The sequence below is a fragment of the Hetaerina americana genome, unplaced genomic scaffold (genome assembly GCF_022747635.1).
Source record: "Hetaerina americana unplaced genomic scaffold, ioHetAmer1.1.p SCAF_4, whole genome shotgun sequence".
NCBI lineage: Eukaryota > Metazoa > Arthropoda > Insecta > Odonata > Calopterygidae > Hetaerina > Hetaerina americana.
The window spans coordinates 21,441,596-21,513,684 of NW_027286985.1; the positions used below are offsets into that span (position 1 = coordinate 21,441,596).

General features: G+C 35.6%; 2 protein-coding genes across 2 annotated transcripts in view; both read right to left on the reverse strand.

Moving 5' to 3' along the window:
* Nucleotides 1-3,164: 3,164 nt before the first annotated feature.
* PAN2 (PAN2-PAN3 deadenylation complex catalytic subunit PAN2) lies at nucleotides 3,165-37,757 on the reverse strand. Its single transcript, XM_071590278.1, has 23 exons — nucleotides 37,620-37,757; nucleotides 36,749-36,845; nucleotides 36,474-36,664; nucleotides 33,420-33,589; nucleotides 33,039-33,159; nucleotides 31,760-31,965; nucleotides 29,461-29,671; nucleotides 27,270-27,556; nucleotides 25,186-25,282; nucleotides 22,904-23,013; nucleotides 22,317-22,446; nucleotides 21,796-22,038; nucleotides 19,870-20,092; nucleotides 18,294-18,473; nucleotides 17,329-17,504; nucleotides 16,725-16,884; nucleotides 13,229-13,383; nucleotides 10,607-10,860; nucleotides 9,736-9,959; nucleotides 6,745-6,874; nucleotides 6,382-6,603; nucleotides 5,957-6,066; nucleotides 3,165-4,139 (listed from the first exon to the last, which is right to left on the reverse strand). Exons 2-23 carry the CDS (start codon nucleotides 36,807-36,809, stop codon nucleotides 3,967-3,969), a joined length of 3,834 nt encoding a protein of 1,277 aa, XP_071446379.1. The 5' UTR covers nucleotides 36,810-36,845; nucleotides 37,620-37,757; the 3' UTR covers nucleotides 3,165-3,966.
* A 16,980-nt stretch (nucleotides 37,758-54,737) lies between these two features.
* The window catches only part of LOC139691921 (uncharacterized), a 390,242-nt gene continuing 372,890 nt past the window's right edge, over nucleotides 54,738-72,089 (reverse strand). The window contains exons 7-9 of the mRNA XM_071589869.1: nucleotides 57,314-57,981; nucleotides 57,149-57,211; nucleotides 54,738-57,064 (exon numbers count right to left, since the gene is read on the reverse strand). Of these exons, the coding sequence (XP_071445970.1) occupies nucleotides 55,781-57,064; nucleotides 57,149-57,211; nucleotides 57,314-57,981 (2,015 nt within the window). The 3' untranslated portion in view covers nucleotides 54,738-55,780. The remainder of the gene's footprint in view (nucleotides 57,065-57,148; nucleotides 57,212-57,313; nucleotides 57,982-72,089) is intronic.

Sequence of the window (72,089 nt, forward strand, 5' to 3'; positions counted from 1 at the left end):
TACGCTCCATATCAAAGTTTTTACGAGTCTTTTCTTAATATCCTCACTCAACGTCCCTGTCAATAACTCCATCCACCTTGTGAAAGCCTCTTTGCCTAGCGCAATTCTTCTCCTTACGTCCCTACCACTTTGACTTTGTTGGTCCAAAACACTTCCGAGACACGTAAACTGTTCTACCTGCTCTAGTTTTTACCCTCCTATTTTAATGTTTAGCTTGGCATTTTTCTATCTAGAGAATCGTATAACCTTTGTTTTATTAATATTGATTCTTAGTCCCATATCTGTCGCACTGAATCTCCAATTCACTCAGCAATGCTTGCAACCCCTTGGCTGATTGACAAACTAAAGCTTGGTCATCAGCGAACAAAACTGATTTTATGAATTCCCCGCTGGCTTTCATTCCTACCTCGAGTTCTTTCGAGAATTTCCAAAACAGGAACTTTTTTAATTAAATGTATAGCTGAACAATGATAAAATAATTGACTGGTGCTGCAATCAAGCAATGCTTTACTCTTGAGTTTGAAACATTAGCTTTGACAGACCTTAAGTAGCAAAAAATGTGAATTTTTTGCCAAATAAATGCTTTTTTAACAGCAAATGTAACTATTGAGGGTAATACCATTGGACATTACTGACCTACTGTATGGCTTAAATGGCACCCAAATGACCACAGCTACTGTTAATAGTTTAATACTCAACTGGGAACTTAAACAATAGCAACTATGATTCCCCTTACTCCATACTTTTAATGAAGGCCTCCTGAAAGACTTGGGCCCATTTAAAAGGTTCATTTGTGCAACACTTAGGGGAAGTTTATAATTAAATTAATTAATAACGTGTATAGGAAGGTTCATTTATTTTAAATGAACCAAAGTTATGTGGGTGAAGTCAGTCACCCAAAGGAAAAGGAATCTTTGTCCCAATTCACCAAAGGTCATATATTCTGAAGCATTGATCTAGACTAGCTCAATGTCAAGTACCGCTCATTATTCTCAACACCACAGGAATGATAGAGACCTCATGTTATATTGGCGCTAGAGGACATCAGGGTGATATAAGAGAAAACAGCTTATCAAAAAGTCAGATAATTTTTCTCTACTAGCCTAGTGGGCAATCTCAACCAACACAAAGATAAAAAATAGCAATTGTGATGTAGTCTCTGTGATTTGTTGAACACTTAATATCACAAATTTAATAGTGAATTAAATTTTTTAAGTGTTCCCCATGGTCAGGTATTCTGATACCTTGATGACTGATCCTGCCATACTCTTCGTGGTACTAGCTGACTCATGGCCGTAAGAAAATGGCCAAATTAACCATAGATATGCTGACATTAGAAAACCTTGAGCGGAACATTCATGAAGACTTGTAATGTATTATTCACTAATAAAATTAAAAAAATATATAAGTTTTGACTTGATGTGATGGACACATTATTGGCATCAATTGGATATTCGATTGATTGCTATTTTACCGGGTTAAATAAGCTGGGTTTTGATAATTACTAAATTAAGCGTCTGTTAGTTATTTTTTTAATTGGCATTGAGAAACCATTATATAATTAATGCTATACTTGATGGTATTTTATAACTTTCTCTTCTTTAATTTCTTAATAATTATATGTAGGTATTATTAAGGCCTGAGCTGATGGAAGAGGGCGAGGGCATGGCCCCATCCAGACTAGATAATCCAAATCCTCTGAGATCTGGGTAAATTCATTTACCTTGGCAAAGGTTTGAAACAAATATTTCTCCAATTATTGTCTGATGTGAGCAGATTATCTAATAGGAACTCAAAGCTGCACTAAACTGTAGCTGATAGCAAATGCACACGGTTATGCATGTTATTAGTTACACACTGTCAACCTTATTATGCATATATATATATATATATATATATATATATATATATATATATATATATATATTGACAAATCATACACACAGTAATCAACCTGACCAATCGGTTTAGTAGGTGATGGTAGAGATCACCCAGTACTAAGCCCTACGGCTTGTGAAAATTCACACAACAGGGTAGGGGGGCCAGTTCCTTTCCCTGTGCCGGTTATGGTTTCCCAGGAACACCTGGTACCCAAAAAATCACTTCACTTTAGCTTGGGTGGAGCTGCAGGTGCCCGGGAATCGAACCCTCCGGTCACCAGTCCAACGCTCTACCCTCTGGACTACCGTGACCCACATATATATATATATATATATAAACCAAAGATTACAAGGATATAGATTAATTAATAGAGATTTTATTAATGAAGCTACCCTACTAATAGGATTTAAATTGGACAGGAGTTGATTTCAGGTAAAGCATAATTGTAGAACCTGTCAAAGGTGGGCTTGCAAAAGTCGATGGGATAATTTTCTCAAATAAACAGGTTTTTCCATTGTAGACCATTTAAAATGAAAGACTTAGATATTATTGCAAAAGATTAACTCACAGAGGAAGAGTAATTTTAACGTAATCATATCACTTTCCTTTAAAAGGCTTAACACAATCAAGTGTTTCAAAGAAAAGGTATTTTGGACAAGAGATACAGTTTAAATGTTGCCTGGAATTGTTTAACAATCATATCCTAGTAATGTTCACTTCATGCTACATTGTCACTGATGGTCATGCCATGCAACTATGTATCACACATGGGCTTGTTAATTGTTAGTGGTTTTATGGGAGGCAACCGACAGCTGTGGTCATTTGCGCCATTAGGGATGGATACGAAAGGACGAAGGGTGGAGAGAAACCCGGCATCGGCATTAGCTTACTCTTAACGAAAGGTGCCAAGAGGTCTGCAGCTTAAAAGTCTCTTCTGATGACGGTGTGCCCACTCAACGTGCTCTCCACAAAGCACCTCAACTAGAGATGGGCATACCACTGAAAAATATCTGCCACCTCGAGGATTTGAACCCGGGGCTTCTGGGTGAGAAGCCAGGACGTTAGCTACCGCACCATCCCCATCCCCACTAATTTATTACATCAATTGAAATTGGAAGAGATATAAACAGATATATCTTTGCCTCTGTCAATGCTACACAATGAAATCAATTTTGTTTAGCAATGATGCTTACCAGCAGTATCAGATGAAGGGTTGGTTTGGAAATGAAATGGGAACAAAAATCAAAGTGGGACAAATAACTCAATCCAAATCTTTACTGTGACATGTTTAATATTTCTGAGATTTTACACACACACAAACACACATTTATAACCTTCTCATTTCATTTGGAGATGACGGCAATGATCAAATCATGCTATTCTTTGACAGGTACTTGTGCATAAAGTTCATCAAAAATTTATAAATAGAAAAAATAGATATGATTTAACAAAATATCTGAGCAAACCATCAAAAATGACAAATAAAATGGAGAAATTCAAAATAATTAGTAATTGAGGCATATTCAAAATCTTCGTTGCTGCATTTGATTTCGGCAGTGAGGAGAAAAATAACACCATAACATTTTACTATGCTAACTTTACAGGATCTTTTTCTTCGTGGTCATATTATCACAATTGATGATGAGAATAACTTATATAGATTCTATAAAACTAGTTTCAGCTTAATGTGCATGTATCCAAACCAAATATCACAATTGCGGATGGAAAGAAAAAAAGAGCAGCTATGCACTGACCTCTTTCTTGGTGAAGATAAAAAAATATGAAATCATTCATACATATAAAATCCACACCATACTTTAGAGAATGACTGATCACAGGATACGTATTTGTACATTGTTCTCGTTGATGGCAGAAAATACTTCAGATGATGACATGATGGCAACAATTTATACAAAGTGACCGTGCAGTTATAGTGATTTAATGCAGAGGGAAAGAGCACACATTGACATCAGGCTTGTGTATTAATAAAAATAAATTTGATCAGGGGCCTTTGAAACTCTCTCGAGAATTCTGTTTTCATTTGGAAAAATCTCAACTCAAACTTGTAACAATAAAAAAAAAACATTAGTCGTTACATCCAGGCACACGCCACTGGAGCTTCTTTCCTACCTCATACAAGACTTTCAAAGCAGCAGTAACTTTGCCTTCCTCTTGTAAACGAGAGTGCTCTTGGTAAAGTTGCAATGCTGCTCGGGCATCCTCAATGGAATCATGAGTTACAGACTGAATCTTAACACCTGTTTCAACCAGTAAGTGAAGTAATATGTTATTGGCATAAAATTATTGCCTGTCTTGACAAATTTAATGAACATTTTATTTTATTTTGACAATTTAGTGAACATTTTAATGGCCAGATTTATTGAATTTTTTATATAAAATCAGTGATCCAAAAAAAGGTTTTTTCTCTTCTCATATTTTTATTAGATAATATTTTATGGAAAAAGAGTACTCTTATTTTTTTAGTTTCTCGCAGATGAGAGATAATATATCACTGCGATATACTTTGTCACAAGAAAACTATATCGCAGTGATACACGCCAGCCCTCTCATTTGCATAAATTTAATGACAATAAAACAATTTAATACAATAAATATTAATGTTAATCTTTTATTTTACTACAGTTATTTATCACAGGAATAAGGCTTCCTCAGAATGATCTGCAAACATCTTAGACTTTAAACCCTAAATTAGACATTTTCCACTAACAAAAATTACATAATTGCCAAGGGACTTAACCATTGACAAAATTATAAGAAAAACCGAACTGAATTAGAACTGAACTAAAGCAACATTAAATATTTGAGCTATTCTTTTTTCGCCATCTTCAAATTGATTGATGGACCCAGAAGTGCCATGGACACTAAGAATATTTGACATACTGGTGATTCTGAGTTATCATAAAAATCTCCGCCTCTAATTGAAAAACTAATATTAAATTGTAAAAGCAGATGATTATTGTTTCATACAGTGATGCATAATAATGAGAAAGTCCCAATGAAAGAGAGAATTTAATATTCCACAGAATGTATTTGTTTCGGTACAATCTGTTTAACTGTAACACAGTATCATCAAGTATAAATTTGTACTGAGATACACCTGATATATAAATACATACAGTGCGATGGGTGGGAGTAAGTTGGAGCTAAAATGGAATTACTATTTTGTACAAACCAGTGACCCAAGAAGGTAAAATTGTAGGAATGCAGCGGAAGGGGAAGGTGAGGGAGGATGACAAGAAATCAGGGGGTTGGTAAAATGTGGGCAAGAGAATAATGGTCAAGGAGGGTTGATTGGATAATGAGACGATTCCAGAGGAGGGGCGATGGAACGGGTGTAGTATGGTTGTTGCTCTGATTCAATGATGCAGAGTAATGGGGAGGGGTGGGAAAAAAGTTGTTCAATGCAGTGTTAAACTTGAGTTGGATGAGGCTAAAAGTATTGAGGCTTATAAATAAATAATCAAAAATAAATTATGTGGATCTCTCTTTCACTTGATGGATATACAAAACTTACATGCAGTGAGTGCAGTGCAGCATGCACCACGTCATATTATAGCAATGAGCTTAATAATAACAATCCCAAATGTAACATTCTTTAGCAGAATAATACATATTTTATATATACATATATGTTATATATATACATAAATATAATATATATATGTTTTATATATATATATATATATAATGATCCAAATAGCTGGAGGATGGAGCCAAAATAGATATTACTGACCATATGGGGTAAAACTAACATTAAGTAATCACTGTTAACCAATGAAGTATGGGCCTTCACATATAAGACTGGAAATTTTTTTTACCATAACTTTGGAAATGAAGGTTTCTCATATACCATCTACTACATTATTTATTATTTATACAGTATAAGGTGAAAAATATTGCTATCAAAAAATTGCTCTGCATCATCAAAATCATGGTCATGTGAAGTCTTTAAGTGGAAGTGCAAAGTTTCTTTTTTTACCCTCATCATAAAGGAATTCCACAAAGTTAAGCCTGAAATTGTTATCTTTATTCAGAAAAAGTTACCAAAACTTACCTAAAAAGTGCCAAGCTAGAAAACGTAGAGATACCATTCTATGATGAGGCATATGGAATAGAAGAACTGTATCTATAACTTGTTCAGCGGGAACAACCAGGTTAATTACTCTGTAAGAAAGCAAGTGGTTTAAATTGTAGAGGAAAAACAAAGAACTGAATGCAAGATATTGAACAGGATCTGAACAGAAAACCCATTTTTCCATCAGCAAGGGGTAAAAAAAGAAGTAAGAAACATGCCGTTGAAGAAATATTTTTATATAGTTGTAGATAAATACTTTGTATTGAAGATATTCATCTAATTTTTTATTGTTGAGAGAAGCTTAAAATTATATAAACCATATGTTATGTTCTTTGAAACTAAGTGATAACTAAAAAATTTCTAATACTAATTTCTTCTTTTTCTATACCATATTTGCTGCTCACCGAAAATCATTTTTGAGCCCATGGCCAACAAATTTAACTCCATTATCAACCAGAAAACGAAGTTTCTGATAAGTTGATTTAAGAGTTGTGAGATGTTTTGAGCTAAAATTTGCATCCAAATCTCCAGGTTTGATCCCAGAGAATTTAGTTTTGTAATCAACAACCTGTTCTTGGGTAGATATATAATCGTCAATAAACGGCGTCCCTTCCAATGGCCCCTGCCTAAATCAATAGAAATGGAGCAGGAATTAGTAGGCAGAGTAGGCAAAAAATTAAGACATAAATAAAATTTAGCCAATTTGAATAACTGCTGCAAGGTAGATTTAAAAAATTTAAAGTCAATTAAATTACATCTTAACTTACCCCCTGATACAAGTAATTCGAGCAACAGACATATGTGATGGCTTGATTGTAGACATCTTTCCATCACTTCGAAGCTCAGCTTCTTCCTGATTTAATGTAACGAATTCGGCATCCATTGCAACTATTTCACCTAAAATTCACAATTTTATTTTATCAGAGGACTCACTATGGTACTATAATATTATTTTGGTCATATGTTAAGAATTCATCACAATTAAAAATAAAAGTTCAAAAGTTAAATAAAAGTCCACATTAAATTCACTTTATTATAATGATAGGAAAGTAACACCGACTTTGTGTTTCACAGAACAGACAATTTATTGGTCAACTAGTTTCACTACAGTGTAGTCTCTGCAGAACTGGCCTGGCTGGAGGGAGTCCTGAAGATATTGCAGCATGATGAGACTAGTGGGCCATTGAATTAGATTTTATGTGGAATGCAAAGCCTGTGTTACATTCCTATTACTAAACTGAAATTCCACAAAGTCTTGACCACAACTATCTTTCAAATTAAGAGATTTTCTAGATTTCCAAAACCAATGATTTTGGAATAATGACAGGAATGGAAGGAATTTTGCTTGAAGACTTTACTATATTAATATTGTTTCACTCCCAATAAATGAAAAAGTAGTACTATGTGAGAAATATAGAACCATAATTATAATTGGTAACTATTTATGGGATAATCAGTTGAGGATCAGATAAGGAAGAGGCACACATGAAGCCAAAGCGGTAATAAGGCCACTGAATGAATATTGTACATAAATAGGATGCATTTATTTGCTTTTTGGATTCTGAGAAGGCATCCGAAAATTAATTGGGCACAATTATAGAATATATTAATGAAAATTTGCATAGAGTTCAGACATAATGTATAAATAGGTGAATGTACAGGATAAAAGGTAGAAGCAATAGAATGCTCTATGCATGCAGAAGACATGAGTATGAGGGTGGTCCCAGAAGTACCCAATCCAACAAAGAAAAAACAAAAATTTTGGAAAAAAATGTAATTATTTTTCAACATAATATCCTTTCAGCTTTTCCCAGCGATGTTCAATAAGTTCAATACTCTTTTTATAATGAGAACTGTCTTGCTCCTCAAAATAGCCATTAACTGCGACATCACTTCGTCACGGTTGGGAAATCTTTGACTACTGAGCCATTTTTTTCAAGTTTGCGAACAGAAAATAATACGAGGGGGCCAAAAATGGCAAATAGGGTGCATATGGTAGCAGTTCAAACTTTAATTCAAGAATTTTGGCCAGTGCAATAATGGATTTGTGAGCCCGTGCATTGTCTTGATGAAACAACACTTTCTTCTTAGCCAAATACGGCCAATTTTGCTTGAATTCTTTGCTCAAACGTGGCAATAAGTTTGCATAATACTTGCCGTTGATAGTTTTCTCTTTTTCAAGATAGTAAATGAAAATTATCCCACCTGCACCCCAAAAAACCGACGCCATGACCTTGGCTGCAGATGAAATGGTCTTCCTTTCTTTGGAGCCAATTCTCCCTTTTGACTCCATTGTTTTGATTGTTCTTTTGTCTTGGGTGTGAAGCAATGGAGCTATACATCTAGGGTTATGAAATGGTGCAAAAATTCTGCTTTATTGCTGTGAAACTTTGCTAAACATTCAATTGAAACATCTTCACGACACTGGTTTTGCTCTCATGTGAGCAAATGCTCCATCTTGCACATAGCTTTCTCCTGTTCAAATTTTCAGTTAATATGCGATGTACTGCACTTTTTGAAATGCCTACTATGTCTCCTATCTCGTGCACTTTCAGTCGACGATCACCCGGGATCACCTTGTGGATATTCTTCACCGTTTCTGGAGTCAACACCTCATTTGGTCGTCCAATGTGATGCTCGTAGTGACAGCTTGTACGGCCTCGTTTAAACTGTGCCTCCCGATGTTTTACTGTTGTTAATGAAGGAGCAGACTCACCCAGAGTAGAATCCAGTTCAGCTTTTATATTGGTCGGGCTGAGACCTTTCAAATAAAAGTATTGTACCACATAACGATAACCAATTTTCTTCATTTTCATAAATTACCTGACAACATACACTATTGATGGCTACCAAACAAATAATAAACAATGTGGCATCATCACACTTCAAACAATTGCTATATAGATTACGTGCTTTCTATTACAGTGATATTTTTCAAACAACTACCACCATCTCTATGTCAGGCCGGGTACTTATGAGACCACCCACGTATATTGAATGGAAAGGAAAATTATCTAAAACCTGTACAATTTTCGGGTCACACAGATATGTATAGAATTTAAGGATGGTAGTGATAGGAGGGATAGGTAGGAGGGATTTAACAGGGCTGCTAACTATAACCTATGCTTTTTAATGCAATATGCAGGGGAAATGTTGAAAGAGGTAGGTATGAAAGTAGGTGGGGAATTATTAAAATTAAATCAAGCTATAGCCAGTCAGTTGGCCAGATAAATCACTGCTTTCTGCATAACAAAACCAGTGTGATAAGTATGAATTTGATTTAACCATGAGAGAGTAAAAGCAATAAGATTTAAAATAAATACAATGGCTAAGTTAAACATGATAGTTGGGCAGTATAAAATAGTGCAGCTAAAAGACTAGTGTAGCCAGTTTTTTGGGATGAAAATTAGGAAACAGTTAATAAGAGTAAATGAGGAATTCCACTAGGTAAAAAAGTTTTTACAAATGAGAGAGTTGATATCATCAACTATGAGGCAAAACATAATGAAAAGTTATCAAAAACCTTCTCCATGTATCAATATCATTTTTAATGCAAGCAAATTCTAATAAAATATTGGTGATGGTTTGAAATATGCAATGAAATAGAAATTTGCATATTGGCATAAAATTTTAAAACTTCTCATATTTTGATTTGAACAACTTTGCTCATAATAAAAGAAGATAACACCTGACTTTAAACATTACACATCAAATGTTTTCTTCTTGGCTAAAAAAATAAGAAATGATAAGAGTCAAACCTTCCGATGGCATTTCATCTGCTGCTAATGGTGTGAATGTTATCATTTTGCGGCCTCCATTTCGTGCCAAGCATTTGTCTTCTCCAAAAACATCCAAGGAAATAGGATTATGAATTGGAGAAACAAAATCTGAAGGGAGGTCACTGCGCATCCAATAGAGGACACAAGGAATTTTCCATTCCAGGTTGAACCATACAACTTCCGGTGCTACTATTGGCATGATACTGAAATGTTTTCAAATTCATCAAAATTCATTCATTCATTCTTCTTGATTATGAATTAAATTTTCTGGTACAACACATCCAAAGCATAAAAACATGAACAATTCTTGTTAAATAATACAATAGTTATTCATTTCACACATTCACAACACAGTTGTTCCAATGAACTTAATGAAAAATTATACAGCTTAGACAAGGAATGGTTGCAAGTGGTATGATGGTCAACTGAGGATAAGCTGATTTAATTTATAATGACCATGTTTGTGTGATGTAGGGATACTTCCAATGACATTAAATAACATGCAATCCAGTATAGTACATATATACAGGCATCAATAGCACTGGCTTTAAACTACTAGCCTGCAATAAATGAATTGAAGTAGCAGCAATGAGATTTACATATTCACTGAGGTTATGCCGCACCAAGAGGCCCAGTTGCATTGAAAAATAATTGTGTGGCTGCTCTAATCAGGGAACTAAGTGATTTCACCACTGATTCACTGGTTACTTCTGCCATATTGCCCAGATTGACTAGTGTAGAAAATTTTCTTTATTTGATCTGAAGTGATTGCTACATATTTGAAATGGCATTAAATATAACTGAGTCACTAAGACAATGTAAAAAACACATGGCTCAAAAGTTAACTTACCTGAAATCATTGAAAATGTACCATTGGCTGACAGGGGAGCCAACAGAACGTATATGGTAGCCAGGCCCAGCTTTTACAAGGGCCACTAAGTGGTTCTTTTTATCTTTAGTACTAGCTTGATCTTGTATATGACATACCACTGAACAAAGATCATAAACCACAGTCTGAATGATTCGACCCCTTTTGGCTTCATTTCCTTTATTTGTATTTTCTCCATCTGATTTGTCATTACTTGCCTCTGTTTCTTCATCAATCTATTATGAGTATTCCAAATATAGAAGAGGTTAGGCACGAAAACTTTCATTGGAAATTATGAAGTTATCAAGTACTCTGACACAGCATTTCATTTACCAATTAAGTTTCACTGAGTATTAGAGTAAAAGTACAAAATAAAATTTTTATAAGCATAATTGAAAAGTTATACTAATTAACTCCACTATATGTTGAATATTAAAAGTATGGTAATGCAAAATTATAACAGACTTGTGTTTCACAGGCCACCAATGATTCAGTAACAACCAAATAAAAATGCTTACAATTAAAGAGAGCAGTATTATTTTCTGGCATACATTTTTAGCTTGACATATTGACTAAGCTCATCTTAAGGAAATGCCACGACTGTTGTTAATATATCTGCCAGGTATGCAATACAGAATCAGAACTATTAGCCATCATAATGGTGAGATATGAATTACTATTATTACTACTAATGCTCCAGATTTTTCCTCCAGGATACTTATGTCACCTAATTCTCATATGTTATATTATGTGGGTGGTACAGTAAGTCCTTAGAAAAAAACTATTTTTTTAAGCATTTTTTTTTATTTTTCAACATTATCTCCTTTCAATTCCAAACATTTATTGAAGCATTTTTCCAATTTTTTAAGCCGTCTAAAAAGTAGGATTTTGGAAGCTCCTCAAAATAGGCATTTGTTTGATCGATTACTTCCATGTTAGACGTAAACCTTCGTCTGCCAAGCCATTTCTTCAAGTCTGGAAATAAGAAATGGTGACTGGGGGGCAAATCTGGTGAATACGGTGGATGTTGTAATAATTGGAGCTTTAATTCCATAATTTTGGCCATTGCGACTGCGCAGGTGTGCACCCGTGCATTGTCTTGATGAAAGAGAATCTTTTTCTTTTTCAGATGAGGATGCTTTTCATTGATTTCTTTGCTCAGCCATTCCAATAATGAAGCATAATACTCTCCTGTTATCATTGTTCCCTATTTCAAGTGATCAAAGCACATGATTCCGCGAGCATCCCAAAAGACTGTGGCCATAACCTTACCGGCCGACTTGATCGCCTTCGCCTTCAAAAATCCACTGTTTTGACTGTTGCTTCGTCTCTGGGGTGTAGTGGTGTAGCCATGTTTCATCAACAGTTATATGTCGACGCAGAAACTTATCAGGATTGCGATGGAAAAGCACCAAAACAACCTCAGAGTTGACCACACGATTGCGTTTATTCTCTGATGTGAGTGAATGCAATCGTGTGGGATTTATTCTCCGCTGTGAGATTTTTTCATGCCCAATTTTTCGTGCAAAATTGAAGCTACTGTACCTTGTGATATGCCTATGGTTTCTACTATTTCTCGCACTTTGAGTCATCGATCACTTAAAATCATATTGTGGATTTTGTCAATCATTTCAGGGGTAGACACCTTTACGGGGTGTTCGGATCTGCATTCATCTTTTGTGGATGTGCGACCACGTTTAAACTCATTCACTCAATTGTAAACAGTTGCAAACACAGGAGCAGATGTGCCATGAACTTAGTCTAACTCAGTTTTTATTACTTTTGGCATCAACCCTTTCAAATACAAGGGTTTAATCACTGCTCGAAACTCATTTTTATCCATTTTTATAGACAAATTAAAGTTGTTTACTTCAACCGATGACAGCAATGAAACTATAAAACAGATACAGTTGACACTTTAACAGCTGACTAGTTAGGAGTGTTATTTAATGGAAAAAATTTATTTTTGATACTACGAGCACCATCTCCTGGATTTTCTGAGGACTTATTGTACCACCCTTGTAACATAGAGATAGTATCCAAATCTCTGGTTTCTTAGATGACTTATCAGATCACTAGTCTGTTCTGCTCTGTCATGAAAAGTGAACCTCTTTATAAGGCTCAACACTTTTCTTATGGAACTAATATAGAGATGCAATTTTCTGTGTATCACTGTAAATGGCATATCATAGGATCCCAGTAAAACTGCTTTTTATATGATAAAAGGATTTTACTTTCTTCAGTTATAACCAAGTGTTCAAACGGCAAGATATACATTAGAGAATTATTAACACCAACATTCACCATCGAGATTTCATGCAATTGATAATTAAAGTACTCTTGTTTTATGCTAACTGCAATGGAAATCATGTTGTGTAAAATTTATACACTTTAAGGAAGAGTTAGTGGGGAAAGTCACAGCAGTTCTAGCCATTAATTTTTAAAAAAGCACATACAAGTATACACAAATTGTTAGAAAAAAATGGAAAGTAAGTAATGTAATACACCACACATATTCCGCTCATCACCAATGAGAAATCAATAGAAAGTGAAAATTTTAAAAATATCAATGAAGAAATTGGAAAAACCAATACTTTTTTTTACCTTTTGCACTTCTGGTTTTGTTTTGCTGTTAACATTTTGAGGTGCATCAATTTTTCTAATTTTTAAGCATCCACCCTCCATCAAATCAATCTGGATGTGAAGAGGCAGCCATGAGTTTGTGTAGTATAGATGTGAACTTGATGTTGCCTTAGTTTCTGAATAGGAAAAGAATGTAATTCGAACACTACTTCAATTTGGTCATTCAAGCACAAAAAATATCATTCTTAAAAAATTAAATTTAGCTAATTTTAAGAGGGTCGGGGGAGAATAAGGACTTAGGTTTAAGTTGAGTAAATTATTATTATTTAAGTTTAATCAGCCACATTTTTTGCTCTTATAGTTTTTCATAATACACCAAAGTAAGCTGGACTAATTATATTTTGTGCCCATGCTAAAAACGTATTTCAAATCATAAAATTTGATTTCAACTGGAAAAAATTGTGATAACTATTCATGCAGTTAGGAAGTGAGGTCCTTAAACTTCTCTATCTTCAACATAGAAAGTAATGAAAAATATGCAACAAAAGATTTTTATAAGGTCTCATTTTTTTTAGGGTTTCAATATTTAATGAAGCAAACTACAGGGCATATTCGAAAAATAAAGGGCAGTTTGGTCACAAAATGTTTTTATTGATGGTTTTAGTTTTCCACTAAAATACTTCTCTTTTCTACATAATCACCATTCACTTCTAAGCACTTTTTGTAACACTGCACCAGCTTCATAAATCCCTCGGCATAAAAGTTCCCCACCCAGAAGTTTAACTAGTTGACAATGAATGTCTTGAGTTCCTCAGTGATTACAAACCATTGGTCTGGATACTCGGCCTGTCAATCTGCTCTTCATCATGCACATTTGTGCGGCCGTTTAAGTCTTGACACAATTGTCTAACCTTTACACATTACTGAAGATCCATAAAACATGCACAACTCCCAATGAATTTAGGCAGCTAATGATCCTTATACACACAAAAATCGAATCACACTATGCACTTTGAAACTGGTGGAAGCAATGATTTTCACAGACATTGTCATCTTCATTCACCGACAGGCAAATTACTACGGAAACAAAGCAATAAATTCAATGGCTTCAGAAACATTCAATAGATGGTGCTGCTTGGATGCAACTTTGATCTGACCTGCCAATATTTTAATATTAGAAATTGGCCCTTTTTGAATATGTTTCGTATGTATGCATTTTTCAACTAAAACATAGATACAACAGGGCTAATGGATTTATACGAGGGTAATTTGAAAAGTTCTTGGAATGGACTAGAAATAAACGGCTTACCACAGGGAAACTTTTTTATTTTTCAATGTAGTCTCCCCGTACACAAATGCAATTGGTCCATGATGCTCCAACGTCAAAAATTAGATTCTTTTAGGTCTGCAAGATACCAATCCACTTCAGCTATTGGTTGTTTGTTTGAAGAGAATCTCTGTCTACCAAGGCAAATTTTGACCTTAGGGAGGACATGGAAATCTGATGGAGTCAAATCAAGCCAATAAGGTGGGTGTAGCAACAATTCGTATCTTAGTTCACGTATTTTTGCCATGGCAACAATGTGTGTGTGGGCGTGCATTGTCTTGATGAAAGATTACTTTCTTTCTTGTCAAATCTGGTCTTTTTTTTATGTATCTTTTGCTGTTGTTGGTCCAGGAGGTTAGTGTAGTATTATCCAGTAATGGTTTGACCGGTGGAAAAATAAACTATTAGAAGAATCCCTTTCACATCCCAGAAAACTGAAGCCATCACCTTTCTAGCCTTTGCTTGACTTGGTGGTGGTGAATCAACATGTTTCCAACGTTTTGACTGCTGTTTTGTCTCTGGCTTCCTAAATTTCATCTGTGGCCACAAACCGGTGCAGGAAATCTTGTTGGTTGCTCTTAAGATGGGTCAAACATTGTTTGGAAATTTCCATTCTTTTGGGTTTGTGATCCTGCATCAGGAGTCGCGGCACCCATCTAGTACATAATATTCTTTTCATATCCAATCCCACTGTTAAAATGTGATATGCCCATTCAGATTACATCCCTATAGATCCAGCAACACTTGCACTTTCAGTCAGCAATCCTCAATGACCATTTTAAGCACTTTTGCAATTATTTCAGAGGTAGTGGTACATTTTGGCTGACCACTACATGGCTCATCATCTAAGCCGCCCCAATCAAACTCGTTTGCCTACTTGGCAACAGTTGAATATGAAGGAGCAGTATTCTCTAGATTGTTCTGAAAGGCACGTGGCACGTTTCAGCCACTTTATTACTAACACATAAAATTATCATTACCCATTATGATTATAATAATATATCATTTTATGTAATTGATGATGGATAAGCGAGCCAAAATATCTTTTTAACTAGTTAAATAAAATTTTACTCATGTATTTGGTGGAAAAAATTCTTCTCATCAACCAGTATTTATTGTCCAGAAAATGTTCAACCTATATTTATTGTTAACCAAAGCAAGCTGAACACTATCAGATGTAGATTATTTTAAAATTCATCCACCCAGAGTTGGGAGTGTAAGAACCAAAATTTGGAGAAACTATTCAGTTAAAAAAAAATTGCTGTCTCAGGCATAACTTTATGGAATTTGCATAACATATTGAAATGAAATAATTGACTTTGAAAGTGTGTGGAATTGCAAAGTCAATTATTTCATTTCATTTCAATGCTCAGTTTTAGTTTGAATGATAATATTAGACACAGGAAGAAACTTCTCAGACTCCTCATGAATTATGATGGTAAAAAGAAACTTTACACTTCCACAATAAAGATTTAATATTAAATGTGAAATATTAAATTTTTATTGTGGAAGTATAGAGTTTCCTTTTACCCTCATAATGAAGGAATTCCACAATGTTAAACCTGAAACTGTTATGTCCCTCATCAATTGTTAAGAAACAGCATTAATGCAAATAGCGGGAGACAGGATGGAGCTACAAGTAGCGTTGCAAAATTTATAAAGGCTAAATCTTTATAAGAGCTCCAAGGAATATCTAGGTAATATAAAATGAAGGCGGTTCAGACTATAGAATTTAAACATTCATCCTTTTAAGGTTAATGCATCAAAGAAAGACATCAGCAAAAAAGATTTAATGGTAATAATATTGTTCAACATTTGCAGTGGCATTTAAGACCCTTACACCCATGCTCAGGGCTTACTCTGCTTTTGTGTGAAAAAATATGCAAAAAGGGGCATAGAATGGTGGTTTAAATGAATTATGCTCCTGATTACAGTTTCCTGTGCAGTGGTTTTTTACTACGACAATTTCAGCTGAGACAATATTCACTTCCCAATACATGTACTGGGTAATGGTTTGTCCTAAGGAAAGCAAAACTCTTCAATTACGTTTCATTATAACAAAATTTTAGGTAAAGGGTGTGTACTATAATGATAAGAGTATGTGGCAACTATTTCCTACAGTGAATAGGATGGTGATAAAATGTCAATTGACATGAAAGAATTGTTGATTAAATGAAATTTCAATCTCACCTGTTCTCCCTGAATGCCTAAAACGGCAACCAGCTCTGGTACAATTGGCACCGTAGCGACACTGCTTCACATTTGGATTCACTTGTTCTTCATTGTTGCAATTGTTTTGCTGAGCTTTCTGGACAAGTAAATCCATTTGGGTCTGCCAGAATGTCTTGTCCTAAAAAAATTGCCATAGAAAAAATTGTATTGCTTAAAATAATTAACGCAAGAGTATACATAGCCAAAAGAAAAATATTCATATATATTCCTACAATTACACTCCTATTGGCATTATGACCAAAGGAATTAATCTCCCCAATATATGAATGAATTAATTAATCATATCATCATATCATTAAGTTATTCATATTTTCCAAGGTCAAAGAAATTCACTGCCCCACAACAATGTATAATTTATGAACACACATTATCAGAAATGAATAATTGCAAATAAATGTGCCATTGGGCTCATCTTATGGTATTGTACCAAATATTGGCTGAGTGAGATTGATTAACTTGTAAAGCAAGGATCCACTACATGCTCAGTGATACTAAAATTTTACCCAGAAAAGGGAAGTTCATTTTCTTCTTCAAATAATCGATGAATATTAAGTAAGTTCACCTTCTGACTCTCCATCCCACAGTTATTGACAAGAACATTTGGAAGTGCTTGTATTCTTCTTGATTGATGTGTGGGTTGATATCTAGAGCAGTGATCACACCATGCAGGTGTAGTCTGTTCAGGGCACAGACTTTGATGAAGTATATCAGAAAAATTGTATTCTTTGTTATTTTTTCCTGAAAAAGGATAAAGAAAAATTGCAATTGATGAGTAGCAAAACGTTATGATAGAAAAATATTCTTTGAAATGAAACACACAAGATGAGCTCGGAAACATTAGTACCCTTATTAATTTTGTATCATGCTGCCTGGCTAAAAGGCGAGTCCTACCAAGGGATATTACAAGCTTTACGGCCACACTCTCTACGACTGCAATATAACAATTTCCAGCATTGCAACACCCTTGTATTGGAACATATGCTGCCTAAAATCGGGAATTTCTTTTATTTGGAAAAAAATAGTGTTTTTTTCCATCACTCAACTCAAGTTGTTTCCAGAACCTAAAAGGTCAAGGAATGTTTTCCAACTCACACATGATCTTATAATTTTAGTCCAACTTATGACTTAAATGGTCACTGCCTTACTGAGCAATGTGAAGAGGATTAACAAAATGAATGAATATCTGAATGAATAATGATAACCTGAGGAAAATGAAAATGAGAGGAATCTCTGTCACAGCTCATCATCTCCATGATTTTTCTATGAGTTGTTCTTTTGTTCCTATTTGGTTCTAGAGTTTTAAAGCCTGGTTGTAGTGTGCACACTTTTTACAGATACCAATGGCTCCAAGAGTGGGATTCTTCAAAATAGAAATAATGGAGTGTCTTTAAAATATTTTTCTAATCCAGTATGAAACTTATGACCTGATGTTTCACAACAAGAGATCAATTCACTTTAATTTATACAAAATTCTGATAGAACTAAATGGAAAAAGAACACGCTTTTAAATTTCAAAAGCAGAATTACCTGTTGACAGGTCAGGATATATCAGGTTGCATAGCAATAGAGAAGACTCTTTAATAACTTCCTTTCCACATTTAAGGCACTTATTTATATTTTTAAGCCTTGTTCCAAACAGTCTACTTATGTCTGTTTCTTCATTGGGATTCTCTTCGCCAATTTCTGGCTTGTCCTTGCTTTTTTTTCCTGAGAAATAGAACAAAAACATTTTATGGAAATTGGCAGGATAAACAAAATGCAGTTTTCCAAAAAAGCAAAATTGTAATAGGATGTCAAGAATATCATAAAATAACCACCAATAAAAAATGCGGCATATAATACCCAGTTCATTTTTTTTGCAACAATAGTTTCACAAAGATCAATTCATAACTCCACACACAAGTGCATGCACTGCACTAATACGAAGCTCTGAATTTTTCAGAATAGATAATAAGTATTGTCAAACTTTTGTAACACTTGGTGGTGAACTTATTATTAATTGATGATGGATCAGTCACATTCTTTTTCAGTTTTGGCACTGGTTTAATTCTTAGCTTCAGTTCTCAGAACTGATTCTGAAAGTTTCATCGAATGGATACGTATCCATTCAGGTACATATTTCATCAGCCATGTGCGCTCAAATTTTCCAGAATGCCATTCTCATGAAATACAAATGAATCGTGTTAGCCCAATAAAAATTAATGATTGCCTAGAATTATGAAGACTTCATTGAGTCTCTTCTTTCCTTAAGTAAAAATGATGGTATATCTTTACAGAAATGATATGAAATGCTTATACACATTTAAATAGCTTCCATCCACAATATAGAATTAATAACACAGCAATAACTATTGTGCCAATGATCATATAAAAACAATAAAAATAAAATATTGGAGAAAGAAAAAAAATCCTGTACTGATATTCAACTATAGGTAAACGGAAGGTCACTGATCAGATCTACAGAATCAATGATGAGAGGCTTTTCAATGGGATTTTTCAGTACACACATATTTAACTTAGTGTGTTCCTTTTCTGGCATTACATTTCTTTTTGTTCAGTCATAATCTGGTTACATATGAAACAGAAAAATGATCATGAAATATTTAAAAACTCTCATAAACAGTACTTGTAACCTGTAACTTGTACCTGTAACAGTACTTGTGTAAACTGAAAATGCACAGAAAATAATTTGTTTCTGAATTTCAGAAATTAGGGAGCGGATATGCCAAGCAATATAATCTTTAAAGTCTTCCTTAAAGAATATGCCCCCTCTCCTCCAAAAGCTTAAATGATGCCCTAGGGCAAAATTAATTCTGTTAATGTATTAAATGTTATCAATGGTCCAGATGGAAGATGGATGAATTATCATAATGAATGTGATAATGAATTGTTCCTATCAAAATCCATATCAGTACATAGCAATCTTAATAATGGTACATATAAAATGATTGCTGGTTTAATGATAATTCACTTAATGACACATCACCTTTTCCCAATTACAACACTTTTGTTAGAAGGACATAGTGCTGTCCTTTCATACAAAGAGCTAGAGTCAAGGTGATAAAATTGCATCAAAAGTAAAGAGAGTAATTGACATTCATACTCTCATCAGATCCATTTTCTTTATCTTCATCAGGGTTTAGTTTATCAGGTTTGTGCTGCTGGTCACCGGAAATTGAGGGAAAATCTTTTTCTTTGTAAACAAATTGATCGTGTAGAACAGGAGATTCAGACCGCAAGTACATCTGTTGGGTTTCATACTGCTTCCTTTTTCTCTCCTCCAGGATTTCAAAATGCATCTGATGCAGTATGAACCTATTCCAGCTCTAGAAGAAAATAAAATAACATTACAGAACTAAATAGTTCCTTTAATAGAATTAGGGAAAAAACCCTTATATTTATCACTAATGTATTAATACCATGTTTGGCTATTTTTTTATAGATTGGCAACATATAAAACCAACCAAGGCTGGCGTCAAGGCAGCGCAGCCTCGCATTTTTAGATCACACACTTATGTGGCCCCATAACCTTCTTGGATTTGCATTTGCGCCATTGAGAACATGTTAATATGGAAAAATGTAAAAAGGGTAAAAAAAGTATACAAGCATCCCAACGAAGTTGCCACTGAGATAAATCACTATTTTGTGCAGCACAAAGCAACAACTCTAAAATGGTATCAGTAGAAATTTTCAGTCCACCCATAGGCTTGCCAACTTTTTTGCATGAAGGATATAAATTTTGATAAGGAATTAACTAAGCAGACGAGATCAAAATTCAAAGTTTGATTGAAAATTGTACAGAATCACTGAACAGGACCACCAACAGCAGAGAGTGTACAGAGTTTATTATTCGCACAGGTAAGATATTTAAAATTTATTTACTTTTAATAATTATATGAATCTGAAACTTAAGATTCTACAGAGAATCTTGAGAAAATATTTAAACATTGAATTTCATTTATCTTAAACCTTAGCCAATCTGTATGTAGGGGGATGAAATGGAGCTGCAAAGTATAAAGAATGCATTAGTTGCATTAATAAAAGAAGAAATAAAAATTAATCCATTTTTGCTATATTTTCAGTGGCTAAATATGTATTTTCATGCATAGTAAAAGTGTATCCAAATCTGCAAATCCCTTTAGACAACCTAGGGCCACATATAATGCATAGTTTGAACATTAGGCTCAATAATATTCTCCTCTGGTGACCATAAATTCTTCATGGGGAAAAGTACTCATATTTTACACGTTAAGTAGGCTTGTACAACAGAAAACTTTCATTAATTTCCCATTTTAGTCTCCTGCTAAGGGACATGGGATTAGACTTATTCCCTTGATATGTGAATTACATTAATATCTTAATTTTTTCCCAGTGGGTTGGGTTGTGAATATAATTTCTTTGTTTCTCTTGTATCTCTCATCCTAATTATGCTAATGATCATAGACTGTTCTGTTTTTGATAATAAATTTAAATGTATTGGCAGCATCCATTTGCATTACATTCTTAAGTCCTAATTCAAAATAGCACTTCTCCTCCTTAACTTCTCCATTTGAACATTTTCCTGCCATTCCGTCAATAAAGCCCAGTTCTAACAAGCAGCCGTCAAAATGCTAATACCAAATGTGTTTTCCCCACATCAGGTCTGATTCATAGATGTATTAGTCAAACTGGATGCATTTTGTGCTTGATTTCATGAAAATCTTAGATAAAGAAGAATGTTCACCTATAAACAAAGAATACAAATGGTTGGACTAAGAGATATTATTCACAAGCACTATTTGAATCTTCCCTATCATTCCATCATTTGACATCGTTTGACTTGGTTATTCAGGGCTCATGAAAATATTAAAAACATGAAACACATCTCTAATTCATGACATTATTGCTTTTGGAAAACTAAAGAGTAGAGGTAGGCTAGGACCAATCCCTGAAACCACACAAAATAAATCACACACGTCAATGTAAAACAACTAATAACTTAACAATTACTGTCAATCAAAGATTCAAAACTGAATGTGACGCCACCTACCTGTATCAGACGAATCAGATCAGTTTTCTTTTTAGATTCTCCTTGATCTGAAAGTATTAGGCCAAGGGCAGATGCTTCTGGGATTGTACGAAAGGCTCTGAGAAAGTTGCTCGCTTGGCATGGAAAACCATGTGATATATCTAGCATGTGAAACAGGAATCCAAGTTCACAGGACAAGCAAAACTCTTTCTGACAGAGATGCGACAGAAGTACCGAACGTACTGGATCTAGGTAATGCAGTATCTAGAAAAAATGGAAATTTTTAGAGTGAGGAGGATTCTGAAAAATTTGCCGTTGTCGTTCTTAGACCAAATTTCCCAAAGACATACTCCTGCTTCATTATGCAAGTACAAAAAAAAAACATGCTGAGAATTTGAGTGCAAAAATAAACTAAACCACCTTGGAAGTAAGTAGCCACTGTCACCAGTCTACACCCAGTCTAGTGGTAAGTTAAATAGTTGATGAAAGAACCAGGAAAGATATTAATACCAGAAAACATTCAACTTGTTTGAGATATTTACCTGTAACATTGCATTGCAGTACGAATTAGGCAAAGTGGCTTCAAGGCCACAAAAACCAGTTCTATTATAGAGGTCAAAATCAAAATCATCTGCTCCCATTTTGGAATACTTCACCTCGATCCTACGGTACCTATAGAATTCGCATTATTAGTTAGTTTACTTCAGGTAATTTCAAGCTAGCAAAATATCATGCAGAAAAATTGTACATGAAACTATGATATCACTTAAAACAACAAATGGAATTCTGAAGAAATGCATTACCACCTTGATTGTTGAGTTTTGGGTGTCCTTGTAGAACTCTGAAAGGCCATATTATGACTAGAGTAACTTATTTAATGGTATTAAAGTAAAATAAAGATCAACGATTACATATACTGTGCTCAATGACTTCGGAGAATACATGGAATTTTCAATTTAATTTTGTGATGGTGATTTACTTAAAATATCAAGGGCATAATGCATTCAATATGTAATAAAAATAAAAAGCGTCCAAAGCAGTGTCATTAAGGTATTATATGGCAGTACAGAAATGGTGGTTATGTAAGGAACAAATAATTATGCAAAAGCTAAACTAACACAATAATTACCTTCTTGGAATAGTTAAAACAGAGCTTCCATCCTCGCCAATCTTGCCAGGTCTAGTATCATTTGAAAACGATTTATGAGTTCGACCACGTTTCTCCAATTTATATGGAACCTATGATGAAAAGTTGGCATATTTGATCACAATCAAAGTACATATTGCATGCCTTGATAATCTTAAAAAAAAAGAATATAATGCAAATAAACATTAAGTTGATACTACATAGATAAATTCTCAATCAGTTGATACAATTTAATCAAGAAGAAAATGTTTCTCTAAAAGAAGTATTTTTTGTATGAGAAGCAAAAACGATTATTGTGCGATTCGGTTGATATCATGGGAACATTAGTGTGTAGTAAAAAAGGGTTGTAAGGAATTCAGCAGCTTGAAGGTGCTTTGGCCCAAGCCTTGTTGTACAAAATTCATTGCAATACCATATCCTCAGGTAAATGACAATCAGTTTGCTGGGTATAGTAGTATCTATGTTCTGCAAGTTACAAAGTTTTAAAAGGGACAGAGCAAAGTTTTAGCAAAGAGTATAGAAGGGAATGTGATATTTGAAGTGAAAAACATCCCAGAAAAACTATGACACAAGCATTCAATCAGTTCTTGCCCATTACTATCAGAGAAATTATTGCTGAGACAAGAATTGATGCAGTCAGCTTTCTTTCTTGAATAGAGTTATGTTTCTAAATGAAATAATACGACCTTCAAACAGTGTGTCCAAATACCTTTTAAGTTACTTCATCATTGGGGTGGTAAGAAATGTAGGAGCGAAGGATGAAACAGATGGTAGATGGGTACACAGTTTCCATCACATCTCTAACCGACTGCGGGCATGATAGCATAAATTAGGCAAAAATGTTATAATAATAATTATCGTATTCGATTATTTTTGGCACAACTTTGTGCAATTTCATGTTCATTTAATGAAGAACACAATGCATTTTTCCACTGTTCTTTATTTTGGTGCTACTAATTTCAACACTAAGGCATCATCATCTGGTACAAATTAGTCAAGTCCTGATGCTTACCACTCCTCTCCTCCTTCCCATCAATGCTGATCATAACTCCTCATTTCCCCTCCCTCTTGCCCGCTCCTTCCCCCACAAGAATGGCATATAAATGGACCAAAACTTTACTAAATTGTACCTGATGATGACGTCTAAGCATTGAAACTAGTAGTACCAGAATAAAGAACAGTGGAAAAATACACTGCTTTCTTCATTTTATGAATACAAATTATCATTTTTCACCATTTTACAAGGAGAAAATACATGGCCTTAGAAATCAGCATCTAGGTAGATTTATAAATTAAATGGTCACAAAACTCTTGTTATGATAACCACTGCACATTTCAAAAAACATCTCTAGTATTAATTGAGGACTTATGGTATAACTAAATAACAGACAACCATAGGAGATCCCTGAATTGTATACTAAATGGACAAATTACAAGTGATGTAAATGATCACACTGTTATTTTATAAATAAAAGTGACTTTAAATTTGGTAAAACAATGCTCTTATATGCAAGATGTATGAACATGTCACTATCAAAACTTCATATAGTGGAGTTATTTCAAGAGTGACAATGACTGGATGTGAACATCAATCTAACTTTCACCAAGAAAATAGTTACTTTTTAGATGTCAATATTATGCATATTATTGCATTTTCACACCCTTTATTTAATGTTAGGAATTGAGTTAACTTTAAAAGACCATACACGTTTGGCAATTACAGATTACAAATTTTCTCTTCCCTGTGGTCTCCTGGTGATCCTTTATTTTGTATTGTATTGTTACGCAATTCAAAATTAAGATAAAATACTCAAAGGTCAACCATCAAAACTTACAAAGAGTGGTCAAATTGCAACACAAATCACTTTGACCAGAAGATGCCTTCAGAACTGGAGGTGAAAATTTTGTCAGCAAAATAAGGTACATAGTAGAAGCTTCTGGAAAGCACAATGAAGCCTTCAACAAATACATACTGTTGAAAGTTTCAGAGTAAATTATCACTATAAATATTAACATTTGGTTTGGAGTTTAACTATTTTCATTTGCCAGCATTGCTTTATATCTCAACAAAGGCATGGAATGGCATATCAATGTTCGCTCATGTTTTCTTTACAGGGATTTTTGGTACTGAGAATAATCTCTTGTTGATTATATTATTTATCTATCACTTCAGTTTACAAAACTCCACACAAAAGCTCTTTTCCATTAGAAACTAGGTTCTCTAAGTAGTACAGCCTAAAATCTAGGGAATACCACATACTCACTTGATTCCTTTTGCGATTTCCAGGATTAGGAGCATATCCAACTGTGCCTACCATTTTCATGGTTTGAAGAATTTGTGGGTCTATGACAGGAGTTCTCCTGAAAATGAAGATGCCTGTGGTGACACATCCTTTTCCTATGGTTCACAATGATTTATAAGAGAAATAAATAATTTTCAATATCACGTATAATGTAAACCAATGAAAAATTCTCAATGAAATGTTTCACACCATGACCTAAGTGTGAAATGTAGTTTGGGAAATATCCATAGTATAAGATATTATAAAATTTTTACTGTGATAAAATGCTATTGAAATTGTTCAAGAATTATATGACACTTCTGTACATAGTTTTAATTCCAAAAAAGCACGTCCAAACATATGAAATCATATTATTCAAATAAAACAGATTGCAAATAATAAATTTTTGAATGACATTGCTGGCCATTATTTGAAAAGAATTGTAGATGACTAAACCATATAACTGACACAGTACATAGCTAATTAAAAGTTGTTAACAACCATTGATTAGTGGCCGAGGATTTTGCGCAGGTACTTTGAGGACAACTTATTCAACATAAATCTACATTGGAATGAAATGCAATTATTGCCTATTATAATGGCACAGACCATAGGTATTGGGAATTCATTTTATGGTGGCACCCAAACTACACTTTCCAGAAAAAAATTCACGCAATCACCTTTCAATGAAAACACATAAGTAATTTTTGGAGTCATTACATCTTATCACATATTCACAGTAACCATTCCCAAACCATCCAATTATTAAAACATACAAAGACTGGGGGTAACTTGTAGGACTATTGGCTAATTGGTTATCAAATTATTACTGAATAATTTTTACTCTGATTATAAAATATGGTGAACACATTTCATGCCTTTACAAATTTTGCGTATGCATGATTGTCAAGAAATATTGTCTGCCCCTTAACGAAAAGAAATTTCACCAGTATTAGCTTTATTTAAATTCAATAAAATATTAAATTTTTAACTTAAAATTAAAAGTTAACAGCTAATTTTTATTTATTTAATAAAACTGTAAGTGGAAATGAAAAAGCGATTTTCAATGGACAAATTTGTAATGAAGGACTACTAAAAGAGAAAAGAAACATTAAAATTTGCACAAATATGGGATATTTTACATGTATCATCAAAGATAAAATTATAACTACAACATTCAAAGGAAAAATGCAAACTTTGCAATCTTACTAGGCCAGCAAAGTGGCACTTTTATGAAACTGGATTTTATGTTCTCAAAGAAGAGGGTATCCACTAAAGCCATTTCATGGGGAAGGCAATGACGTTTAAAATATGGCAAGAAAAGAGATGAAGATACCTACTAGATGACATCTGAAGAGTGTAGAAAAAAGTAGGAGTAGGGGATATGGAGAAGCAGTGAAATGTTTAAGATCATAAGAGGGAGAATGTTGGGCAGAGAAAGGATAAAGACTGTCTTTTTTCAATGGAATGAAAGCAGGCAGAAATTGCAAAGAAGTGAGGAGGGAGTGAACAACACTAGGTATATTACCTTGGAAGACAATAATTAAACAATCCTTCAGTTTCATTTCAATCAAAATTTAGCATGGCACATTTATTAAAAGTCATGGAAAGGTGAAATTGAACTTCTCATGGCCTTTTTTAGATAGACTAAATGACAAATTTTTCATGAACCATAAAGGGTTTTAGGTCCCACTAAGATGCTACTTATGCACAATTAAAGTAAAATTTGTCACATAGCCAATTTAAAGTTATAGTAAAATTGCCAATTTCCCAGGAATGCAAAACAATGAGACATTTCATGCAAGCATACATGGATAACTTTTACGATGACTGCAGCTAAAGAAATGTATGACAAAATATAAAGAAACAATAGCATTTTAGTCTCTGAGAATATCATAGCTCTCAATAGTTCATATGGATGTTCAATACATATGAACTATTAATGCCCACAAAAGAAACATTTCAATACCCTTCCCAAGGATGCAATTTCAAGGCAGAGGTCCTCAGTAATGTGTCGAAATTTCTAGTACGATAGTATAAAATACATGACTATAAATGAAAGTCACCTGAATGTTGGTTTACAAAACCTCTCAGGCCAATCGGAAAGCAGTGCCCCAGTGGAACATAGAGGAAATGGAACAGTCGATAGGGGCATATTTTCATCCAGAATGCTAATTGGTGGAATGCTTTCAACTGGATCGGCAAATTCTGTTTCCTGCGAGAATGAATTAAAAGATGCATGCGCTCCACCTGAGTTGAATAAATGAACTGAGCCACCACCATCCCCAAAGGCTAAACACTGACATGAGGATGACACATCAAATGTCAGGCACATTGCTCCACCAGTATTGACCTGAAACAAAAGAGAGAAATGGCATAAATATAAGACTTAATTAATCCATGATATTTTGAATTATACAGAAGTTAAACATGATAAGGTAAGCGGGGATGTTTGTTGAGGAAAACATGGAAGAGGGTAGAAATTAGAGAAAGCTGATGACTATTTCATGTGCTGAGCTGTTTGAGATTGCAATAGAAGGCTGGGTTAGATGGGAAGGAAGAGGAAAAAAGAAAATTAAGCCTTTTCAAATGCATAAACAGGTGTTTTAAGAATTATTAGAAATATTTCTTCTTCATAAATGCTTGAGAGCCTTACGAAGTTGCATAAGTTCTTCCGGGACCATTGAAAACCTAGAAAAATGCACACAATACCAATAATAATCTAAAAATTTGTACATTTTTACAGACTAAATAAGACTTTTGATGTACTAAAATCTTTAACAGTAAAACTATGATCAATGCAGCTACAATATATCAGCAAATTTTTAACATTTGATGAGCTGAAAATACTAAATTAATGGATTGCCAAATTTTTCCTTTGAATATTATGTATTTAAGTCAGCAATCTGGGATATGAGGGCACTATAGCTCATTTAGTTCCTCTTTGCTTACAACATTTAAAATTATTTGCACTTTTGAAGTTAATTAACTCAATTATGCATTCAAATATGCTTGGTTGGCAACAGTGCTTAATGGGTATGTTATTTTGAAGTGCACAACAAAATTTCATCTAATTTCTAATTCATCTAATTTGTAATCGGTTATTTGCCATTTAAACACTTACAGTACACTTCACTAGCTCTTTTGATTTATAGATAAATATCAGTAGAGAAGCAGTTTGTAAAATTTTATCTTTTAAATGACTTAAACAATATTTTCACTTCAAGTAAAAAAGTTAAAATTTGACTTACCATAAAACTATCATGAATTAGTTAGTTTTATTCATATTATTTACTTGAAAATTCCAAGTTGATTTCATGAGTCAGCATCCAAACAAACCTTATTTGATACGATATAATGTAGTGCCTTACATAGCTATTAAGTCAATATTTAAATCAAGAAAGCTTTAATGGCTGCAAAACTTATCTGAAGTAGAGTGTACAATTAAATAAAATAGATCCTCATCAAGGGTATGAAATATAAGAATTTTAATGTTTACTGACAAAAAAACTTTTAAAAAGTTAATTCATTTGGTAAAGAAAACCCAGGTTACAAATACGTTACTGTCTATTATGAGATCAGGATCCACAAAAAAACTCTGTGTATTCCTGCAGAAAGGACAGAATGATATCATCTGAGTTGAGAAATATTTATATTTTGTATTATTATTAGTGATCCACCAATTAAGGTATGTTTGGATTGGACACACCCTATACAATGATACAATTACTTGTTTTTCATAACAAAATTTTACCTAACATCGGACACTACAATAAGCCCCTCTTCAATTCCACATTCTACCATCCTCCCTTCATTCCATCCAGCATACCTATTCTACTTTTACCTCTTCCTTGTTTGCCTAATGTTTTCCCTTCCATCATACCTTCAACATCTCACAGCCAATCAAAATCCTGTGCATCTGTTTAGTTAGTTTAGTAGTATTATTTATGGGTGCACCACTACTTTTCAATCCCTTTCATTAGACTACTACAGAAATGGCAATCTTAAAATATCTATTAAAAGGCATGACATTAAGTAAGAGGATTCATAATTCACAGGAAATACATCTTAACAATGGACAACTATTAACCCAACACGTAAAGAAAGCGTGCTTTAAAAAACATGAAATTTAAAACACTTAAAAGTCATGGGAAAAGCATCATGTAAAAAAGTTTTCTGAAAAACTAATTGTAAACTTTAACTTAACTTAATTTTGGATTAGAGAAAAGGTATGCTAAATACAGAACCAATACATACCTGAAAAACACACATGTCTCCAGGTTGGGTAAGAGCAGCAGTGTCAACTAACTGGACTTGACCCAAATTTGAAACAATGGCAACCCTTGAGGAAAAGAGAGGCAAAAATCGAAGTAGAAGTGGGTCCAATGCCAAAGTAATAGGTGTCATTGCTCGCATCATCCTCAGGTCAAATGCATTCATAAAACGGTCAACTGCCATTACACCATGCCTATTTAAGAAATGAGATACATAAGGGTTTGCAGGGATGTAATCATATTCATGGAGCCTGCCACTACATTAAATGCCCATTGAATATTCCATTCTAGATTTACTGTACATATAGTTATAGTAAATACACTAATATGTATGTGTTTACCCATTACTATTTTAACTCATCTCTTATTTGTCTCTACCATGAATATAATTATATCAGAAAAATGCAGAAATTTTTTGTGAGAGATCTGAATTTATCAAAATAACTAATAACTTAATAATTATTTGTCATTTTATTGAATTGCCTTTAATTAACTAATCAATTCCCAAATTTTAATACATATTTATCTGAATTGTGCTTTGAGAATTTTCTTACACTAAAGGCTTTTCTTAAGTTCTAAGGAAAATGATAATAAATAAATTAACAAAATTCTTTGATTTCTATGAATTAAGAGGTACACATTAGCATGCAAAGCAGAATTATAATCTTCCACCACATTAGAGGTAATTTTAATGGAGATCTATTTCAATTTACTCGCAAAATAATGCTAGATTTATGGCTCTCTAATGTGTATAGAAGTCATTATCAAAATTTTGAACTTACAATTTTACCTAAGCAAACAATGCAAAATTAAAAACCTGGAGGACAACAAAATGTTTCAGTTACCAAGCACTGTATAACATACCTGTGACTACCTTGTGAGAGAAAATTTTCTGAGTAATGACTCAATAAAATCAAGCACAATTCCCATAACCCAAGAATAGATCATCAAATAGAGTGGATGGGAAGGAAACATACTCCCTCTAATGCCTCTTTCTTACATTTACAATTGAGCAATAATGTATCATCCTATTAGTGAAATGAATTCCAAAAACAATTAACTCTATGCAAAAATTAGTGAAAGAACCCAAATGTATTTGATAGTGACATGATTTCACTAAAATTATGAAAGAAAAACTCATGTATTGAATACAATAGTTTTAGATTAGGAAATGATCCTCAAAAGGAAGAAAATCATGTTTGTACCTAACATAGCATTTCTAATAATATATCTAATTTTTAAAGGTCACTGCATGAATGTAACTTTTTTAAATTATGTTAATTTCAATAAACATACATTAACTTTCACAAAAGAAGAAGAATTAATATACTACAAGCCATTGAGACAAAATGAGAGGTTTTACAATGGAGTTATCAGATGTGGGCATGGAGACGAATGATAAAGGTAAAATAGCCAGAAAGAAAAACAAACGAAGAAGTATTAGGCACGGTGATGCTGGAAATGCCGATGTTGAAAATTTTATTGGCAATGGAATGCTGAAGATTGTGATGGATGGGATAACGCTAGGCATAAGAGGAAGGCATACGAACAGGATGTGCATGTTGGACAGAATCAAGGGAGAAAGTAGGCATGTGGAATTGAGGGACAGTTTAATGCAGTAAGGGATGCCAGATTTGGTTTGGCCAGAAGGAGATAAGAAATGCATCATTGTTCAGTCTGGGTGGATTTAAGGTTCATTGTAGTGTAGGGTGTTTTGTTGCACTCTTAAGTGAAGCTTAAAAATGCAGCAGTGGTTATTAGGTGTGTCCAATCAAAACCTATCTTAAATGATAGTTAACAATTAACAGAAGGCATCCTATTCCACAGAATATTTCTAGGTACGGCAAATTTTACTATTCTTTGGAATCATCATGCATAAGGTAATAAGAAGGTTCATTTTGGTTATACACACATACAAAATTATGGAGAGGGGCCACTACAATAATTGAACATAATTAGTGAAGAAATAATGGCCTATCACACATGTATGTTAACTACTGCAAGGTCGCAAGTTGAAGTTATGGGAGGAGTTGTGAGGGAGTTGGGGGATAGGTGAACAAGAAAGAAATGGGAGGTAGGAGTTTAATGAGGGAGGAATAGTAAGTGTTCACTGCTGCATATTGTCACCTCAGGTAGACCATGAGGTGTGCATGATCATTCCTCATTTTCAATTAATATTCAAAACTTCCACTAATTGAAGCCTGAGGCATAGAGGGGAGTGGACAAATGATAATGCCATTATTCTGACTACATTTGTTAAAGTAACTTGGGAACAAACTCACCTGCTGGAGAAACCACATGTGACCAGCATGTTGGCATGGATATCTAAATCTGAAAGACTTCCAGTGTGAGCATCAAGAGTTTGCTCTACTCTTAGTGTATATGGGTCTCTCAGGTGCACCCTCCCCGCTGGATCACCACAACAAATGTACCGACCTCCACTCACTTGCTGGCGTAAGATGGCGCACCCATTCTCTCCAACACTCCTCTAGGGACAGAAATGGCTTGCTCACTAGAGATTCATGCATAAATCCAATTAAATTGCTGTCTTAAACTTAAATACTACTTTCTACTAGAAAACGACACACTAATCTACCAAAAGAATGGTTCAAGACATGAGAATCAATGCATTCTAAACCCAGCAGTGTGTGACATTAACACTTCAAGGCAGGGAAGACAATTAAAAATAATTCCTAAGAAGGTTGCTTTACAAATCACATGGTTGGGGCAAATCTAAGGGTTAATCAAACCCACGGTCTCCAGTCAAAAGCAGTGCAATTCTGGATAATAAGCATTATTTTGTGTTTGAATACGTCTCTGGTAGGCCTTGAGGTTCTGATAACCCCATTTTCAACTGGGTATCATGTTTCCCAGGACAGACCATAAGAGTTGGCACAACACATCCATAACATTGACCCAGATTATTAAAACGGAATGACATTAAGTATTGGAGGGAAAAATTAATGAAGGCCTCTCGAGCATAAGATAGGATATAATAGGAAATGCAGGAGCATGTTTTTTTATAGATGGCCGTCATTAAATATATATAATTCCATTTGACATCTATGGAGAAATTGATCATGACATGACAATCCCCTTTTATCACAACAATCCCAGGAACATGAAAACATAAGGGAAGAAGATTTCACGCATGTTTTACGAAGGAGATATAAATGACAGTAATGCAAATATTATTACATACTAGTTACAAATGTATGACCAACTATGGCACACGTCAGTTTTAATGTGACATGTGCCCACAACTAACTCATTCTCAACTGGCATTAAAGGTGAATCCTCACCATAGGGCAACAATTGAATCTAGGTGGTGTATTGCTAGCATCAAGATTTTTGTTAATTAAGTAACCAATATACTGAAAACATGGCCCCAACAGTTGCTTTACTAACAATTCAGGTCTCAAGAAAAGTTAATTTACCTATAGTTTTACTAATTTTGGCCGGAATTCATGAATTATGTTAGGGTTTTACCTTGTGATGGAATAGAGGGAAAGTTACATTTAAAGATCACCTCCAAAAAGGTTAAATTCAAAGCATAAATACCACATTGGTTTCTGTCACTTTGGCCAAGTCAAACTCTATCAACTTGTCTTGGTGACCACCCATTAGGAGGGATGTCGGGGATATCTGAAGCATGCACTGCATGTCCTCCATAGTTTGCGAACTATTATTTCAAAAGGAGAAAGAATGCATTTAGAACAGTTTCATGTACAATTTTTAGACATTTCATTTAATATATTAACATTTAAATAATGAATTCAAGAGTACATAATTATTGACCGCAAACCACATGCTTATTATTCAAACATTAAAGTACTTAAAAAGGACATAAAGTCAAGAAAGAGGAACTGTAGCAGACCCTTCCTATACGATAAACTTTTCATACACTCAGCACTGACATGACCAATTACTATAACTTTTAACCTGTATGTAAATATTGGAATTCCTCTTCTCATCTGACAGCGGAGGCTAGTTTGGCTCAAAGCAAGAACACCTGTTTCAAATGGGTGGATTTGGCGAACTTCTTGGGTGGTGTGTACTTGAAAAGATGTGTACTTCTGCATACCTAAACCATAATATGATGTCAAGTGACCCTGAAATTGCAAAGTAAAGGCAAAATTAAATTTTTAATTACGCAGAGATTAAACGATCAAAGATATTACCCTATTCATAAATAGGGCAGATGCAGAAAGGAAATCAACAGTTAAAGACAATGGTATATAACCCATCACTAAGATACTATAACCATCGGGATACTGGAATTGGCCATACAGGAAACCTTTGGCTTGTTACCAGGCCAATAGTAAGCGATGTTGGTTTCAAATGTTAACAAAAAGTTTTATATTTATAGAATATTTATCAGGGGTGCTACTGGCTTAAGAGGTTAATTTTAGGGACTTTTGAGCATAAAAAATTAACCAATTATTAACCTTTTTTGCCCAATTTAGGGATTATAGCAGACATAAATTTTCAAATATTAGAGCCAAGCAATTTTTCATCCAATCCAGTTTTAATTCAATGTGAACAACACTATCATATCATCTTTTTTGAAATGGGTAACATGTTTAGAAAGTATATAAATCAATGAGTGCAGTACTACTGTTGCAAAACCACTCAAGCCAGGTAATAAGGTAGTAATTCTTAAAAAAGGGATACATTGAAATTTGAAACACATTTTTATATCAACTTGAATAAATGAAACTATAAAACAGTCATCATTACCAAATAAGTCATTAAACTCATAGCTAAAACAAAATATATCATTCAGGCATTCAATCTCAGTGTACTGGCATAGCTGGCAGTTTTTAGGCTACACATTTCAGTAAAGAATCAATCATATCCATAAAAATAGAAGGGAGTAGTAAAGGCTGAACTACATAGCTAAATCACCATAAACATTTAATAAAAATGAAGACAAATCATTAGTTCAAAGAACTGAAGGAGATACAGGGACAATGACTTAAAGGGAGTGATGAGATAATGTGCACCAAAATGCACAAATTTTACAAGTAAAAGCCATTCATGTTGACCAGTTTATGATGTGCATCCATGCATTCAGCCCACCCACTCCTTAAATGGTATCACACACATCATAGGATTAAAAATATTATGCAAGTCAAATACATTGAGTTATGTTGGCTCTAACTGTGATGTCAAAAAGAAGAGCTAAATCTAAAAGAATTTTATTGTATACTAAAACAATCATCATATTTTTTATATTTCAAGAATGCACATTTGAAAACATGTTTTGCATACCACATTACAGATATTAGAATTGTCTTTCAAACCCAAAATATTCGAATAATTTCAAACAAAGTGTACAAATCAGTTTCTTTGAATTTGCCAAATTTGGATTCTTTCATCAGTACACTTTCTTAACAATGACCAACCCATTTTCATCAATGAAAACATAATAGCAAGACAAATGTAGAAAGATTACCTCTTCTCCTACAAATTAGGCAGAAGCAGAAACTAGATTATGCCCCTTCTCTTGATCTCTCCAAAGTTAATTAGGAGGAAGTCAAAAGGTAGCCCTGGCTTCTAAGTTATGACATCAGGATTCTGATGTAATGAAGATTAACCACAATAAAATCCATGTACTGAGATTCTCAAGAATTAGGATCGCATAGTTAAACAATTTTGGAGGGAATGAACTACAGTAGGTAGAGCATTTCACATACTCGAGTAATGTTTTGGAGGAATGAGTACATAGTAGAGTAGTCATTAGGAGGGGAATTGCATTGTCAAATGAAATTTTCAAAAATAAGGGAATAGGTCGCATGTAGGCTAAGTATGTATGCTAATAGAAGGTTAATAAAGACTTTAATATGAAGTACATGACTGTGCAGGTCTGAAACCTGTTAAATTAGAGACTTCTGGGATGTGGATATGAGGAAGAATTGGAATGTGGAAGAGAAAGAAGAAAAAGAAGAAGAAAAAAGAATTTGATGGGCAAAATCCAAATAAGGCAGGGAAAAGGTGGAAAAATGAATCAAGTGGTATGGATTGAAAAAGTGTGGAAGACATTAAGGTATAGCGGGGTGTCATGTGCTGTGATAGAAGGGAGGATGTAAGGTAACTGGCATAGAGTAAGGAAGACATAGACCTTTTGGATGGCATGGAGACAAAATGAAGGTACAAAGAATCGCAGTAAATAATGCAAGGCAAGCCACAAGCAGCCTACATGATATGTACCATATAAAGCTAGGAACTATCCAAAATTTACCATTAATAGGTAGACTTGCTAGAAAGAAAAAGAATACAAAGTTTCTCCTAGTAACTTCTAGTTCTATTTTTTCCAACATATGATGCAGCTGGAATTGGCAGTGGGACACTTTTCTTCATGCCCCCAAAACAATGGGGCTAAGACCAAGCTTCCCCTTCAATTTCCATGACCCACTGGACATTTCTGCAGTAGGCCTGAACTCTATTGAATTCCCATCAATTCCTTGTTATGTTAACTTATTTAATGCAAATCGTTTAATGTCACACCAAGATAAATAAATGATAGTATAATAATATGACCATACTATCAGATTTAAAAGTTTTGGGGGTCTGCACTCCCACTAGTAGGTTTCACCCTCATAGATCTATGGGGAAATGGATGCCCATGGGTATCCATGGAATGGGGAAAAATTCCAATATCAATAGCTAAATATATAAAATTAAAACAGGCATTCTAGTATGGTTTTCAAGTCAAACCTAGGATTGATAGAAATTTCCTCACAATATATTCAGCTGAAAAATTATTTGTCTATTTGTCACAAGTGTTATACTGTATCACACAGGTTTACAAATACTCTCCTGATTATAGGACAAGGGTGAGACAACTGTATTATAAAATAATAAATTTGAGCTGCAGCATTAGCACTTAACTTCTCTAACTTTCAACGGAAATTTTAGCAGGCAAAACTGTACACTTCATTAGGTAACAAGAGTTTTTGCATTAAATATGGATTGTATAATGCATTTGAATACCCCTTGGTTGCCCATCCACAGTAATTCTTCCTGAAGATCAAACGCGACAGCAGAAACACCAAATCGATCTCCGCCATCTGCAAGAACTGTGTGGGTCTCTTGAAATTCTGACTCAGTAAAGTTCTCCACAAAATGTTCCGAGACTGGAACAAAATCTGCACCTCCATAATGTGAACCGTCACCGTCGTATACTGTCAATGAACATTGCAAGAAAATAATGACATTTCTATCTTATCATTCATAAACTTTCAGATTGAAATCAAGAAGATACTCACGAAGTATTTCATCTGCGTTGGTGCCAGTAGGATCGTAATGACTAATCCCAGTAAAATCCATTATATACACTTAAATTCAGAATGTAAAGATGCATGCCTGAATACAATAACAGAAAATGACATCCGTTAAAAATTTTCGAGTCCAACATTAGTAACATAAGGCAGTCAAGCCGCAGTGATATTAAGAATACCACAGCCAGCGAGCACTCTCAAAAGGAAGAGTTCCGTACCTGGCGTGGGTCAATATGAAGCATTACTAAAAAGTAAGGAATAGCATATATCCAAACTGTAAATTTCAAGGGTTAAGGCCTTGTAAGTAATTACTTAATGGAGGCATGATTTGGAACCGAAACTGTAGGTAGTATTTCGTGTCACGTTAAACAATTGTACCCAAAAAGTATTCAAATGGGCAAATGGGTAGAATATAAATGATGAAAGCAAGAAAATTCTCTTGTAGCTGCAACTTAAGTGAGAGTTAATGGACCATTAGCAACCCCTAACAAATTGACCAATGCAACAATTATAAAGGGGTAGAAACTCACAAGCCCATTCTTAAGACTATCCTTAAACCGTAGATAACTCTAGGATCGACTTGGCATTAAATATATTACGAGGCAAATATAGTCCATATGAAGTAAAACCTGTAGAAATTTCCTTTGCTCACTCAATCTATTCCTTTCATGCTTTCACTTTCTGAATATATTTATTTGAAAACGACTATTGACTTCCCAGGAATAGAATCCTTACGAACTCTAAGGTACAACGAATAATGTAAAGGGTGAAAGTTAATGACTTTTAAAGGGATTCAAGAACGTAAACATTCAAAACAGCTGTTTATGACACTCATCATTATAGAAACAAATGACTTCACCTTTTATCACTGCGGGAAGTCATGTATTCGATGGTCACATTTCAGGAAATAACTGCTAAGTGTAATACTGCTAAAAGTTTAATTAGTTGCGACAGCTAATCCACTGTCCAACTTAAGCTGGCTTTGATCTAGCTTCCCTGACGTCCAAAACTTTCGATAAAAAATAGATGAAGGTCGGAAAGCTTTGTAGCGAGTAGCACCGCGCAATTGTGTGAGGGGTGCCAACGAGATAATTTTTGAATGGCGGTCCCGGCTCGTACTAACAACCCTCAAATATGGTCCTACGGGAAACGTTTTGAAGAATATGATCTGCACTTTCAAATCAAACATTTATGACCCTAAATAGTATAATAATTACATACCCGACTTTATTTGTCTGAGCGGACGCCAGTGAAATGATATTTTAAGCTATGATGTACTAGAAGTAGGTAATTATTTAGGTACCCTACGAAGCAGGGGCTTTTCTATTATGTCTATTTTCTATCGCCCACAATACCTAGTACTTCCTTGTTACAAATTCCCGTTACGATTTTATGAATTCCCCTCCGACTTTCATTCCTACCTCCAGTTCTTCCCATGTCTCTTTAATCATTTCCTCCATGCATATGCAGAACAGCACTGGTGATAATGGGCAACCCTGCCTTATACCTCTTCCTAAAACTGCCCATCTGGAATCTCTGCTCCCCATTCGCACCCGAGCAGTCTGAGACATGTACATGTTGCGGATTAGCCACCTGTCCATCCAATCTATTCCTATTTTCTGCAATATACTCATTACTTTTTCCCAATTCACTCCATCAAATGCCTTTTTGAAATTAACGAAACAGACAAATGCATCCTGATTGTATTCTATATTTCTCTCAATTGGTGATCTCATTACAGCAATGACATCATGCATACCTTCCCCCTTCCTAAACCCAAACTGATCATCCTCAAAGTAATCATTTGCTCTACTCTCTATCCTTTTGTTGATGATTCTGATAACAACTTTAGCTGTGTGGGATATCAATCTTATTTTTCTGTGGTCCTTACATAATGTAGCCTTTACCTTTTTCGGAATACACTTATCTTACAATGTCCTCTGGCCAAATTCCTTCATCATAGATGCCATAAATCAGTTTATATAGACTCTTCCTCCCACAATTTCCCATACCTCTTGGTAGTTCCGGAGGAATGTTCTCTACCCTCACAGACTTATTTGATTTCATCTCCCTTAAACCCTTTCTATCTCATCGTCGAGTATGTCTGGACTCAAGCTATCTTCATCTATGTCATATTCTCTGTCTATTTCTAACCTTGTGGGCCTAAGTTCTTTACAGTACAGTTCTCCTACATATATATTCCTTCCACCTCTCTGGGATCCTTTCTGTTTCAACAATTATCTTACCCGACTTCTCTCTAACTGTAAACACAGATTTTCCCTTCTTAGTTCCTGTTAGTGTTTTAACCTTCTTGTACAATGCACCACTTTCACCTTACCTATGCACTCTTCCCATATCCTCGCACTGCGTCTTCCACCATACTTCTTTTGATTTATTTGGTACCCATCTCAATTTATTATTTAACTCATTGTACTTCCTTCAGCCTAACTATTTGTATACATTCTATCATTTTCTTCTCTTATCTATCTTTCTAATTATCCGTGATCCATCGTTTCTTTGCCCTCTTCCCATTAATGGCTCCGATAGTTTCTTATGTACCTTTTGAAATCCCTTTTTTGATATATTTCCATTTTTCCTCGATAATAATTTGCACTTATCCCTGATCAATGATTTTCTTTACTGTCTGCTGATACTCCTTCCTTGTTAATTCATTTAATGTGTCTAATTCTATTTCCTAACCCGCCGCCCCTGTTATATCTTTTTGAAATGGACGATACACTTCATTACAACTAAATTGTGGTCAGAGTCTGCATCCACTCCCAGGAAGCTGTGCAAATTGATCAAGCTGTTCCTAAACATGTGCCTAACTGGAATATAATCTAACTGATACCTTTCTGGATTACCTGGCATTTTCCATGTATATCTGCGCCTGTTATTGTGCCTAAACCAATTATTGGTGATGACTAACCCCTGTCTCCTGCAGATCTCAACTGCTTTCTCCCCACGGTGATTCTTCGTACCTAAACTGTAGTCCCCCACATCACCATCTCTTCCTTTGCCTGCCGTCGCATTCCAATCCCCCATCACTTTCAAATGTTTTCCTGCAGCAACACACTCTATTATTATCTCTTACTGCTCGTTTATCAATTGCTCCTATCGACCTCTTCCTCCTTATGGTTACTCAGTGGAATGTATACCCAATCAAAGACCAAGTTCGTCGGTTTTGTTTTTATCTCTACTAGTAATAATCTATCCGTTACCTGCTCTATGTTGACCACACTTCTTCCTACCTCTTCATTTAATACTATGGCAACCCCTCGTTGGCTCTCGTCCCCGCCGCTGTATATTATTCTATAATTATCACTCCAGTAATCCCCGCTATCCTTCCATCTAACCTCGCATAGACCTAAAATATCCATTTTTTCCCTTTCCATCTCTCGCTTAACATTCTCCAGTTTCCCTGTCCTCATCATTGTCCTAACATTCCACGTTCCTATTCTAACTAATGTGGTCTTCTTCTCCTGCATCTTCTGTCCTGTTGCTGCTGGTTTTCCCCTGCAAGGGTTTCGTGGGATGACAACCGTGGAAGTCTTGACTCTCCCACAGCCAGGCACGATACACGGTCGATTAGGCTGAGTACCGTAGTTTCCAGGACTCATGTTCTTTATAGTGCCCATCATTTTAATCTTGGGAATGATAATTGAGGTGGTTTCCCGTTGCCTTCCTCAATAGTGTTTTTAATGCGACACCATCACTCAATGGCCGCCCCTTTGACTGGGGTCAGACACCTTTGCAGCCACCTCAATGAGGAACAGACACTGCGTGGACTACCTTGCGTCTGGCTCCTAACTTTCAATCTATCTGACATGGGTGACCCTACCTTTGCTGGGGGATGCTAAAAGTTACATCTTTATCCGCTGAGCACAACCCATCGATTACTACTATTTGTTTGCAATTTGACAAGAAGTCTCTAATCCATTTTATCATTTTCTCATTGATACCATAGCATTTAAGTTTGAGTAAACTTTTTTGTGCAGTACTTTATCAAAGACTGTTGGAATCCAGAAATACTGCATCAATCTGTGTATTGTTTTCTCCTGATCTCCGGGAGTTAAAAGACCCAATTCTTCTTTGCGATATCTGCTCTTCCTAAATGTATGCCGGTTATGGCTTAGTATCTTCTTACTATTGAGAAATCTCAAAATGTTACTGACAATAATGTGTTCTAATATTTTACAAGAGATCGATGCTAAAGAAATAGGCTGGTTTCTCTTAATCGCCGCCTTTACATGTGCACACAATACGTCAGTAAATAAACAGATATGGGCTGTGAAGCCAGACTGTGTGTACTACCTGGAGTCAACTGGTGGTACCAAGCCTGTCAACAAAAAGCACACACAAGAAACCCAATTGAAAGTATCCAAAGAAGACGCACACCGGTGACACACCAGAAATGGGGCAGCATTAAATTACTAAATTGCCTATATTTATAACAATGAATGAACTCTAAAGACTAAACTTATATTTACAAAATAAAAAATAACTGTAGGCCGATGGAATCATTTGATTCGCACAAAATAATCCTTTACCTCGTAATGCATTTGGGAGGTAAGCATTATAAGAGCATTCTTTGTATTGTATATGTGGCGTTACAATCACCATCCCCTATAAAATATCACCCTGCTCACTTTCTTATTCAAACTACAGCCTTAATGGAAGTACATATTAGATAATAGCTCGTGCAGGCTTTTTTGGTGAGTGTCATGAGGAACCTAAGCATTCTTAATACTCATGTACCGTTGGCAGATTGCCTATTCCCTTTTGTACGCATTTAAACGGATCACTCGCTCCTAGGGCAGTGGCCGTGGGTGCAGGTGCGTGGTATAGGCCTCAACGAATTCTCACGGATCTATGGGGTCGCAAGGGGACTTTGGGGGGATGCGACGTAAAATAAGAAATAACGCATAGGAGCACTATCCCTTGGGTGATGGAAAGAACGTATTCCCTTAGGGAAATCTTAAGGAGGTAGGAAAAATGGATGAAGTAAGTATTGATCGGCAGTAGGATGTTGAAATAGAGGGGAGAATGTTAGGCAAACGCGGAAAGGGCAGGAACAGAATAGGGATATTGGATGGGATAGGGGGATGAAGGAAGTACACAGGGATGAAGAAGGACTTGATGTAGAGTAGGTTGCTGGATTATGTTTTTTTTAGGAGTAAGTAAATATTTATTTGGTAGTTGTGTTCATCCAAAACCTACCTTAACTGACTGATTACTTAATAATAACATAGAGAAACTTGGCTCATTAAATGGGTGGTGGGGAAATGTAATGAGAAAGTAAAAGAGAGGAGTTATTTCACTCTAGTTGGGCCTCATTTGGAATATGCCGCAACTATTTGGGATCCTTGGGATAAAGTTTGGCAAAAAGAATTAGATAAGTTCTAGAGAAAATCCACCTGATTCATGAAAAATTGTTTTAATTAGAAAACAAGTGTGACAGGGCTTTTAAGGGAATTAGGCTAGGAGCCAATGGACATACGAATAGAACTAGCAAGACTGAGACTTTTAGAAATGTTCAGAACAAAGGAGTTTAACAATGACACTAAAGGAATTATTACGGCCCTACACGATTTAGGTAAATCAGACCACAAAGATATGATAAGGGAGATAGATTAGAGTACAGAAAGACACAAATACTTGTTCTTTCCCGGGACAATCAGGAACTATAATAGTAAGAAACCAAAGTCACTATAGAAATATAATATAGATTTAATTTAAATGTCAGGGGAATATAGAAATAATTTGTATAGGCATGAGGTTTATTCCCAGGTGTAGGTGTATGTTAGTGGATAGTATATGTATTTGCATGCATCCTGAATATATGACTTTGTGGGTGTAGATTGGCATGAATTTGTGAGTTTTGCCAGCGGTTTTATTATTTTTTACAGGATGTGACCTAACACCCCCTGCCAAATGCCCTTTTTGGTGGCCTGTAGGGTACTATATTGGAGTACATGTATTGAAGTTAGATGCAGAACATATGGTTCATTTTTTTTTTCCGGTTTTGGGTACCTTGCTGGTAGCCCTCTCACTTTTCCATCATGATTTCGTTTTATGCATTCTTTTAGCATTATTTCTATTAATTAGTTTCCTAAAATAATGTATCTTTTATTTGAAATTGGATTGCTTTTTATGCTTAATTTACTCATTCATTAGTTTATAATGCACAGTTAGGGCTTATGCTGATAATGTCAGTTGCATTATTTCTAGTGTACATGCGACATTATAATCACCACACCCTACTCTCATCCTGCTGGCTTTCGTATTCCAATGACAGACTGCATTGTAGTACATATGTAAATACTGACACATATATGGGTATTTTAGGACATATCTGAGAGGAATTTCATATTGTCGCTAAGAATAAAAAAAATGATGTATAATAACGATCTCTCTTCCTGTTTGTACTCATTTTCAGAGAATTTCTGCACCAAGAGTGGTGGCCGTGGGTGCAGGTATAGGCCTCAAGGAATCCTCTTTTATCTAAGGACTTGGGAGGGGACTTTGGGGGAACGTCACATAAAATAAGAAATAATGCATTCTCACGCTATCCCTTGAGTGACAGAGATAATGTGTGCACTTTGGGCAGCTGCACAGTTATATATCAATATTGTTAATCAAAGTTTAATATCCGTTCGTAAAAATATTGTCCTTTCCTCCCCAGATCTAAGATCAAGTCATCATAATTGACTGAAAAATATCTGTACATATTTGTATTCTAGGAATGGTCATTAGCTTTGATAATGTGATTAACTATTGGGTATAGAGAACAGCAAAATATTGGAGGGTTCCACACTCAAATCAAAGTTGTGTGAATTACTGAGTGTCTACCTACCAAACTTTAGATAACTTTGGTGAAATACTTAAGGAAGGCCAAGGAATGGAATTGACCCCTTTATCCTGGCTGTGTGAAATTTGCCATAGTGCTATGTGAAATTATTTGTTACATTGTCATAGCTCTTGCCTATAAAATCTAACTTTTAGATTACTCATTAGAATGGTAATAATTAGAATAATTATGATAAAATATTTTGGGCAGCTTTCTGTTATGTCCTTGGAAATGGAAGATTGAATTTTTTTAAAAGGATTGAATAGAGCCAAACCGAAAGCTACACAAAATTTCATAAACTGCTTTTTAAGATTTAAAATGAGATGGATGACTTAATACTATTATGGTCATAGCCAAATTTAAATACCCAATTGCTATTGGGTATGCATAGTGAAGAACTTATCCAATGATTTATAATTACCGTATTTGATGGTATATAATATGCATCTTTTTCCCAAACTTAGGTTTGAAAAATCACCTGTGTGTAATATGTGAAGATTAACATTTGTAAACATTAAAAACTGAATGTTTTTTTCACCTCAGATGGTCAGTAGTACCTATTTTGACTCCACTGTACTTAGCCCATTATATTTACTTATATGCTATACTTATTATTCAATCAAAGTACTTGAACTTTTAATTGAAGTACTTGAGACTATTATTAATATGCACATCACTATTTTGTCATTTGAATATCACGTTGCTTGCTTCTGCAATGTCAAAAATGTGTTAGGAAGGCATTGAACAAAAGTGATTATCTTTTATCACAACTGATCATTACAAAACAGTGTGGAACTAATAAGGAACTATACATTAAGTTTGCGGATTGCCGATATGCCCTACTGAAGTGTAAAAGAGGGTATGTCACATTTGCCGGTGTGTCATGTCTTACATGGCTTACATGTCATCAAATATGGTAATTTGAATAAATCAGCTTTCAAAGCTGTTTTTATTGGACATTGCTTCTAATTTTTTGAGTTGACTCACAGTGACAGTGACCAATTGACTGAGTATCTAGTTCAATGGTTTCATCGATTGAACTGTCTTTGAACCTCCCTGTAAGTCATGAGTTTGAGGTTATACTCATGATCACTATCCTCAGAGACCATCTGTTAAATTCATTTGACATATATTTACAATTTGAGTAGAATAGTATACCACTGTTTGGTTACTTGAGATCATAATTTTTCTGTTTAAATGTAATTTAAAATATGTAGGGACTAGTGCTGTATTTTCCCATCGATAACGCACACCTTGTGTATAATGCGCCCCCAGAACTTGGTAGTACTCATGAATTTGTATGGATACTGCATGCCCTGGGCTTCATGGTTATCTTGAATGTATATCAAGGCCGTGCATATGTAAATACTTACATATATGCGCGTAATAATTATATATAGAGTGTGTAAAAATACGTCTATATCGGATGTGTGTGTAAAAATACGTCTATGTTTGGATTTTTTCAATTTTCATTGCATAACGCGCATTGTTATTTTTTTGATCATCTGAACTTTTTTGTATAGATAACGTGTGCGTTATCGATGGGAAAATACAGTAATTTATGATTTTGTCTTAGATATTTGGAGTTGCAAATGGATGGGACTCAGAGAGGTTAAAAGTGATAATGCTTGACTGTTTGATTGTACAAGGGTTTAACATAATACGACAAACCACTTTGGATGTAAATTAGCCGATGACTCTGTTAGTAGTTACTGTTGGAGCATCTCCTGCAGTTTCTTTGAAGTGGCTCACAGATTTTTTTTTAGTTTCCTCTTTGCTATTTGGAGGAAAAGGTTCCTTTTCTTTCTCCACCTCAAATTCACTGCTTAGAGTGTCTCATTTGCAAAGAAGAATACATCTTATGCAGAATTTTTAATATGTTCTTTTGGTGAAGTACTGCATGAAATATGACAAAAACTAGTTCATTGAGCTTAATTAAGCCGATATATTTTTTTAAAGCTTGAGGACGATATATATTTAGTAATTTCAATGCAGGAAAACACAATTTCTAATATTTTTAATGGCAAGATCAATACAAAACAAATTTCTACTAGAATTTCAAGAATGGACAGAAATTGGACAATACTATGTGATGATATGGCTGTGATTAACAATCGCTAAATACCTGAGAACATGGAGAGCATGAAAAAGATATGAAACATTATTATTTGGAATTACCTGATTTGAAGAATACTATAACCATTAAATAAGAAATTTCATTTTACAAGATATAAAATTACTTCCACTCCATTTTTCAATAATGTACCCCAACTAGGATGGTCTTCATACCTGCGACCACGTAATTCGTCTTTTCATCATTCAGACATCCATTAATTCAACATGAAATAATTCCGTCCATCTGAGCTTCATTGCAATTCCTCCCTTTTTGTTGCATGAAACATTCACATTTAAATATGTACATGTATGCATTCATTTATGAGTCAACTTTCCATGTTGAAAAATCACAACCTTTAGATGTTTGCCTAAGTTGCATCAACAGCAATGACACTCCAATACATAAATCTTCCCTGCCTCATGGTTTACTCAAATGCTGCTATGCTGCCACTCCACAATGCATAGGCCTCTGTAGTGTGGAAATCCTTTTTTCCAAACGGCTTGAAAGTTTGTAAACTTTACAGATGCACTTCAAAGAGATGACCTAGAAACAAACCACATATGATCTATGGAATGATCTTGAAAGGGAAAAATCTTTGAAAAAGAACAGAATATACTCATAAATGAAGCCTCCTTGAGACCTCTAACGGAACTCTCACAATAGCTACTAGAGGCTTCCCATAATCTCAACAAGTAGGTAAGTACTTATTGGCATCCTAGAAAGACGTTACCGAAAATCTGCTTAGATCAAATATAAATAGCATAACATTGCTCATAAAATGATCTTAAAGACTTATCAAATTCCTTTATTAACCATTGTCTATTATTTTATATGACAGGGTACAAAAATGTATGCATAATAATTACTTATTGATAAAGGTGATTGCTTAAAACATTTACAGGAGTTATCCTGTCATAAAGATTAATAAGTCCAGAATAGTGTCATAGTTCCTTTGCATTAATTTGTGCACTCCTCAATTTGGGTATTTCATTTTTATCTTGAATGGGCTTTAATATTGTCACATAACTTATTCAAATTTCATAGGTTGCTAGAGAAAAGCAAAGAGCAAGCTGCTAATATTGTAGGCCCTGATACTGAGCAGAACTTAAAATAGGTGAAAATATATGAGAATAAGTGACTTACTATATCCCAACAACCCACAATTAAAATGATTCAGTGAAATACATTTAATATCTTCAACAATGCCAAAACAAGAAGTCTATTTTGTGTGAGTTATGTGAAGGGCATAGGCAAACTTGCTGCAACTTTAAGACCTAAGTGGCAATATATGGGGATTAATTTGGTTGAATGGGAAAACAATTTTTTTACTTGAGAGAAGTTGGCAAATTGTCTAGTATTTATTGAAATCAATTTCATATTGAACTATCCATGATGCTTACACCTGTAAAACATTGTATAGTGATTATTAAAAAAATGTGAATACGTATCCCTTATTCACAACTTAGATAATTTAAGTTTGTGCTAAAGAAAAGAAAAGTAATGGGTAATGATTAATGATAGGTAGTTTGCCTCAGCTACTATTGTAGATACTGAAATGAAGTAGAATTGAGATCAATTACAGATAAGTATTGTGTAGTAGTCCACTGGGTAAAGTGGTGAGTTCAGATCAACTGACCAGGTGACCCAGGGTCGATTCTGAGGGATACCTTTGAAGACACTCAGCATCACACAAGCTGTGTGATGTTTTTGGGTATCAGATCTTTCTGGGAAACCACAGGCAGTACAGGGAAGAAGTCCCCTCCTATGTGAGTGAAGTATACCACTCTACTTATTATGTACATATTAGGTGATCGCTACTCTAGATTATCAAACCTATCTCTGGGTTCACCATTGTGGTTTGATTTTGCCTCAAATGAACTTAAACATCTTGTTAAATACAAATAATTTCAGATTGGTTTTTACATTATATTATTATTATTATTACATTTATAATAATGCAAAGCTATAAAGCCTTGATGACTGGTAGCATTCAATTTGTAATCATACCTCTGATTTTAAATATCCCTGGATTGGCAGGGAAGAGAAGGAAAAGAATAATGCAACCACAGAGAAAATATACATCTAACATATACAGAGAAAGGGAGTTGCCATAGATGCCTATGAGAAATGCTGAATGTTTGGCTAAGTTCAAAACTTCATTATAGATCTATCTGACTATATATATATATATATATATATATATATATATATATATATATATATATATATATATATATATATAGTCAGATAGATCTATAATGAAGTTTTGAACTTAGCCAAACATTCAGCATTTCTCATAGGCATCTATGGCAACTCCCTTTCTCTGTATATGTTAGATGTATATTTTCTCTGTGGTTGCATGGGCTGTGTCCCTATATATATATATATGTATATATATATTTATATATATATATATATATATATATATATATATATATATATATATATATATATATATATATATATATATATATATATATATATATATATATATATATATATATACACACACACACACACACACACACACACACACACACACACATATATATATATATATATATATATATATATATATATATATATATATCCAGTGATGATTTTTATTTACTTAATAATTTTGTGTACTTAATATTAATGATGGGTTGTCCAACTGTTAATTGAAAGTCATGTGGTCTCCTGGATTTAATTTGCAATTTATGGAAAAATCAAAGTAATTTATGCATCATTACACACATTGTAGTTAATGACTAGCTTGCAGCTGACTCTGGCTCCAAAACTTCTGACAATAATCAAGTAAAACCTAAAGGTTTGATATTCTCTGTCACACTTGATTTAGTCTCATTTCTTTGGCCATGCCAGAATGTACTCCTTTATTCCCTTCATAAAAGTTGGGAGTAAGCAACTATAAACTATATTGCTCACCTTACCATTGTATAATTCAATGTCTTCTTTAATAATAAATGCAGTCTTATTATTATCATCCTACCCACCTCCATATTCCTGAAACTCTACCTCTCTTCAAATAACCCTCCTGAACCTGATGTAGAAAGTTTCCGAAAGTCATTACATGCAATGACTTGCAAATTTCCTTCCTTGAAAACTCCCTCAAAAATTTGATGCTAAGTAATGCAAAGGAAAATATATACAATATAAATAAAATATGTATAAGAAATAGCAAACAAACATTTTCATACTATGGACTCAGTTTGCCCTGACAATAACTGATGACAATGAAATGATACCTGTGCAGTTTATGCAACATTTTGCAACTCAGTTGATCAGATCTACAGTCAGTCCACTACATTCAAAGAATATTCAGGAATGATGTTCACCTATTATTGACCTCCACTGAAGAGAAATCAAATTGAGAGTAACAGGTTCCTTTGATTATATACCCATTAGATCACCTTAGCTTCTGAACCAAATACATTTCATGAAATGGTACTTACCCATTATACAATTCATGACATTCTCCAAAATTTCCCAAAGTTTACCCTGTAATAACTGTCAGAAAATATCATAAATTGTATTTCATTGGATAACTGGTTCTAGGATACTTTTACATGAAGGAAAAGTTATGATTCAAGTCTTAGCCTATCACTAGCTAATATATGCAGATACGAAACTTGGAACAGTCAAGTTGTTAAATAAATGTCTAGAAATAGCTTACAATTTATATCACATAGCTAAGTAGGCAATTAAATGCTCTACCTCTTGCCCATAGGGAAGTGAAATGCAGCTTTCATCTTATTCAAGAGTGGCAAATAGTTTCCTGCTTTACCCAGTACACTTGAATGCATGTAATTTTCAAATAATGGCTCCTATTATGGAAATTATGTTAGCCTCATAGGATTCTTATCTGTTCACACTTATTGTCTACATCACTCAAGTCTTCATTCATCTGGATTTCAAAATATACCAGTAAAATAACGTACTGATTTTGCCTACCAGTTCCTCATGGATGAAGCTTCAGGATTGGTTCTATATTGTCATAAAATATTTTTGTTCACTGATCTTAAAGGCTAAATAATATGACCAAAATTGTGAAAAGAAAATTTATAAAAATGATTCATAAGAAGGTCAGAGAATAGGTGTCCTGGAACAGACAAAGGAACTAGGTATATCCATTACTTTTAAGGGTAAAACTCACATACTGTATCACTTAGTGAATTATGTGCTCTGTTAGCACCTTGTAAACTGAATTTCCGGTTGGGCTTTGTTATTCGGTTAGTTAAATGTATTTACAAGACTCATCATATCACATTAAAATTACATATTCCCTATTTTACCACATCCCAATATTTTCTATGTAAAATCTCTCAAAATGACTCTGATTGCATCACATCATATATTTAAGGAGAATTTCAGCATATAGACAAAATGAAACAGCAATTTGTTAACAAATATTTATTCCCTATGATCAAGGTCATAGGAAATTTGTATTATGTAGCTGCTGTGTTTCATTGTGTCTGAACCATGGAAAAATTCCACCAAGTGATTGCTGACACAGTTTCAAAATTAAATCATTATCACTCTTTACTCTCCACTTTTCTTCAAGGGAAGGGTGACTGCTGCTATGAGCATCTCCTATCTGTAATATATACAGTGACAAGGTAGGCAATGAATGTGTGGTCACTATATGTATTGTAGTTGCTCAAAGTGATAGAAGAATTATGAAGCAGACCATTAAATACATAAAAGATTGTAAGGAATGACCGTGGTTTTTCACTTAGGCTGAAATTGGATCTGGACTGCTCCACAAGGTTCGCCAACATGTAGAGAAGTTTATTTGGCATCTGATGCCTCCTTTGTCATGACCCGTCAATGCTACTTGTTGAATGATGATATCAAAGAGAGATTTCCGGGAGTTCCAACTCTTCTGTGGTGAATAGTGTCATGATAATGGCTCTTCATACATATCTTCTAGCCTCCACAAAGGCATTATTCAGCAATATTCTTAGGTAATTTTTGGTGATACCAAATCACAAGTACATAAATATCTTTTCTCTGAATAAAGTACCTTTCACTTTACCATTAGAAATTCAAAAATTAAAGTTATGATAGAATTCCTTAAAATTACTATAACTCATACAAAAATACAGCTCTAATTAATTTCTTTTTACCATTATATTTCTTGGGATTTGAGAAATAGTCAACTAGTTAGAGTACTCTGATACTGTTTGGTAAAAATATGTTAAATATTAATATATCCAAAGTATAGGCAACTAATATTGCCTTAAACTCCATGCTATAAATTCTGAATAATTGGATACTCCATGCAATGAAATTATTATGTCAATTCATCAAGAAAATCATGCATACCACTGAAAAAGTTAGACTATTGCAACTGACAGTTTAGCTAAAGAATATAATATTTATGGCATCTAAAGACAAATTTCAAATCAGTAAAACTAACATTGTGCTTTCTACATAGATGAAACTATTGAGAAGTCTTAGATAAACTATAGGTTCTGTACTACTCTACTCGCTTTCAACTCACATGTTTGGCAATGATTGAAGCATAACAAAGTCTAGCAGGTTGTTAAATTATATTAATAAAAAGACATCTTTTACCTGAAGGCACATTTTCCTAGCATTATAGTTAGAGCAATAGTTGTACACATTGGTGGTCTAAATTACAGGCACAATAAGTGTGGCTATACAGGAATTCCACTTGTTTCCAGCACCATATTTAGGGAAAAAATATATTCGCTAAAGAATTTGGGATAAAAAAAGCCTTTTAAAGAACTTGGTCGCATAGGCCTCTTGTGAGAGAAAGTTGACTCTCATTCCCTTATTCAATGAGATATTGAAATATTTATTTCTTATTATAGCTTGTGTGGAGGTAGGCTTTGTGTGATTTCTGAAAATTGCTATACATGATTGAAACTTCTAAAACAAAAGCGTGAAACAAACATCTATACCCTTAGTTATTTACTTTTCTACCTCCTCAGATTTTTTACCCCCTCTCATGCTGTATGACGTATCTATTATTTTCCTACCTAGACCCTGCTTAGCTAATGTCTTTCCTTTAATCTTCAATACCCCATTACCAATTTCCAACTTTACATTGCCATTACAAATTTATATTGACAGCTCTTCATTTTTCTTTAACTCTACCTTGTTAATTCTTATCTTTTCCTCCAGATACACATTTTGAAAGCCTCTGATCGCTTTTCATCTTTCTCCCACCCATAATCCAAACTAAGTCTTCATTATTTTCATCTTTACATCCCATACTCTGGTCATCAGTTAATTCTTCGTTGTTATTTTTTTGCAAAAGCAAACCTTCCAATATAGTGTAGGTCCAGGGGTAGAGCATTGGACAACTGACTGGAGAGCCTGGGTTCGATTCCTGGGCACTATCAGATCCACCCAAGATTTGTGATTTTATGGTCACCAGATCTTCCTGGGAAACCATAACTGACACAGGGAAAGGAACTGGCCCCCCTACCCTGTTGCGTGAATTTCACATGCCGTTGGGCTTAGTATTGTGTGAACTCTACCATCACCTATCAAACCGATCTTTGGGTTGTTTACTGGGTTTATGATTTTTTTTAAACCTTCCAATATTCATATAAATTAATATACTACAAAATTCTATGAGTGGTGACTACTTTTCACCATTCTGAATCAGTCATAATACGAGAAGCCAAAATGCATTCCATGTAAGTCAGCACAGAGTAAATAAAACGATTAAAGGGATAGATCATCAGGGAATACTTATGTACAATAAATTGCCTGCTTATATTAAAAATATCAAAAGTTCCTTTAAATTCAAGTGTGCCGTGAAAAAACTACTTTCATGTAAATTATTCTATAGTGTAGATGATTTTCTAATGCATACCATTTTAAATGTATAATTGGAATGTGTTAATCCCAAGAAAATTGTAAATTGTATGTATTTGTATTTTTCATATTGTTTTAATATTTTGCATAACGTCTTTTATTAATATGAAGTGTAAAACATGTATGTACACACTGAGCCTGTGTCTTTGCTCCTCATTGACGTGCCTTATATCATGTACATACTTCACCCACCTGGTATTTTTGTATTGTGATCTCTGGGCAAATAAAAGGTAATAATAATAATAATAATATTGACAAAGCCATGCATAATTCTATGCCTATGGTGAAGAAATAAATTGAATTGAATTGAATTGAACTTTAACTGCTTTCATTTGTAACATTCTACTTTGATGCTTAAGTTTGCTTCCCAATTCCTTGAGCATGCCATAAATTTTGTTTTCTCTGGATTTAACTTCATCTTATACCTGCTAATCTAATAATACATCACGTTTAAAATGCATAGACTTTAATGTCTAGACTAACTGTATAATTTAAGTTTTTATTTTCAACAGTTGAAACTAAGTTATTAAAAATGAAGATTTCACATAAATGGGGTAAAATTATTTATCAATATGCCTATCCTTTCACTGGATTAGGGCTGATTGTATGTGCCCTATATATTGGGACCAATTTGGGATTCTGGTTAGTAAAAAGGCTTTCAATGCTCCCAAGTTTGAGACTTGGAAGGGGATTAATTTTTAAGGAGTGGGCACTTATTTTTTTTGCAAACACTGTTATTGGATATTGATGTCATGATGGCGGAATGCAAGCCCTAATGAACAAGAGAGGAACCAGTTTGGGGGAGGAGGGAGTTACACCATTCCTGTAAAAAAAGACTTTGGGTTATAAAGATAAGAAGTCCTCTTATTGATAAGCTTCCTGCAGCTTAAGGCTTAAGCAAGACAATATTTGCACTGCATAAAAATGACAAAAATAATAATATTTTCTTCACAAAAGAAGAAAAATGTATGCAATGTCTTTTTTTATGATGAACATATTAAATTACCCTGCTGCCTACATAAATTTTGATGTGTAAATATCAGTTATCTCTGAAAGGAAACCTTTGAAGATGTTAATTACCTACCTTGGTTTAGGTAGTAAAGAGATAAGATTATTAATCTAAATAAATTAAGGCCAATGTGACCAATCCCATAGAGTGACTGATTTTTGTATCCTATTTAAAATTTCTTCTCCAAATCTAGGCTTCAAAAAGTACACCTTCTCTCAGTACCATGTAGGATTTAAGAGATTCCACCCATATACTGCAATACATATAACAACCTGGTGCATGAGTCACTTTATTCTTTTTGACCTTAAATTTCCTGCTGAATCACCTGGATACTATGTTAGACATCCTTCTCTCATCCATAAATAATTTTATATCTGTTGTAACAGTTTCTTTAAAATTTTGATATTGTCTAACTGAGACACTGAGATGAGAATTGGCATTTGCAGAAAGGACATACACACCTCTTTGATTAAATCCAAGTTAAGAAAATTTATTTGCCTTTAAGAGCAGTGCTATCAACCCATCCTGAGAGAAATGAAGTCCTTTATATTATATATCAAGTGCCTACATGCCATCTATGAAATACATGCATATTTTTCTATATTAATCCAATGTTTATGTAGAGTAACTAATGCACTTTATGCAATGACCTCATTGATCATACATACCTGCTGAAATTCTAGAGGGAGCAGCAACATTACTTCCTTTTTTCAAAAGCTAAACTCCTTTAAAAACAGAAGTTATGTTGCTACATCCTGTACTTGAATTGAAAAATTATGAACTAATTAATTCAAAATGACATTCATATGAAAAGAATGAAACCTCCCATTTATAGGACTTCAGCATTTTCATCAAAATTTTAATTTAATTTTTCAACTTGATATTTAAGGTGCCCATAATTTTTTCAGATTATCTTCAGTATTTGAAAACTAAATTATATTCCATGACGTGCAGTAAAAGATGATTCAAAATGGTAAACTACCTGAATGACTACACATCTAGCATGCATGCTCCAAATACATCACATTTCTTTGAATTATATAATGTTCAGGGAGGTTTATATCAACTCCAACAAATCAATTGATAGTTTGCAAGGTTATTCTTTGATAAAATTTTTATAATGATTTTTTATGCACTTCCTAAAGGAGACATTTATTCTCATTGATTTATCTTGTTTTCTTTCTCTTAGAAAAGAGAAATTACATGAGGGTTGCTCAGTCAAATTATGTATGAAACAAACTAATTAAGATTGAAACATTATATAGAAACACTAGAAGCAATACATTTAAATTAAACAACCAGAATACAAAAACCAAAGTATAAACAATTCCATATAATCAATAAAATTTAAGCTCTTATTAAATTCAATCAACTATTTTCAATGCATAAATGTCATTGATAATAAAATGATACTCATTATCACAACCAGTGTAATGGTTTTTAGTCTCTCATGGTCTAGAGAATCGCAACTAATATAAATATACTTTATTCATATCTAGTCTTTGGTTTATAATGAAAGCCTTGGCACACCTTACTTTTTCTTACTCATGATAATGTCGAGCAGTAGGTACCTTCAAACAGGTAAGCATTACTGACATGACATGAACATTTATGATCAATTGAAAATCTTAGTGATGACTCAACAATGACAACGAGAAAGACTATTTCATTAATAATGCACATTCCCATACCGGTAGGGCATTTGCCCCATGAACACTTGAATAATATCTTACATTTTTCCGATTTAATCGGATTATAATGTTGTATCCAACACATCATCATGTTATTCAGGATTAAAAACTGTTTACTTGTATCGTACTTCATTCATGCTCAATTGGACAGTTTATTGGACGTATTTGAATCTCAGGAGATCCAATGGATGGAAATCTTGGAATTGATTGCTATAAATTCAAAGGAATGCAATGATTTAAGCTAGGACTCACAATTTTTACTGAGCTTGTGGTACCAAAAATATCACTTCTTTCTAGCAGTCAACATGAATAAATTTTTTTGTTGCATTACTTCCGTTATAATAGCAAATAGATCTTTCATTAAATCTGTTAAAATAAGCAGATCATTATTTATGTCTACCACTATAGTCTTTCAATCAAAATTTTATCTAAATGCAAAGCTAACTTTCTTTGGCTTTCACATTCTCTGACTACTTAAATGTTACCAATGGAGCTGCAATATTTAATATATGTCTGGTGCAAGCTGCAGTCTCCAAACTGAGATAGGTCTCCGGAAAAGGGTAACTTGACCCCTTTCCTTCCCCCCGACCACAAACATGTACAATGGAACATTTGGATCTGGGGGCGGTGGCGGCTGGGGTGGAGGTGGAGGAGGATGATAACCAGATGATGAAAACGAACACTCAGCCCGGCTTGCACTGCTTGCTCTGCACTTGCTTCCACTTCCAACTCCGTTGCCTTTCCCTTTTGAGGCCGAGATGCACCTTCTTGCTGGACCTGACATATCCAAGGGAGAATGTAATGAGAGGAACTGAGGCACAGCTGCTGAACGTAACTGGGGGGGTGGAGGCAACAATGGGGGTTGCGCATTAGGGTTACTCTGCAAAGCCGGGGGGTGTAATGCAGTAATGGAGCAACCAGAGGGTGTGGCAGCTAAGGATTGAAGCTCAAGATCATCTTGAAAGAACCTACTGCAGCTTCTGCCATTGGAGTCCTCGAGAACACTGTCTGGTGGGCTGTTCAGCAGCTGGGCATAGGTCTGGTGCAATTGGAGGTGTGGTTGTACCCGAGTGGATGAACCATTTTCTCCCTTCATTCCATTCCCATTGCTTTTCCATGTAGAACTTCCTGATAAAATGGTACTTATATCTGGACCTAGGTAATTAGGATTTGAGAATCCATAAGGGCCATCAGGTTCTTCAATCTTCTGAGTATTTCCAGCTGATGTATTCTGGTTGTTAGCCATTCCACTTGGGGTATGAGCTTTGCTATTATTCACACAATTGACGGTTTCAATGCTTGCATAATCTGAAGTAGAAACTGTTTCATCTGAAGCTTCTTCCAGCTCGACGAGCTGCCGGCGGAAGCGTACAGATGCTGACTTTGGTATTCCTCCTCCTCCAGTACTAACTGGTGTTCCGGCACCCCCACTGCCACCTATTCCAGAACTATCTGTTGTAGAGTCTGATAAGTAGTGAGAACTTTCACTTCGTTTTTTGTTGCCTGAACCAGGCTGGAATTGACGGTGGAGAACTGAAAAATCTGTGGCTGGTGGAGCCGGGGAATTGATTATTAGAGCATCCCTACTGCCATCATTTACCACCTCTGGTTCTGGCTGTGAAGGTGCACTATATTCGTTGGGCCCATCATCATCTTCATCTGTATCCAAAAATACAAGTCTGGTCATTTCCACTGGGGTCAGAGGGGGTACTGTCGGCTTTTGGATAGCTGCAAAGTTTGGAACTGAGACTGGGTCTCTGGAGAGTCTCAAAGGGGTTATGTCAGACTCATCCTGCGTTTTCCTACCCACCCCATGCCTCCCTCCTCTCCCCCTCCCTCTGTTCCCACCTCCCTTCCCTCGGCCTCCCACCGCTATGACATTAGCACTCTGAGATTTGACCATTTTAAGTGGTGTCCCGCAAACGCTCCCATCGTTCCCACAACCAGCGTACAAGTCCTGCTGGTGGTCCCTTCGACAACCTAATGCACACGACTGAGCGTTGGAGTGGTGATCTCCAACAGCGGCATTGCATATGCTCTCTGAGCTATCGCTGCTCAACACACTGTAGCTGCAGTGGTTATGTCGGCTCAGTCGCGAGAGGTTTATCTGAGATATCTTCGATATCTCCCTGAGGAAGCTCAGATTGTTGTTCGACTGCGGGACATTGGGATGCTGGGCCGAAAAATACATTTGGGCGCTCGTCTTCCGGGGTCTGCTCCTCCTCCTTCCGCTGCCACCCCAGCGACTGTCTTCGTCGTCGTCGTCATCGTCGTCATCAAATTCTCCGGCACCCACGAGCCTGTCTTCAGCCGCCAAGCCGTCTCCATCTTCGACGTCCTCCACCCCACAGCAGTTATCATGGCAGGATTCGAGGTTCTTCATGACTTCTTCGGGAGGGTCACCGGGGTCACACGGCTCACAGGGAGAGACACGGCAATGGAAGTGGCGCGTTGAGCCACTCGGGAGGGGATTGTTCGAGTTGTTGGAGGAGGTAGACGAGCTGCGGTCCACAGACCCTCCACCCCTGGGCCGGACCCTCGCCGAGGACGAACAGTGGTGATTTTCCCCGGAAGTTGCAGAGCCAGATCCTATGACACTCCTTGGGGGGTGCAGTAATAATTGAGACACTGCTAGGGCCACACTTTCGGCTCTAGGCTGAGGTCGGAGACCTGAGGGTTGGAGGCGCTCCCAAGATTCTGTGCCTGTAAAAAAAATATCTTTTCATGAGTGAATCAAAAATGTGATTCCGAATGTTATAAATCTGAGAGCGTCTGAAACCAAAGTTGATCAGCATATCAAATGCTAAGGAGGCTTTTATGCTGTGGTCTTTTCGTTACAATTATTCTAGGGGAAAATGTTCAGTAGAAAAACTTGCGACAGGGGAAACTGACGACCGGAAATTGAGGCAAAGACGGAAGAAAGTTTAAGTTGGGGTTTTGATATGGAGAACAGTGAGGTATAACTCCAAGGCTATGGACTTAAATGAAGAGGACGATTGCAGGAGGAGGAAGACTTTAAAAAGAGATTCGGAAAAGAATGTTAGAGGAAACGATCTAGTCAAGGAAGACAAACAAAAATATTATTTTCGATTTAAAAAAAATAGGAAGCTGTAATTTAAAGTACAGAGAATGAGTGCTTGCTGGAGAATGGGAACAGGAGGAAGCTGAAGGTTGTGATACGGTGTTATGTAAATATGTTATACAGATACCTGTATAAGACATTTACATAATAGAGGATAAGAACAAGTACTTGGGATAACTTCTCTTAGTATCATTTAAGCTACCGGAAGAAGTAATTTGCAATGACCTTTAATAATATTAAAAATATTGCCCAATTAAGTAATACACGACTGGAAATACTTTGAACTAAACAGTTTATCTTTGATCTCCACAATTATTTTAGATTTTAAAAGCAACTGCGTTCACTTTAACTCTGTTTTACATTGGCTGCTTTGGCTTATTTAGCGATTTCTAGATGAAATACGTTATTCCCGCAAAACGAATAAAAAACGATGATAAGTAAGCCCAGGAGCATTCTGAGAAATCATCAATATTAAATAATTCCATTAACACCCCTATTAAAAGCTCAAACTCGAGAGTTGTCGAAACAGTTACCATTGGCATTATCTTTTGCAGACAAAAACGATTTACAACGTATCTGGCAGAAGACGGAGATCATACAATTCGACCGTCCAAAAAATAGAATACAGAAACACTACGCAAATTGCGTAGTAACCTTTTCAGGCAAGCCGCAACAGCATACTGGGGCTGATTCCCGCATATCTTCACAGCCTGATTATGGCGATCATGACTTCCTAATAATCCCTTAGAATGGAAATGTATCCACATTATTTTCCTATATTTTCCATGATAGATGATTCAAACGATAATTATTCTACGCGGACTTAATATAATTGGAGTCCTCTCGCCCAATTATCGACGGAATTACTTATTTTTGCAAATAATTTCCCTTCGCTTTTCTTCTCCCGCCAGTTATACATAAAGTGAATAGAAACTTCCATTTTACGTGCATTGATTGCGGTCGCTTGGAGATCATTCTAAAGAATTGTGACTGGGGTTGCAGAAGTTGTTTGAGATGTTCGTTTTCGAAGGAGGAACTTATTTCCCTCGGGGAGTTTTCTTGCGAGGGAAGTTGGATCGGGGGAGGGCATAAATATCTGTGGAAAATGATCGAAGAAAGATGTTATCCCATAGCGGACGCTCCAGACACATTAATAATCGGATAAGTTACATCAATCTGTGAATGGAATACGTGAAGTTCTACCATTTGTATTACCAATTGTTTGCCCTGCCGTCTTTGTTCTAGTCTAACAGCTCAATGAAACCCAGAACTCAAGTTATTTCAACTTCCATTCGGTTTGGGGAAGAAAAGAGAACAAGATATAAGTTTTTGTCAGAAGAAAGGTGATTAGAAATTGACATAGTTGTGGAAGGTAGCTTGAATAATTAGGCGTAAAAACAGGGGTGTCATTTCAGATTTTACCGTGGGGGCATGGTTTTTTAAGGAATACCATTGGGGTTATGTAGCCTGGGGTCTTCTCTTTTTCACTGAAATTTGTTAAGAAACTGGTTTCCATACATTTACATTCACAGCTTTTTCTTCTCACCGTATTTTAAATGAACTCATTCACTGCTCATATGAATAGGGTGCAATCTATTATCCAAAATTTTCAAACTTATGTATGGATAGGCAATATTCCTAACCTGGTCTCCATACATGACGCTTATGGATAAAATTATCAAATTATAGGGAAAATGTAGTCGATGATTACAAAAAGGAAATTTAATTACCGTAGTTAGTTCAATACGAAGTTCAATTTAGACAATAAGCTTACACTTTGAATCTGCAAAAAAATTGCAAATCCTAACTTTTGGCGATGCGATGCAATATTCCGATACGTTAAATTTCACAGGTAACTTGAGTCCATCGGCCCCAGGGGACGATTAAGAGGAGCGGTATCACCGTAATTCCGCAAGCAGCCGATAATATGTGATTTACTCGCACAATATTATTCTGTAAAATTAACTCACTATCATCGATACGAGTACTGACATTAAAAAATAAATAAAAATGTGGGTGCTAATGAAACGTGCAACGAAAATATGCAAAAGGAAGAGACTTTCTCAATTCCGATCGACGCTTGAGTATCAGAATGTTGGCATAAAATCGCAATATTCCGAAAACCAGTGTGAATTGTATTCTTAAAGAAGGTTTAGCCGTGAGAAAGGTGTGTTCCAAGATGGTCCCCAAGGTGCTGTCGGAAGATCAGAGGTGCTCATGTGACAATCGCGCATGATCTCTTGGATATCGCTACAGCCAACCTACGCCACCCCCCTCCGATGTCACCGCCGCGGCACCGCCGAACTTCTTTTTGTTTTCAAGCATAAAAAGGAGCTTTGAAGGCAACCGCTTTGGAACGCTGGATAACGTCAATTAGGACGTGAAGACGTGTCTGAACGAGGTTCCCGTCGATACCTTCCAGGAAATTTTCGGCGACTGGCAGAGGCGCTGGCTTCGGTGTGTCGATACACAAGGGTGCTATACTGAACAATTTTAGTAATATTTAATTTGATCTGCTGTTAATTTTATTCTGATTAGATTTGGGAAAGACCCTGCAAGCCATACAACTGTTTATTCGGGTAACATAATGCTATTTCCTCACCTAGTATCAATATTTTCTTAAAAATTATCCACCATTGATGCAACCTAAGGACGCTCTGCACTTGCTATTAAATCTTGTCTTTCAATATCCTTTAATTTAATTCTGATTTGGGCGACAGGGTATGCCATACTTTTCATTTATAAATTATCATGCCTCACAGTTCCAAAGAAACTGCGGGAGATGCCGCAACAGTAACTTTTAACGGAGTCATCCGCTAATGTGCATTTTAATGCAACAATTTCAGAGCGTAAAAATCATTCGCCTTGACTGGGACTCGAACCCAGATCCCTCAATATCCGGTCGAGTGCTTTAGCCACTTAAGCTACCGAGGCGTCCTCTTAAACTCTGAAATTTTGGGGCTTTTAAAGGAACTAGATGTTATGACGAAATACCGTACATACAATGTCACATGCATTCGTAGTCGTGCGCGAGGCGCCACTGTCCACGAGGTTAAAGCCAACTTTTAAACACGTATGGTGTTTTCCCTTTGACAAATTCCAAAGAAACTGCGGGAGATGCCGCAACAGTAACTTTTAACGGAGTCAACCGCTAATGTGCATTTTAATGCAACAATTTCAGAGCGTAAAAACGTGGAGCGTGGACAGTGGCGCCTCGCGCACGACTACGAATGCATGTGACATTGTATGTACGGTATTTCGTCATAACATCTAGTTCCTTTAAAAGCCCCAAAATTTCAGAGTTTAAGAGGACGCCTCGGTAGCTTAAGTGGCTAAAGCACTCGACCGGATATTGAGGGATCTGGGTTCGAGTCCCAGTCAAGGCGAATGATTTTTACGCTCTGAAATTGATGCCTCACAGTGCCGATGAAACCTCCGTGAACAACTCATGGTGTCAGTAACTGGATCATTTGTCTCGGCGAACCTATATGCAACTTCCAAAAAGAGTAGTTCTTAACTTTGTTTTCCACCGTGAAACAAGGGAGAGCGATTGATTGATTTAAGTACGAGAGGAGAGGGTTGTATCAACTGCAGTGCTCTTCTCCACCCTCCTCGCCTTCGGCGCCTCTCCTTCCAGCCCTTCCCTTCCCTCCAGTCCCCGTTCTCCCATTCGAACTGCTCAGGTGTGGGCGCTCGAAGGATGATTCTCATTTCCGAGCGAACAAACGCCTATTTCCGCGACTCCGAGGGCGAAGGCGGCCGCCCAGAGACCGTTCGTGCCGCGGGGCAATCGCTTTTGAGGGGACTCCTCTGCTCCGAGAACCCCTCCCACCCACGCCGGGACGTAAGTCAGTCCTCTAATTAACCACACCCCGATTATATGTCCCTCTCTAACTCTCCATGGAGTTACTTGCCGGAAATTACCTTGGATTCCTTTGGTATGCGAAACTAACGGCTCTGATTCTTCTTGTCTCCGTCGAGTGGGACGAACTTAGGAATATATATGTGTATGTATATGCACATATTTATATATATATATATATATATATATATATATATATATATATATATATATACACGTGCATATATTTAATAAATAAATAAATATATATTTTTACACTTGTGATTTGCCTGATTCCGCATTCCCCACCTCTACTGCGTTCGTCCTTTATATGTGTTCCTATTCCTTATCCTTATATCTATTTCCATGTTAATGAGTATTTGTTCGCCGTTTGGCGGGATTTCGTGTTTGAATGTGTGTATATATATACACATTCAAACCCGAAATATATATATATATATATATATATATATATATATATATATATATATATATATATATATATATATTTGTTGTGTGTCCGGACCGAGACGGGTTTCCTCTAAGGAGGAGGAGGAGGTAATTTAAATGAAAATGAACACAAGTATTTGACGCTTTTCGTGTTAATTTATATGATTATCACAAAAGGATGCGTAAAAATCAATAAAAAAGGCGTGCATTATAAAATTAATTCCCTCAAGACCTTTTTTCCGGCTTCTCTGCGTGAAGTTTTCAAAAATTACTTCGATGCTTCACGCCTTAACGGTAAGACAGCTCTTTAATTCCCGACGATCTGATCAGCAGAGTAAGAGAATGGTTGAAGTCATTTTTAGAAACCTATTACTCTCAAAAGGTAGTATGCAATAATGCTTGGTTGAATTGCAAGTAGAAGTGCTCAATTATAAAGAAGGAATATTTTTGTATCCAGGAAAGTAGTTCTATAGCTCATTTACTGCCTGTTACTCGGTAGAAATTTCAATTACCTTCTCTTGTCTTGGTTAACCAAATAAAAATGCAGGAAATGAATGTATTAAATTCATGGGAGTTTCACCAAATCAGTAACCTTATCGCGATGGGCGCTTTAGCCTTGCAAGCGGTTAAGTTGCTATCGCTTATCCCAGAAAACTTTCCTCCGGACATCTACAAATAAAAGATATGTAATATACTTCAGATGGTTTATATCAATTGTGTATCGTATGTAGTAATTAAGTATGCTGTCAGCGTGGATAAGCATTAACGATGGATATTAAATAAGAATAACAATTTCAATTATATATCCCAACATTAGCAAAATAAACCAATTTATAAATTGACCACTAAACAAAATTAACATTTTTCTCCAATTGTATAACTGCAGTTTCTAGTACAAAATTTACCGGAAATAAAACTAATTACTGCGTCCAAAATGCCTAGGTGATCATTAAAATCACACAAAACATAAATTTCAGTGAAGAAAAGTAGTATTAAATACAATATTAAAAGGAATTTTTAGCAGGGATAACACTTTTGCAAAACAACATAAAGATTAAATATTAATGTATCGTTACCCAAATTTCCACCTGGTTCGCTCAAAAAATTAGTAGTAAAAATTTCTAAGTTCCCCCACCATTTCCAAGAAGATAAAACTAATGCGTAGTTAATAGATATGCATACTGTATTAATAGCCATTATATTACAAATAGCCGTTCATTAATCTAATTGTGGTAATGCTGCTATGACGGTAGAATAAATTCAACATTTATGATAGGATTGACAGGTATTAAAGGATTGTCCTGTTCAGTAATAATTGGGAGGGTTATTCGCCCGTTTGAATACATACATTTTTATATGTTTAGAATTGCCTGTTAAGGACTTTTAATTTTAGACAACATACGAGTCTTTGATAGGTGGCTTGCGTGTCAACTTTGATTCACCCTATTTCTATGTTTCCACTAATTTCACCTCGTCGCGATCTTAGCCTTAGAGATATACTAAAGCAAATAGAAGAAACACACAGGCCTGTATAACTATTATTAAGGAAGTAAAATTTGAAAAAGAAAATTTGCTTAAAATAAAATATTACTAGCCCTCTTTTTTGCGAATTAATTCGTTAACAATAATGGACCTATTGCCAGTTTTTCGTTATTTACATTTCTATTTTCGTTCCATATTCACCTGTCATATTGTTACGATTTCTCCAAGGAAAATCCTCGACAGGGGACTGAAGGTGAGCTACAAGAAAGTCCAGATAGAGGAACTTATAGTGATTCGAGAGGCGTGAAAAGTCTATATTTGACAAACAATGACTTACCTTGGTCCTTGAGCAGCGTTTTTAGTGAAAATGTAGTAGGTTGACGAAAAAATGGAAAATAATTGGATAAGAATTACTGGAATAAAAGAGATGGAGGTAAAAAGGACTAAATTGATGAGTAAAAATCTTGGAGGAGAGGCAAAAAAAAGATAAATGGAGACATTTATATGGAATGCAACGTTTTATGGTTCAAAAACGCAGACTTTGAAGAAGAAAGATCGAAAAATATTGGAGGATTTCGAGTAACTGGTTCGGTAAAGGATGGAGAAAGTGAATCTGATCGAAAGGAAGACAGATATAGCCGTATTTGATAAGGCATGAGAAGAGAGGAAGTCGGAAGGAAATTCGGAGAGAGGAAAACAAAAATTGGACTGGAGATGTCAAGAGTGGGTGGATTATTGAGGGAAGTGCTACATAATGGAACATTTTACGTAAACACAGAGATAGGAGTGGGATAGATACATCACAGGTGAACTTTATCATGAAATGAATAAGTTAGCGGGGAAAGGGCAAAGAATGTTTGCGTTGATTGAAAGTGCCTCTTCCTTTTGTATTAGCTTCGGGAATATCTCTACCTCTCCGGTAATATCTCTACCTCTCCGGGAATATCTCTACCTCTTCGGGATATCTCTACCTCTTCGGGAATATCTCTACCTCTTCGGGAATATCTCTATCTCTACACAAAAGAGTGCTATTGATGATGGAATTAGATGATTATCATTTCTCAATTTCATCACATCTTCCCATAAAAAAGTCAATTCGATTGCGCTAAACTTGTATTACGTTAAAACTTAGTTACTTAACATTTTAGCTACTTCATACGTCACTCCGTGAGTCGTAAAAATGTTATCATATTCAATTCATGAAGACGCATTAAAAAAAAAATATTCCTGCATCCGCGCCAAGAACAAATATTTAACTACAAACGGTCATTGATTTTCTGAATTGTATTGGAGACGGTGGAGAATATTATGAAGGTGGAAATAGAGACGAGTACCATGGGAATATAGCAGAAAAGGGATAACGAAATCCGCAAACGAATCTATGGGACTAGTAAATAAGAAAAGGACAAAGAAACCATCAATTACAGGCGAGATGATTATAAAGATTCACGAAAGAAGGGAACGGAAGAAATTAAACACAGAATGATCGAGAAGAAAGAACGAAGAGATAAATTAAACTGAAACGGGAAACTACTAGGGCTAAAGAAGTATAGTGCAGTACACAGTGGGAACTTTAGAAAGGAAGTGTGAAATTAGTAAGCTGAACTAAGCTGAGAAGGAGAAAATGTCCGGAAGTAAGAATGCAAATTCCAGGAAAATAATCATAGACAAGTAAGGAAAATCACTAGTTGAACCAGGAAAAATTTAAGCGAGATGGTCGGAATGTTTAAAAGAACTGTACGGTAAGGACGTTAGGCGAGCAAGCTTAGACATAATTTAACGTAGATAACTTGGGTATAGGCATGTGGTGGACAGGTGAGATAGAAAGGACATTAAGGGAATTAAAATCAAGTAAGGGCACGAGGACAGTTAACATTACCGCAGAACTTTTAAATGGATTAAAACGTGGAGGGAAGAGTTTTTATGGGCTAATTCGTGGCATTTATGGGAGAGTCCTTTGTCTGGAAGATTTTGTAGAAACAGTTTTAGTGGGAATTCCAAAAAAGGGAAAGGCAGAAGGACTAAAAAACGATAAGTTGGGCTTCACAAAATGAGGTATTCAGGGTCATCAATCAGTGGATAGCGACGAGGGCAAATGATTACTTAGGATATGATCAGTTGGAGTTCAAGGAAGGAGAGAGATACACGTGATGTCATTTCAGTAATGAGGTATTTAATAGAGAGCGACATAGAAAACAATTAGGATGAGTACGCTTGTTTCCTAGATTTAGAGAAGGCACTCAATGAGTAAACTCACTAGAATTAATTAATGTAAAACAGAAAATAGTGGAGGTATAGGCGACTTATCTGAAACTATACAAGTTTCAAACTATCAAACTCAGGTGATATAGGCTGATGGAGCTTCGGGATTATCCTTGTTAGATAGAAGGTTAGATAGGTTATCGATTATCACCCTCGCTATTCAACGAATATGTAGAGGAAATGGCAAAAGAGGTATGGGAAAATCTGGAGATAGAAATGAAAGTCAGCGGAGAATTTAGTAAATCAGTTAGGTTTGCGGATGATCAAACTTTAGTTTGCCAGGCAGTCAAGGGATTGCAAGCATACTGAGCATATTAGAAAATTGTTGTGATAGGTATGGGATAAGAATAAATGAGAACAAAACAAAGGTTATGAGATTTTCGAGAAAGAGGAAGGATAAGTTGAAAATTAAAATAGGAGGGCAAAGTCTAGAGTAAGCAGAGCATTTTACCCATTTAGGAAGTATTTTGGGCTAAGATTGCCTTAATAGCAGGGGAAAAAGGAGAAGGATTGTGTTAGGCAAAGCTTTCGCAAGAAGAATCGATGACACGCATTTTGAGTAAGGATGTTAAGATAATACTTTGAAACTATGATGTGGAGCGCGGTTTTGTACGGCGCGGGGACATGGTCGTTGAGGCAATTGTGGGAGTGAAGAAGAATGGCAAAGGTGAAGTGGCTACAGAGGAAAACAAAAGAAGAAAGGTTGAGTGCATGGTGGGGAAGAAGAGGGGATTGTTTGGAGAAATCCAAAGGAGGTAGAAAAGATGTATGCAGGCCATTTTGATTGACAATGGGATGTTGACGACTATAGTAGAGGAGAGAATGTTAGGTAAGCGAGGAATGGGTAGGAAATGGTAGACGAAGGATGGTAGATGAAGAGGGGTAGACATGTTGGATGGAAAGAATGTAGGAAGGAGGTATGCAGAACTGAAGGATTTATTGTAATGCGGGTGTCAAGTCGTGTTTTGTTAGCAGTGGCAAACAAATTTATCGCTTTTCAGACAGTGTCCATCCATAACCTACCTCAAACGTTAGAATGCCACTAATAACAAAAATCAGCATAATGTCATCAACTAATTTTTAACGCTTGTGAATAAATGCAATAAAAGCCCCAACAATGTCGCTATATGAAATATTATCCGATTAAAATATACATTTTAATAATATTTCGTCGGCAAGATGCATCGATAGGTTATTTTATTCCATATGATACAATCATTTATGAACATTAGTAATTATACAAATTTATAAAACAAATATCCAATAAAACACTGCGATCAAGATACACAAAACTACCGACAAAGTTTTTAAATATAATAACTTCATAGTGATAACCATGTTCATTTGTTCTTTGTATGATATATGTCCCTTTCTGATATCCTACTGGTGTGGTCGTGATTGATTCCTTTTGTTACTCGTTATATTAAACTTGTAAAGTAAGTAATAGAAAATAATGTTTTCCTTAATTTGATTTTATCACATAATACCATTCCAATAAAGTAACCATTAGATTACGTTGCGGTAAGCGGGCTTGAACAAGTATTTGGCATTTTTATGAGATGAAGTATTTAGCTTTTGACTGATTTTTCCGTAAGAGCATATAGAACATTGGTTATTTTCAATTACTAATTAAAAAACGAAGACGTGAGAATATGTTTTTCATCATGTTAAACAATAGACAATAGCTTCAAATACCGAATTAGGGAAAATCACATGTACTTATGATACCGATCGGATATATACTCCCTAAACTTAAAAACCTCTGAAAGTGTAGCTGGAGGCACTTTGCGATAGTCACCGAGCCGTATGAGTACATTATTGGTTACTGATTGCTTAAGTATAAAACAAACACTATTGGTGCTCCATTTTGGTAAAATTTAGCAAACTTGGTTTGAGAAAGACCAAGCACATGATTTGAAAATTAAAAACCGCTGGAAAGTAAAAGTTGAAGGGCTCATTTGCTCGGTGACTTTCGGAAGGAAGAAATACATCAAAAGTTTCGGAAAAACTCAGAAATTGTGGTGGCGACGGATCAGACCGAGCAAGAGTGAAATGGCCTTGTTCTCAAGCATGAAGCAAGGTGATAGGGGGTATTTTCTGCCTATTTTGTAAAGGGAGAGTTGCTATGAGCACGATGTAAAGCGATGACTAATCTCCTCAATGAGAAAACACGTCCCCCTTGTGGGGTAAGTTTCCCTTTTTGCTTTTCCACCAGTGGGACGAGTTTCCCATTCTGTTTTTTCTCTCGCGGGTTGTTAAAAATGTACTTTCCTCGGCTTGTGTAGCCAAATAAACATCTTAACCGAATGGTTCACACACGAACACCAAATGTGGGAGAATAAAATTGCTGGCTTGAGCATTTAAATGTTACTTTAATTACCTTGCGCTGCTTGCGGGAACTTGTTCCTCATTTCATGAATGGACTCGAAGCAGTCGGGCGTGCGAATGGAAATCTGAACACGCATGTTTGAAGCAATTACATGAATACGAACTCAATGAATAGAATAAACGTCGAGGGGGTTTTTTGATGTGAAAAATTGTGACCTCAAATTTACATGCGAAACCGACAGGACGCAAGACCATGACTAACGACCACCATTAAAAGCACACACCTCGGTAAAAATGTCCCCAGGAAAGCGAACTGCCGAGGTGAACAAAATGGGAGTGCGCCCGTGGTTATCGTAAAAGTTTGTTTCGCATAAATTCCGCTGATTTAAAGAGTGCTGTCGGCTCGAAAAAGGGAAGGAGATAACAAGCGAGTCGAGGGAGATCGCCCTCTCCCCCTAGTCCCCCTTAGCTACCCATATCCCGTGGTAGCCGGCGCAACCTGACGCAGCAGCGGCAGACGCCTTCGTGATCAATTGCTCCCTCTTTTATGGAGCGCTACCTAACAACACTTGGCGCAGACCAAAATCATGACTTACTCGTGGAGAGGGGAACTTATCTCCGGGAGACGTGCACATGCGGGCTTCCCTCCCTCCCATTTCCTCAGCTGCCTCTCTCCGCCCGGATGGGGCCCCCCATCCCAGCATCGCGGCCCCCACTTATTTTACCTTCCCGAAACGTAGGCATTCACCATCATCCATCGCCGGACCGGCTGCTGAATCTTCGTTTCTCTTTTCGCCCACTCCCCGCAGACATCCACTTTCCCTTAAAACGATGATTTCCCGCAATGCACGGCATGCGCTACCCTCAATTTTTGACACTTCATAGGGGTGTCCGCAAATTATTTTACAACACCCAGAAAAAGTAATCATCGTCATAACATTATAATTATTCACAAAGATTTTAAATATAATTATCAAGTCCTTCGTCTCAGGAGTCCAACTCCGCCAGAGTTGACCGGCTTCTCATTGTTTAGCGCATTACAGAATAAGTGTGACACGTAGGTATGGGATGGAAATTAACCATAAGAAAACGAAAGTAATGAGATTTTCTTGAAGCAATAAGGCTAAGGTAAACATTAAAGTTGGAGGAATAGAAACAAGAACAGCACGAATACTTGGGAAGTGTTTTGGAGGAGCCTGGGTAGAGTGGTGGGGACGTTTAAAGAAGAATTGCATTAGACCAAGAAGCGTTTGCAAAGCGGCGGAAGTTGATGACAAACATCTTACGAGTTAAATAAGATAAAGAGAAGAAATTTGTGAAAAGCTAAATATGGAGCGTATTTTATCATGCTTTGGAGACTTGGTAGTTATATGATATGTGATTGTCGAGAAGAATGAAAATAATTTAATCGATGGAAAGGAAAACGAGCGATGAAGTTGTAGACATGGTAGGGGAAGGGAGAGGGCAGTTAGGATAAATTCGTTGAGAGCTGGACAAGCAGACGCAGAAGTAAATGAGAGGCGATGGTATGGTGAAGACAGTAATATAGGAAAGAATACTGGGACAGCGAAGCAGAGGTAGGAAAGGAATAGACATTTTGGATGGAATTAAGGGAGTTAGGGAGTAGGCAGAGCTTCAGAATGAGTTATTATAATATGTTTTATGAGATCCATAGCTATTTTAAGTCACGGTAATTAGGGCTTACAAATATAGTAGTGCCTGGGTCCGTCATAAACCTACTTTAACCCAGTAGATTACTACCAATAATAAATATAATTGATATTGCATTGTCCTGTTTCCATATGACTTGAACAATGCGATAACCCTTCCTATTATCTACTCCGATGAACCTGCAAACCACCCGCATTCAATGGTGGATTATTATCAAAGCAAAATTATATTTTTCTTTATTATCATGAAAAATTATTTTTTACTTAGCTTTATCAACTTTTAAATTCGTTAATAAAACCACAACGTGATCATTGAATTATGGGCCAATAGCTCAAGCAAATTCAAGAAATGATAATAACTCTACCACCATAAAGTTTACAACATAGTGAGATGCTGAAGACCTTGATAGAGGGGAAGGAATAGGTTTTTTAGAGAGCATGAAGCCAGAAAGACGTTACGGAGAAACGAAGAAGGAAAAAATGTAGGGCAAACAAGAGGAAGTTCTCGAGATACTTACGTAGAAGATTATATTCCTCGGAGCCCGTCCAAACCTACCTTCAATAGGCTAGAACAAAATGAATGAATGAATGAAGTCATTCCGAGCGTGGCTGTATGTGGTCCTCAAGAAATTTTCTCGACCTCACTATGGAATTCCGTAGGCAAATGTCTCGGCTTTTTTCCCCTGGTTTCTTTGGGAAATTGCGACGTTTTTCTCTGGATTTCCCTGGAGGCTTTAGGGAAATTTCTTTCAAAGATAGGGCCCATATGCCGGCGCAAAAAGATATTTCATTTCCTAGGGAAGAAACCAATTTATTTAAACTGATTTCACTGCGGTTATGCGTCTCCAGGCCCTAAGTTTGTTCCATTATTTGGGGAAATGCAAAATATAACCCAACCTTAACGTATTTGAGAGTGTCATCGTATCTTAAAACACTTTTAATCCTCAAATTTTCTCAAATTTCTCCCAAATGGCATCTTTTTGTTCACTTTACCTTGTTTTTTTTAGCTGCAAAATATATATATATATATAAATATTATATATATATATTGTATATATATACACACGTATATATTTTTTTCTATACAGGTATATAATATAAGAACACATAAAAAGAACACTCACGCGTCATTTCTTGATAATTTCGACGGAATTTAGCTCCGTCTTCATCGGAAGAAACAGAAGTACTCAGAGTACTCGATGCTTATATATATATATATAAGCATATATATATTTATATATAATATTTCTATATAAGCTGGTGCGCATCTAATATAATAATAAATATACTCACAGTAGTCAACTTATTACTGTATTATCAAGTCACTCAATCTATTCTGTTTTATATTTAAAATGCTATGGTGGCAAGATATATGGGATAGAGGACCCAATGGCCCCAATTTTTCCCGAATAAAGACGCGCATCCGTCTCCATTCTCAGTCCCAGTTCTCCCGCTTTACTATCGAGGGCGCCCCCCATATTTATCCGGTACGGATGAACTAGAACCGGGGATGGAAGCACGGAGGGGGTGGACGAGGAGCTGTCTATTGGAACGGATATGACGCATCAAGTCACTCGCACTCGTATATTTCCCTCGACTGACTGAATCCACGGCGAGAGCCAGATACGCTCAAAATCGATACATTCGGGACGTTTAAAAAATACGGGACCACTAAAAGTAAGAGCTGAAGAGGAGA

Excerpts from the sequence above, each read along its gene's own strand:
- PAN2 (XM_071590278.1), bottom strand. The coding sequence starts at position 36,809 with ATGGATTTTACTGGGATTAGTCATTACGATCCTACTGGCACCAACGCA. Across the intron at positions 18,474-19,869 it reads AGAAAATGGATCTGATGAGA|GAAAAAAAAGCAAGGACAAG; the intron begins GTATGAATGTCA and ends TCTATTTCTCAG. Across the intron at positions 6,875-9,735 it reads AGATGAAATGCCATCGGAAG|GTGAAATAGTTGCAATGGAT; the intron begins GTTTGACTCTTA and ends TGTGAATTTTAG.